The sequence below is a fragment of the Micromys minutus genome (assembly GCF_963924665.1).
Source record: "Micromys minutus genome assembly, chromosome: 14".
Taxonomy (NCBI): Eukaryota; Metazoa; Chordata; class Mammalia; order Rodentia; family Muridae; genus Micromys; species Micromys minutus.
The window spans coordinates 37,249,339-37,321,427 of record NC_137983.1 but is presented as its reverse complement, the minus strand read 5'-3'; positions in this window follow the sequence as shown (position 1 = coordinate 37,321,427).

Below are 72,089 nucleotides of genomic sequence, written 5' to 3'. Positions count from 1 at the left end.
TTCATCTTCCTAAATAGCTCCACTAAACTGAGGCTCATTTCAAGTTCTTAGTCACTGTGGATTTCTGAGCACGTTCTTGGTGTAGTGGAGGGATGAGTGAGGATTTTGAAGGTGGATTAGTTACAGGCCTGAGATAGAGTCTCTTTAAATTAGCTCATGCTTCCTGAGTTCAATTGTCTGTACTTTCTCTTCGTGTTCAAGCTGATTCAGCCTAAGCCTTGCTCCTCCCCATAATTTAACCTCTGAATGCTAATTGCCTCAAGGATCTGAGTTATTCTTTCTTTCCTCACATGTCTCTGCAGTATCGGGTTCTGCCTGTAACTGTTCTTCTAGGTTTAAAACTAAGATGCATTGTAAAAGTATTTTAGACGTTTAGACGTTACTTTTTAGACTGTGTGTGTCTTTACTAAGCATAGTTACTGTGTGAACATAATAAACTTGAATCTTAGGCATAGAGTTTATTTCTTCAGGGTTGTCAAATTTATCTCTGGTCTTGCATATTGCCTGAGCTCAGAGTTTCCCTATTTGCAGATGGCATGATCCTACACACTAGGGACCATAAACCCCACCAGGAAACTCCGAGAGCTGATGAACACTTCTAAAAGTGGCAGGTTACAGTTAACATACCTGCATCAGTAGCCTTCCTTTATAACTCAGAGAGAAACGGGAGACAGACATCAGTCAGGGAAACGGTGCCATTCACAACAGCCTCAGAGCAAAACAAAGCCAAGCAAACCAAAACACGTTCAACTAACTAACCAGGGACATAAAAATTTTAAGACACCACCAGTGGAGAACCTTCCTCTGCTCATGGATTGGTCGGAGTAAGAGTGTAAAGAAATGACCATCTTACCAAAAGCAATATATGGACTCAGTAGAATCTCCATCAAAATACCAATACACTTATTCATAAAATTAAAAGAATAAAACCTGGAAATGACACTACACATGGAAGTACAGCAGGTGCTGCACAGCCAAAACAACCCTGAATGAGAAAAACACTGCTGGAGACTCAGTAATTCCTGATTTCAAGTTACACAGCAGAGCCATCGTAGTGCAAACAGCATCGTAGTGGCACAAGACCAGACATCTTGCTCATGGAATAGAGCCAAAGCACCTATTGCCACCTGACTTTTGACAAGGACCCCAAAAGCACACACTGAAGAAAAGACAGCATCTTTAATACCAAGCTAATTTGTTTGTTGGTTTGTTTGTTTGTTATCCCAGCATAACCAACTGGAGAGGTGGGAGAGATCCATGTAGAGTGAAGCTTGATCTTACTTTCTCTTTCCATGCATGCAATTCCAAATGGATCAAGGGTCTCAGTGCTTAACCTGAAACTTCTAGAAGAAAGAACAGGGAACAGGCTTCCAGTCTTAAGCTTGGGTAACAACTTACTGAACAGGGCTCTGGTTGGTTGGGAAACAGGATTACCAAGCAATATATAGAATGTGGTGACATTTAAAAGCTTCTGTACTGCAAAAGAAAGTGTTAATCTACTGATGAAGCAGCCTGCAAAATGGGACGATAATCTTTGCTTACTATACATCTAATAGAAAACCAGGGTCTAGAATACACTGGGAATGTGAAAAACTAAAGGCCAAGAAAACAAACAATCTAGAGAAAAGGAGGGTTATGGAACCGAGAGAAGAGGTTTCAGAAGACGAGAAAGATTTCAGAAGAAGAAAGGAACATGGCTAAGAAATAAAATTTAAAGTATCCCTAGCAATCGGGAAATTGCAAACGAAATTATTCTGATTTACTCTTGCCTTAGTCAGAATGATTAAGATTGAAAAAAAAAAAAAAAAAAAAGATGTCAGCAACATTGTGGCAGGAGTGCAGGGAACGGAGAAAACCCTCATATGCTGCTAGTGGGAGTATGAATTGTGGCAGTGGCAAGAACCTTCCCCTAGTAAATGAAGATTTCAGGGGACGAATCACTGGGCAAGGAGTAGGCGGGACTTCCGGATCAGAGAGCAAGAAAGAGGGGAGGCAGGGGACAGAGACTGGGTTTTGGACAGTAAAGAGGATGGAGACAAAAATGTAGGTAGGGAAGGGCCCTGGTCCAGGTGGCTGATCCTTTAGGATCCACTACCAGAGGAATTATAACTTAGAATGACTTGCAAATTAGAATACTAGTTGCTGCGCCCAGCGATCGTTGTGGCCTGTTAGTTCTAAACTAAGATTGTGTGGTACAGTGGTGGGATGCACCAGGCCTGCCATGGAACTGGAATGGCTGGGGCTGGCATGGCAAACACCCTGCTGGTACCCTGTGGCCTGCTGGTTCGGGCCTTAGTGTGAGATGGTGCTTTTTACTATTAATAATTACATGTGGCCACAATGGAAATTCTTGTGCCTATCTTCATAACCAGAATCCCCCATATAACCCCTGAGTATATACCCGAGCATAGACATGATAGTCAGGAAATGGAAACAGGTTGGATGTCAATCAGCTGGTGAATGGGTAATGAAAATTTGGTACCCATATTAAACAGAATTTTGTCCACCTGTAAAGAAAAATGAAAATTTGAAGGCAAGTGGATAGACCAGAAAAACATTGCACTGGGGGAGGCTAACCCAGACCTAGAGTGACAAACATGGCATGTTCCCATGCGCTTGTAGATTTAATCACTGACTCTAGAATTCTGACCTGAACCTGGAGTACCTGAAGAATACAGGATATTAGACAACAATACATTGGTAGAGAGGGGCAATAAAGGCCTTAAGGATGGGGTGGGGGATAGTGGAACACAGGGGAAATGAAGGGAAAGGAGAAACTAAGAAGAGGGACTAAGGTTAAAAGAGCAACCTTAGCATAGCAAAACAGAAGAGCCTGCGGTAACAACAGCTAACACTGAACGTCCTTGACATACGGACGCCTCCTATTTTATAAGCTTCCTATAGTTTTCATGCAAAACTACTATAAAAATACTTCTCTAAGAAACCATAGGTTGTCCAATGAAAAGCCAGTGCTAAGTGTGGTTAAGGTCACCCTGTTGGGTAAGGGACACCCCGAAGACTTCCCAAACAACACAGACTATTGGTGCTGTTCCTGATTATCTAGCAGAACTCAAAGGTAAGGGCTTAGGGGTGAAGATGTCACATGTCTTAGTCTCGGGATGTGGAAAAATGAAACTCACTAGGAAGTTTCTTTCCTGGTGCTCAGCTTTCTTAGTGCCAGAAGGCGCTATGTAGGTTGTTGGTGAATAGAATTCTTTGACAGTCTTATCTACCAGTGACCACAATGACTAAAATAATGACCAGTGTAGCAAGACAGGCTGATGGTCACAGTAATGTTACAGGGATAAATAACTGTTTTATGGTGGAATTTAAGGTCAGTCCCACAAGGAAAAAAATAAATACTGCAAATCTGGCTAAAAACCCGGGGTTGGGGAGCTCATAGCTGCTGAGGGTGAATCTACGACTGTTACTTTGTTAAATGGCACAGTGTCACACTGCTCTCTAGATTTGTACCTCTATACCGTCTGTATAGGTCAGAACAGCATTTGTGAGCTGTTCTTGTGCAGCGAACAGGGTTTGACACAAAAACTCCCTAGTAAGCACGTGTAGAGTCCCAACCACAAACTGAGCACATCTGTTTTATGCAGTACTGACTCCTCCAAAGGACTCAGTGGAAGAGGGGGGGATGTAAGCTTTGGGGCTGAGAAGAACTGAGTTCAAACGATGTCTTCTAGAGGTGTCAGAACTGCCGTGTTCACAGTCTCAGCAGCAATGGATGCCGACAGAGAAGACCTATACAAGATCAAACCGGTTAATGTTCTTGCATGGAGGAGTGAGGGGCTTAAAGCCTCCAGCCCTCACTTAGAAGCTATTGGGAGGTGATGGTTCCTTGGGGGAAAAGGGTCACTTTTCTTTAAAGGAATGGCCCCTGGTCACACTTTAGTGGTCTTCTGCTCATGAGGTAGCACAACCTGGGTTTGATGGGCTATTATTTTTTTTATCTTTATAAAACATTTATTAATTTTATTTATATGAGTACACTATCACTGTCTTAAGACACACCAGAAAAGTGCATTAGACCCCATTACAGATGGTTGTAAGATCCCATGTGGTTGCTGGGAACTGAACTCAGGACCTCTTGAAGAGCAGTCAATGTTCTTAACTGCTCAATTGTCTCTTCAGCTGAAGTATCTCTCCAGCACTGGGCTATTTTTTTTTTCAAGAGAACATGATATTGGGAGTAATCCATCCAGGTGAGGATGGATCTGAGAAGACTTTAAAAAGGGAGTGGGACCTGAATATGTCTACAACATATTATATGAAATTCTCAAATAATTAACTAAATATTACATTTTAGGGAGGGGTCTGGGCAGATGGCTCAGCAGTTGAGAGCCCATGCTACTCTTCCAAGGGACTTTAGGCAATTTGTTGGCGCCCACATTGTTTGGCTTAGAACCATCTGAAACTCCAGTTGCAGGAAGATGTCTTCTTTCAACTTCCATTGGCACTTGCACACATGTGGCACAGTCTTGCTACACACACACACACACACACACACACACACACACACACACACACATACACACATACACACACACAAGCACACACACATTCACATGCATTCACACAACTAAATCTTTTGCATAAGGAAAACAAACAAACAACCGAAAAAGACAGAGGGAAAAGCGTGGCCTTGGGCAGGTTGGCAGGTGGGGGAGGATCTTAAAGGAGATGTGGGAGGAGGGAGGAAAACTGTGATCAGAATATACTGTGTGAAAAAATTGTTTTCTGTTTAAAAAATAAAAAAGAATATATTTCTAGAGTGTGTGTTTTTAGTAAGTTTAGTTACTGTGAACATAATTTAGGTTTGAATCTTATTTATAGAGTTCATTTCTCCATGGACGTCATACTTTTTTTTTTTCAGTCTTGAGCACAGTCTGAAATTTACATTCCTGGGGGAAATCAACATGTTTTTGTCTTTAAATGTTGTTGTAATTCTTAAGGAAACAATGTTCCCAACAGTTATTTACCTACAAAACACCCTGGAACAGCTGCATGAGAGTTGAATTTGTCTGGAACGAAAATAGAATCTTATGCATGATCTATTTCTCCTTAGAAGGTTAAAGGCGTGGGCAGTTGTAATTTGGACTGGCTAATCCTGTTTTAAGGAAAAAACCTTACCCTGACATTTTATAGATTAGATAAGTGCGCTTTAGAAGATGAAAGTCTATCAGGTTGGTCAAAGAAGAGGAGGTGATAAAAGAACAAACAATTTCCTCAACTCTCAACCTCTGTGCTAAACTTTGATGTACTACCTTCTCACTTTAAGGTGAAAATGCTTTGTTCAATAGATCTCCCAAATTGCAAATGCCTTCTATCTTCACTTAATGCCAGGATAATTTTAGAGAATGGCAGTATATAGATTGGCAAACGAATAATTACGGAAACTGCTAAACATGGAAACACCAATTAGTCAATTTACTTAATTAGCTATAACAGTTTCTGTTGCTTTGAAAGTTCCTGTTTGGTTCTTCAATGCCATTACATTTGCATTGTTTATTTTAAATTTGTTTTTTTTTTTTTTTTTTTTTTTTTTTAACTAGGTGATGTCCTCGGAGATAACTTAGGGCTCCTGGTCATTTAAAATCAAACCATAAACTAGTTCACATTCTTCTAATTCCATTGCCTGCCAATGCCTGGGGAATACACAGCCTCTCTCCACCCGGAGTGTCACGTGATGAGCCCTAACTGCTCACCCTTACACTTTAGTTATTTGTGCGGCCATGATGTTCGATCAGTGGGGGTTCACAAAGCTGTTTTCACTACACTGTTTTCAAACTTGGCTCGCCAAGGTCTGACTGCCTCTCTTAAGCCACGGAACAAAGCAGAGACTCATAGTGGCACCCACTACAAGATCACTTCCGGACTGTACCCAAGTTTGCACCTGGCTGTACGCCGGTACAGGAGATAAGCAGCCCCAGGCAAAACTTCTTCCTGAGAACCAGGTCCTTCCTGCTTGAAAACCCTGGGAGGTGTCCAAAGAAAGTGCTAACTACGGCACACGCCATCAGTACGCAGTCGAGCACTTTCCTTTTTATCCCAATACGTTGTTGCTTCCAATTCCTCCCATTCTGACTTAGATAATTGATATACTTGATTCCTAGGTGTTGCACTTAGCCTCTGCTCAGAACTACCTGAGTAAGTATTTATCCCTGCAGAATTTAAATGATCCTAAAATGAAAAGAAGCAACAATTGACACAATTCATTTTTGGCACTGCTTGGCCCTGGAGTGTCAGCCTTTGTGTACTGCCAAGTGGTTTCAGTTTGTCCCTTACTCACCCTGTCATGATGAATGTACCTCCCCTCCCATCACCCACCCCCCAGATTTGATACGACAATTCTAGAGGCATTTAAAAATGATTTTGAATTAATTAAAAAAAAAAAAAAAAAAACCAGAACTCCACCATTGAAGATCATGCTATAAGTGCATTTTAAAAGTATGTAGATAAAATATGACTAGAAGCGAATACCCGCAAAGCTTTTGATTTCTGATGGCAGAAATTTGGAGTTTACATTCTCTCTTCCATACTTTACAAGGTAACATATTAAACAAATGTATGTTTCAGGTTGGAAACAACCTAAATCGTTTCCCAGAGAGCAATGCAGCCATTTAAAAAATTTCCTAATGAGATGATCATGTGTGGTTTTTTGTTTGCTTGCTTGCTTTTTGTTTTTTGTTTTGTTTTGTTTGCTTTGAGTTTGTTTATAAAGTGGGTTACATTGATGGATTTCCATATATTGAACCATCCCTGCATCCCCGGGATGAAACCTACATGATGGCGGATGATCATTTTGATGTGTTCTTGGATTCAGTTTGCAAGAATTTTATTGAGTATTTTTGCATCAATATCCGAAGGAGAAATTGGTTTGGTTTTCTTTCTTTGTTTGGTCTTTGTGTGGTTTTGGTATAAGCACAATTCTGGCCTCATAGAAGGAATTGGGTAGTGTTTCTCTGTTTCTATTTTGTGGAATAGTTTGGGGAATATTGGTATTAGATCTTCTATGAAGGTCTGATAGAATTCTGCAGAGGAATGGATACAGAAAATGTGGTACATTTACACAATGGAGTACTACCCAGCTATTAAAAACAATGAATTTATGCAATTCTTAGACAAATGGATGGAACTAGAAACTATCATCCTGAGTGAGGTAACCTAGTCACAAACAAACATACATGGTATGCACTCACTGATCAGTGGATATTAGTTCAAAAGCTCAGATTACCCAACATATAATTCACAGACCACATGAAGCTCAAGAAGAAGGAAGACCAAAGTACAGATGCTTCTTAGAAGGGGGAACAAAAATATTCACAGGAAAAAATATGGAGACAAAGCTTGAAGCAGAGACTGAAGCAAAGGCCATCCAGAGACTGCCCCACCTGGAGATCCAGCCCACATACAGTCACCAAGCCCAGACAATATTGCTGACCCCAAGAAGTGCTTGCTGACAGAAGCCTGATATAGCTGTCTTCTGAGAGGCTCCACCAGATCATGACAAATACAGATGCTCACAGCCAACCATTGAACTGAAAATGGGGTTTCCAATGGAGGAGTTAAAGGAAGAATTGAAGGAGCTGAAGAGGTTTGCAACCCCATAAGAACAACAATACCAATCAACCAGAGCTCCCAGGGACTAAAACTCTATCGAAAGAGCACACGTGGACAGACCCATGGCTCCAGCTGCATATGTAGCTGAGGATGGCCTTGTCTGGCATCAATGGGAAGAGAGGCCCTTGATCCTGGGAAGGCTCAATGCCCCAGTGTAGGGGAATGCCAGGGCAGTGAGGCAGCAGAGAATGAGTGGGGGAGTGGGGGAGCACTTACACAGAAGCAGGGGAAAGGGGAATGGGGGTTTATGGAGGGGAAATTGGAAAAGGAGATAACATTTTAAATGTAAATAAAATATATCCAATAAAAAAGAAAGTTCTCTGTTTTCTCTTTTCTCTCATTTTCTTATTACTTCCGTTTTCACAAGAAATAAGAATACTCACGAACACACCCCACACCTGCAGATGGAGATACAGGATTCTAGCAGATTGACCTATTTACAAATCTTCAAGGACTGTGTGTCTTAACCGGGAAATCAGGATATGCACTGGCCAAGATCTTCTCAAGATGAGGGTAACTTGTGAAGCTAAACCTCTTAAGGTTGTCTCAAAGTGGATGCATCTCTGGAAATGGAAGCTGTTTAAGGAGTGAGTGGCCTTTATAAGAGAAACCCATCAGACTTCTCTCAAATCCTTTCCAATTTCGTCATATCCCTGGAGTACAAAAAAAGAAAAAAGCCCCACATACCATTATACGGCATGTTTTCAAAAAACCTAACTGAAGTGAATGGTGTCATGGAGATTCCACTAGATTCTGTCCAGTGAGGAAGCAGGAAGGTACCGGAACAGGAGGATTGATTCCAAATCCTTGCAGGAAGAACCTGGAGGAGAATGGATTACGAAGCAATTTTTCTTATTGGTCCTACTCAGCTTCTGCAAACCTGAGCAACTGCTACCCTCTAGGGCTGTTGCTTAAAACAGAGCAAAATTCAGATCTACTGATAATGTTCCCTTCATTCTGCCAGAGTATTCTGAAAACCTTTATGATAGGGGAAACCTATCCCATAATTTGGGAAAGGACTCAATTCATTTGCAGAATTATCGAATTTTAAACATTTCATTTAAAAATTTGCCTTTGATGATAACCACACTAATTCTAAATGATAATATCAGACATCCCCCTGATGTCCCTCAAATTGTGTTCAAGGGAAAGTCACATTTTAAGTGCCTGCCTATAATTGGAAGCTTAAATAATGGCCCACACTCAGCATATTCTGAGTGACCATTGCTCTCAGAGTTGTTGCCTTTGTTGAGAAACGTTAACAATTTTAGTGCTTGAGATATATTTCAAGGCATAAGTAAATCTTCAGTTCCTGTAATTGTTATTTTGCATATGAACAAAGTTCCAGAAAACAAAAACTACTCAAAGCCATTTATTATTAAGAATGTAGCCACTCTGGGGGAAAGCAAGGAGCAAGGATCTGCAAAGCAAAGGGGCTTACAGAGCAATGTGTAAATGAGGCAAGCCTTCCCAGAGCTTCTCTGACAATGATTGAATTTGGTTGACTAGAGCTAAGGAGGCAGATGTCAGATGATCCAGGAGAACCTGCCTCTTCCAGATTCAACAGCTAATTATGAGCAGATAATGACAAGTGCCACCCGCAGTCCCTGGGAATATTCCAGCTTCAGACCACACGTTAACACCGACGGGTCTTGTATAGGCTCTATGAAAGACACTTAGCTAGATGCTTAAAAATAAACAAAACAAAACAAAAAACCCCAGCAATTTTAAAGTAAGAACAAATAGAAAATAGTTTTCATAAGTAGGGTTTTAGGACTCTTAGAGATAATTGTATAAGGTATTTTTATTTGTGTACATAAATCACGATCCCAGTTTTATCTTCTAAGTGAGATTGACATCTGTTTATAATCTGAATAGTCAGAAAGTATTTTTGAATTCTTAAATACTAGTTGAGACTGTACAAACTATCACATAAATCTCCTCTTACGAAAACTCAAATAAGTGATGTCATCAAAATTATAAATGTGATATTTGACAATCTCAACATCACTGTAATACTGAGACCTTTTAACCACTGGGACACACTTCATCAGGTGTGGCTTGAAACAACAGACATTTCTTATCTCACACATCCGAAGGCCAGAAATAAAAAATCAGGGCACAGACAAGATCATAGCCTCTCTGAAAGCTTGAAGCTGGAATCCATTTCTTCTCCCAGCTTCTGGCAGCAGTTGGCTTGCTCTCCCTCCTGCTCCTCTTCAGATTGCTTTCCCAATGTCTCCCTTCCTCTCTCCCAGGAAATGTAGTTCCATTTGCCACAGTGGTTGGCAAATAGACCACGTTCTGCATCTCTAGACTCTCAGTTGCAATCATCCTTTGATGAGAGACATAATTGTCACAGGTTCTAGGGAACTCATTTGAATGTCCACTGAGGGTTATTTTTAGCCCTCTTATAATTTTTATTTTATCTCATTATTCCTGGTTGTTTGCTAGTACAACTCTCTCTAACTCAGTTTAATTTATAAATCTTTCCCCCCTTCCACCCTCTCTCTCTGTGTGTCTTTCTCTCTCTCTCTTAATGGTTCTGTTGCTCTGGATAGTTCTGATGAATATAAAAGGCCTTTCAAGTTGTTACCATGAAGCAGGGAGGGTCTCAAGAGATATTTACAATTAAATTAGAACTCAGTATAATATGCATAGAGTAATGTGAATAGGGAGATTTAAACACACGCACGCACATACCCCATGGGACACATACAGAGGCATGAGCACAAAACGGAAGTTTGCAGTAAGTATAGCAATTAAATATACTCAAGTGATATTACTACCAAGCTGAAGATCTCCTGGCTTCTGTGAATTATCATAAGTTTTATTCATTTATAAATTCAATATCATGGAGATGTGTGATTATTAATCTTAATTGCCAACCTGATTGGACTGAGAGATATCCAGATAAGTATGGTATATCTTTGAGTATGTCAGTGGGTGTTTCCAAAGACAACTAGAGAAGGAGAGCTCTGGCATAATGGTTTAATTCATTAATGGATTAAAAAAAATTGAATACATTATTGGGAAATGGTGAAACCACAGAAAGCAGGCCTGATTGAGAGAAATAGGTAGCTGTAGGCCATATCCATGTAGTGAGAGTTTATGAACTCCTTCACACAGTGCCTCTCTTTGCTTCCTGGCTACCACTAGGTAAGGAACATGCAGCTACTACCTACCTGCTCAGGCATCCCTGATGTTCTACCCAAATGCATAGGAGCAGGAGGCTATGTACGGGACCTACTGGAATGAAACCAAATCAAATCCTCCTGCTTAATTGCTTCTGTTATTTGGTTACAATAACAAAGTTGACACAATGTAGACTCTATAATTGCTCCAGATGACACACTGAGAGTCCCTGAAACTCACAGAGCAATTATAGCTATGTTGTGCCTTCATTTTTGTTAAATTCTAAAAAATCTTTGATTTCTTTCTTTGTTTCTTCCTTGGCCAAGCTGTCATCGAGTAGAGCCTGTTTAGCTTCCATGTATATGTGGGCATTTTGTTGTTTTTGTTGTTATTGAAGATCAGCCTTAGTCCATGGTGATCTGATAGGTTGCATGGGATTATTTTGATGTTCTTTTATCTGTTAGGGCCTTTTTTGTGACTGACTAAATGGTCAGTTTTGGAGAAAGTGCCATGAGTTGCTGTGAAATTATATTCTTTTGTTTTAGGATGAAATATTCTATAGATGTCTGTTAAAAACATTTGATTCATAACTTCTGTTAGTTTCACTGTGTCTCTGTTCAGTTTCTGTTCGATGATCTGTCCACTGATGAGAGTGTGGTGTTGAAGTCTCTTACTATAATAATGTGTGTGGTACAATATATTCTTTGAACTTGAGTAGAGTTTCTTTTATGAGTATAGGTGCCTTTGTATTTAGAATATAAATGTTCATTACTGAGAGTTCCTCTTAATAGATTTTTCCTTTGATGAGTAAATGTGTCCTTCCTTATCTTTTTTGGTTGAAAATTTATTTTATCTGATATTAGAATGACTACTCCAGCTTTTTTTTTTTTTTTTTTTTTTTTTTTTTGAGACCATTTTCTTGGAAAGTTTTTTCCTAACCCTTTACTCTGAGGTAGTGCCTGTTTTTGTTGCTGAGATGAGTTTCCTGTATGCTTCAAAATGCTGTTTCCTGTTTATTTACCCAGTCTGATAGGTTATGTTTTTTATTGGGGAATTGAGTCCATTGATGTTAAGAAATATTAAGGAATAGTGATTTTTGTTTCCTGCTATTTTTGTTGTTAGAGGTAGAATTATGTTTGTGTGCTTTTCTTTGTTGGGGTTTGTTGCAAGAAGATTAATTTCTTGTTTTGTTTTGTTTTGTTTTTTTCTAGGGTGATGTTTTCCTTTTTCTTGTGGAGGTTTCCATCTATTATCTTTTGTAGGGCTGGATTTGTGGGCAAATATTGTGTAAATTTGCCTTTGTCTTAGAATATTTTGGTTTTTCCATCTATGATAATTGAGAGTTTTGCTGGAGATAGTAATCTGGGCTGGCATTTGTATTCTCTTAGGGTATGTATAATGTCAGTCCAGGATCTTCTAGCTTTCATAGTCTCTGTTGAAAAGTCTGGTGTAATTCTGATAGGTCTGCCTTTATCTGTTACCTGTCGTTTTTCACTTATTGCTTTTAGTATTCTTTCTTTGTTTTGAACATTTGGTGTTTTGACTATTATGTGTCAGTGTAGGGAAGAATTTCTTTTCTGGTCCAATCTATTTGGGGTTCTATAGGCTTCTTCTATGTTCATGTTCATCTCTTTCTTTAGGTTAGGGAAGTTTTCTTTAATAATTTTGTTGAAGATATTTACTGGGCCTTTTAGTTGGGAGTCTTCACACTCTTCTATACCTATCACCCTTAGGTTTGGTCTTTTCATTGTGTTCTGGATTTTCTGGATGTTTTGGGTTAGAATCTTTTTGACTTTTGCATTTTCTCTGACTGTTGCATCAATGGTTTTTATGGTGTCTTCTGCCGCTTAGATTTTTTCTCTTCCATCTCTTGCATTCTGTTGGTGATGCTTGTGTCTATGACCCACGATGTCTTTTCTAGGTTTTCCAACTCCATGGTTGTCTCCTTTTGTGATTTCTTCATTGTTTTTATTTCTGTTTTCAATTCCTTCACCTATTTGGTTGTGCTTTCTTGTAGCTCTTTAAGTGGTTTTTGTGGATCTTTTTTGTTTTGTTTTTTGTTTTTGTTTTGTGTGTGTGTGCATGTGTTTCCTCTTTAAGAGATTCAACTTGTTTGCATGTGTTCTCCTGGCTTTCCTGTACATCTTTAAGTCTGTCATTTATGCACTTTTTGAGGATCTCCATCATCATCATGAAGTATGATTTTAAGTCTAAATCTAGTTTTTCTGGTGAGTTGAGATATCCACTATTTGCTGTGGTTAGACAACTGGGTTCTGGTGTTGCCAAGTTGTCTTGGTTTTCATTTCTTAGAGTCTTGTGCTTGCCTCTTGCCATCTTTTTATCGGCGATGCTTGGTGATCTTGTTGTCTCTGACTGGATCTTCTGTGTGTCTGTGGGCCCATGGTGTCTGGAGAGAGATTGCTCCTGCGTGTTCTGCTCTCTGGGTAGGCTGTGAGTTCTGATGGCAGTGGCCAGCTCTGATGCAACTGCACCAGCTCTGTCCTTGGGCCAAAAGTGTCTTTTCCCAGGACGTACTGCTACTGGGCCCTGAGAGTTCTGGGTGGCCTTTCCTAGGATAGACAGTGGAGAGGGAGTGTGGACTCACACCTGGACTCAGGAATGAGATTCTTCCTATGGCTCTTCTGGGTGCCCAGCAACCTTTGGGCAGGCCACCAGTCCTGATGAAACTGGGCTGGGTCTGGCCTTGGGCCAGAAGTGCCAGTATCCATTTTCATCAACAGGAGAAAGTTTGCACCTTAAGAATGTATTAATTTGTGTCAGCTGAGATTTTTAGAGCATTTTAGAGAAACAGTCTATAACTCTATTTGTAATTTAGAGAAATCTAGCAAAATTCACAGGAAACCATGCATGCCAGTGAGTACAGTTCCTTTGTTCGGGTTGTTATTTTTGTTTTGGTTAGTCACATGAGTAGTGTGATTCTTTACTCTTCCTCTAGTACCTTGTCAAAAAAAAAAAATATAAATTAATCTAAAAAGAAAGCAGAATTACACTTGCTCTTTTTAGTTTAAGCTACACCCATGCTTTTCTCCCTACTAGATGTCCACTGTTATTGCCATTGTACACATGAATAATCCAGAGAGAAACTAAAGAGCCATGGCTTTCAAGGGGTGTGCAGTGGCTTGAGGATGGGGAAAGTATTGGCAATGCGCCTTGTCCCAGGTATTTATTCTTCTCTGAAGAGGTGATTTTTGGTTTCTTTGGAGACACATTTGTGTTGTGGAATGTTTTTCTGGAAACTGTCTTATGAGAGGATGTTTTTGCTGAAGCAGACATGTGGGAGGATATTTTACTGAGAATAGACATTTGGTGGTTTTCTGGAAGCAGTCTGGAAAAAGAGGCAGGTGATGTTTTGCTAGTGTATGCTTGAGGAAATACATGATGTTTGGAAAGGGAATAAATATAACCCAACAGAAAACGGACTATGCTGTGTGGTATTGGTTCACCTTGCCACTCTTTGCTGGTCATCATTTGTCACAACATTCTTGTAGAAAGCAATGCATTAAAGGAATTCTGGTAGTGAACTTGGGCTGACTGGCAGGAATTCAAGGTTTCATCTGGATTGTACTGCCATTTGCAAGTGAATCAACTGCTGCTGATTAGTGTGAACTAAACTGCTGATATTCTGACAACACACCACAAAAAATTATTTCTAAATAGGCCCACATCCTTCTTTTTCCCATTAACCTTTCCTTTCCCTTCTTCGGGTGGGTGGTGGGCTAAGAGAGAGGTTAATGTGTTTAAGGACACTTATAAAAGTCAGGTTTTTGAAAAAAAAATAAGCCTACTCTCAAGTCAAATAAAACTCAGTCTGAATTCTGTTAACTTGTCATTTTCAGTTCATTGATCTTGGAGAGCAGTCCCTACTTGCTCAGAAACCACAACCACGTTCTTCCTGTCTCCAAACACAGTATTAAGCCAGACAACATTTTGTTCAATGTGAAAAATCGCCACTGAAAGACAGCATAAAAGTTGCTACCTATGCCAAAGGTTTTCAACCTATGAGTCCTAACTCCCTTGGGGGTTATAAATTAGGTGGCCTACATATCAAATATTTACACTATAGTTCATGATAGTAGCAAAAATTCATTTATGAAGTATCAATAAAATAATTTTGTGGTTGGGGGTCACCACAACATGAAGATCTATATTAATGGGTCACAGCATTAGGCAGGATGAGAAATGCTGATATAAACTCTAAGTCCTACAGCCAGGCATACCAAAAAGGAGCTCATTAAAAAGTGTCACCAATATAGTCTCTATGAGCTACCTTGAGGTTTTCATGAGACTCACTGGTCCTACCCACTTCACAACTCCTCCTTCTTCTCCTTTCCATTTCAATCTTTCCTTTTCAGGCTAGTCCAAACCTATATATGCTTTCTCTGTACTTAGGTCTTCCTTAAACTACAGCTCCCATACTTATCATGAGGCTGCTTGTTACCATATGGTAGATCTCTATGCTCGTAACTTGGACATCACAACTCTTTTTGTTTTATCCATTTTTCTCCTCTGGGCAGCTGTTGAGACTTACAGATTGCCTGTCCTGGAGTTTTTCTTTTTGAACTATAATAAAATCATTCTTGTGTTCCCAAAACAAAAAGTACATAAGATAAAATCATTGGTACCTTCTAATCCAAATAGATAGACATGGTTGAAAATACTATTTTATTTGCCAACTGTGAGACAATTCTGAAGACACAGGTTTTTTTTTTTTTTTCATATTACACTGTTCTGGGTGGGAAATGAACACTGAACTAAGAGAGGTATGTGGCTGGTTTTGATCTGTCAACAATGGAGAAACTTCAGGTTGCCTGGATCATTAAGAATATCTCCAGCTCACAGATAACCTAAGGTATGGAGCAGTAGAACTTTTCAAGCTCACCTTTGTCCACTAGAGACAGACAGAAGACCAGGCTCTTCTAATGCGCAATCTTCCTCTGAACTCAAAGTCACTTCTACATGATTGTCCATGGTCACAAACTAAAAAACTTAGATACCAAAGCCAAATACAAGAACTTACATATGGTCCTCTAAAAAAGAGAGAATAAGAATGAAGAGCTAAGGAAAGGAGAAGGAGAGAGAGAAATTACTTATCTATTTATTTTGCATAAAGTCACGCAAGAAATGTTCCAGATCTATCGCCATTATGAAAAATTCAAGATCTCATAATATAAGATCTTTCATAACCCCAGTTACACAGAATTCTAGTAAAACCATGTTTTGTTTGTGTATTTTTGTTTGTTTAGGTTTAGGTTTGTGGACACTAAGTACGGATAGGTCACCAACAAGGGTTTAATTTGCATGCAAAGCAGTCAAACTCTAAGTGACTGGAAACCTGTATCTTAAGTGTATGAATGTTACAATGAAAAGAGAGTGTTAGTATCTTTAAAGAAATCTAGCAAACAAACAAACTACACATTGTATCCCTCCATTCCTCACTTTTCCTTTCTGTAAACAGCCTCTCGGTCTTCTGCCATTTTGCCTTTGACAGTTAATGAGATGGGGACTCAATATGTTTTATATATTCCTTTCTGATTGGGATACATCTTACCCATGTTTTTCTCCAAACAAACAAAAAAATGTATTTGCCCTTTATGCTAACAAATTGATGTTCTACTTTGCTCCCAGGAAACCGACTTAACTGGAGTGGAGTATTACAATCTCAGCAGAGAATTTGAGGCAACCTATTTTGGTGGTTAATATTACCAGCCTGAGAAGGCTCTAGGCTCTTCTGGGGTTCTGAGCTAAATAAAAAGCATGAACATTTATGTCTTTCCATTCCTGACTACAGATGTGATGTGATCAGCTACTTCCTTGTTTGTTCCCATCACTTCCTCTATGAAGGGACATCACCTCTGTGTCTGAGCACAAACAAATCTGTTGCATTTGTCGGCATTTTGTTGCAGCAACAAGAAAACAGTGAATACTCTTACCCAGTAAAGGTATTCAGAAAACAATAAGGATCTCAGTTAGTCAGGGTTTTTATCGCTGTGATGAAACATCAGGAGCAAAGGCAAGTTAAGGAGGAAAGGGTTTACTTGGGTTACACTTCAAATTGTTCATCATCAAAGAAAGTCAGGACAGGAACTGAAGCAGGGGTGAAACCTGGAGGCAGGAGCTGATGTAGAAGCCATGGAAGAGTGTTGCTTCCTTGCTTTCTTTCCATGGCTTGCTCAGCCTTTCTTACAAAACACAGAACTACCATTCCAAGGATGACATCATTCGTAATAGGCTAGGCTCTTATTCATCAACCGTTAATCAGAGCTTTGAGGGACTAAACCACCAACCAAAGAATACTCATGGAGGGACCCATGGCTTCAGCTGCATGTGTAGCAGAGGATGGCATTGTCTGGCATCAGTGATAGGGGAGGCCCTTAGTCCTGCGAAGCCTTGATGCCCCAGCGTAAGAGAATACTAGCATGGTGGGACAGGAGTGGGTGGGTAGGTAGAGAGTACCCTATAGAGGCAAGGGAAAGGGGGATGGAATGGGTGGGTTTTGGAGGAGAAAATGAGAAGGGGGATAACACTTGAAATGTAAATAAACAAAATAACCAACAAACTTTTTTAATAAAAAGGAAAAAAATGAAAATGCCCTACAAGCTTGCATATAGCCTGATTCCTTTCATTTCGTCCTTTTTTCCTTTCTTCCTTCTTCCCCTACTCCCTTCAGTTAGGCCACTCAGTGGTAGCCGACATCTAGACCTTATGGAGGCATTTTCTCAGTTGGGGTTTCTTCCTCTCAGATGACTGACTGTAGCTTGGGTCAAGTTGACAAAAACTAGCATGTAAAATGAGTAAAGGAAAAACAAGAGAGTCTGAGTATCTTGAGTAGCACCAGTCATCAAAAAAAATGAAGACTAAAAAAAGAACAAGATATTACTTTTAAAATCTGATATACACTCTTGAGTTAGCATATTAGCCATTTTCTCATCATGGCAATAGAATATCTGAATCAAAATATGGACTTTTTGGATATGGAATCAAAATATTGACTTACTGAGAATAAAATCCTCATTTCTAGTAAGGATGTGGTACAGTATACTAAATTGATATAATAATTTAGAATCATGTACCTGGAACCTTAAAATTCACATACAGGTAGGTTGAATATTTCTTCAAACATTCAGCCCCAAAATGTTAGAAATATAGACAGAAACTGACATATGTATCTTTGATATATGATGTAAGATTAAAATTACATTGTATATATAATATAATATAAGCATATATATCTTAAATCGATCATATATTATTCATATATAGGAATGGAAATTTCTTTAAGAAAGAGCAAAACTAAAGAATCCTTCAAGAACTTTATTAACAGCTACAGGAGTCAAGTCTTGAAAGCATCAGCCAAACAGCTGGGGATTCTGAAACCCACAATGTGTGTCCACACAATGACTGCAGGCAACAACCTGGGCTCCTTAGGGCTGATGAGGAGACCAGAGGCTCTGAGTGAGGCCCCTCTTCCCCATTCTCTCATTGGAATCAATTAGGGGAAATTAGCACTTAACAAGAAAGCTACAGGGCTTGCCTGCCGGAACTATGGCAGGATGGAATGCGTGTCACACAGGCATGTTGAAGCTTACTGATGACAGATGGTGAATCAGCCTAAGAAGAAGCACGCACCCCTCTTCTGGCTCTCAGCCATTCAGCTAGTTTAGTCTGGACCTCAGAGGGAAACAATGCACATTTTGTATTGAATAGAAGATCCAGAGTGAGGAAGGAAGAGGGAGAGAGTGATATCAGTATAGTGAGTTACAAACTAGAGAAAGAAGTTGTGACTACCATGCAGGAGGCCAAAGTTCTATCCCTAAAATCACAAAAATAAGTAGGTGTAATAAACAATTACAGCCCTGATCCCCAGTAGGTCGGGTTAAAGTAGTAACACAAGACTTGGAAAGTAGTCTAAGTTTTTCAGACACTTGCTTGTCTCCTTGACTTCAACATTAAAGCCCCAGACAACATTGAACTGATTCTCATTTACATACATGTTATGGAATGTCTGACTCTTACTAATTAAACAGGGCCATTTGGTGGGGGTATTGCAAAGTTTGAATGAGTCAGGCTGAAAACTTTCATTGTCCTTTAATCACATGATTTTCACAGACAGATGTTTCTGTCCGGTCATTCATCTACCACCACAGGAAACTATGAGCACTTCCTGCAAGTAACGGATGGACGTTGATGCGAGGTGATGACTGAAGATATTGATTTGCTTCCCACCCTTGTGGTTGAGTTTCAGTTTTGGTCCCTGTCTTCATAGACTCTCGTCTGTTTGCAATAAGCTGATGCTGCTGGCTGGAAGAGTCACAGGCTACCAGGGTCTACATAGCTCAATGATTCGGTTTCCCTTAATTAGACCATCTGAGTCAGAAATGTAGAAGAGCAGCAGCTTCTAGTGACACAACTGGGCACTAGGAATGTTTGCTGAAAACTCCTACCACCTCAAATATAGTTCAGAAATTACCATAGGCTTTCAGAACATAAATAGGAACTTACAAGTGATACCTTGGCCACATACCAACAATATGATCTGGAAGTCGCTTGAATTTTCCTTAGTATAAGGGTATAAGAAACAGGTATGGTCCAGGACTCTTGCAGAAATTAATTGCTTTGGTGCATGAAAAGTGATTTGTCTTGGCCTTGTCTCCTGCTCAAGACTATCCATCCTCACCAAAGAAATGCCAGTTGTGCAGTCTTAGGCTCTCCAGATTCATTAGCAGGGGAAATGAGGTGATAGATCCTTGTCAATTTAGGAAAGAGAGTTGGCATTTTGCCCATCAAATATAACAACTTCTAAAAGTTAATTGAAGAGAATAAATCTAAACAAAAGTACTCATGAGTCTGAAATAACATCTGAGTATTTCTTTGATTGGCAGACATGACAGATGGAAAACCAGATCACATTGCCTCTGTTGACTTCAGCAGCCTATGTGGTAGTAGGTGATTAAAAAGTGTGGCATGACTCTCTGTGGTGGTTTGAGTGATAATGGTTTATTTATTTGAGTGCTTGGATTCTAGTTGATGGAATTGTTTTGGAAGGATTGGGAGGTGTAGCCTTGGTGAAGGGAAGTATGTTACTGGTGGTTGGCTTTAAGATTTCATTTGCATGTCATCCTCGCACGGGGCCATTCTAATCTTCTCTATATCATTCCAATTTTATTTTATGTGCTGCTGAAGTGAGCATGGGCTTTAAGATTTCAAAAGCTCATACCAGACCCAATTTTACCAGTCCCCGCCTCCTAATGTACTGCTCCAGCATCATATCACTATGTTTTCCACCTGGATGACCATTGACTAAGTCTCTGAAACTGTAAGTAAGTCCTCCATTAAATGTTTATAAAAAATGAGTTGCTGTGGTCCTGGTGTTTCTTCACAGGAATGAAATAGTAACTAAGACAACATCCATGGGAAAACTCAGTGTCCGAAGCCAGCTGTTATTTGGCAACCTACTGAAGGCCATTGTATTTGGGTACAGCCTATCAAGAGTTAGGAGTACCGTGGAAGGCCATAGCAAGGAAACTGAATACACTAGCAGGTTAAAGGTGGGTTGGGACTCTGAATGGTCCATCTGATGTCCATGTCCTAGATGTTCCCTAACCAATGGTTCTGGGTACACTATTTATCAGACACAGAAAGCAGTTTCTAGCAGTTTTTCTAAGAATGCTGGCCATCCAAGAACACAAATTACTTTTCTAGTTATGGATAGTAACTTCCTGACTATCTGTGTACCCAGTTCAGATTTTCAAAATGGGTTGGGGATTTTGGAAGACCTTTGATCTTAAATTGAGTTGTATTGAGTAAAGCTTGAGTTGAAGTTTAAATAACCATGAACAACAGCTACTTTCGTTTTTCTCCTTTTGAATAACCAGGTTTTCTCACTTTACTTATTCTATTCCTTTTGCTAACAGTTTGATAGCTAATTTCTTTTTCTTTCTGGCCTGTTTCTATATATCAGGGCATTTATGTTTGATGTTCCTACAATGAAGAAGATTCATGTATTCTTTATTATGCCTGCCATTTCATTAACATATTACAGAATTAAAAGTAAATGTTCGTGACTTTTGTAGGGAAACTGCCTTGTTAGAAAATTGAAAGGCAGCTGTGAGAGTCTAAAAGAACCAGACTAGAAGATAAAGTTTCTAGTCTGACACTGGTAAGGAAGAGAGGAAATACAAAGAGGCTGGGTGGCCTTTTTAATTTGCTGTGTGCTATCAGCAGTAATTAACATGGACATAGAAGCATCTTGGATCCAAAAAACTGATCCATTCTAGAAGCAGTTCTTGGGAAAGATGGCTCAGAATAACTGACAGATTTCAGGGCATGGTAACCAGGGATTCCTGGTTGACTACAGTGATTGTAGTTGATGTGCTTATGCTATCAAGAGGGGAGGGTTACTGTATTGATTAGAATTTCTATGTGTGGAACTACCATGACCAAAAGCAACTTGGAGAGAAAGGATTTATTTAGCTGATACTTCCAAGTAACAATTCATCTCTGAGGGGAGCAAGAACTCAAACAGGGTAGGAACCTGGAGTCAGGAGCTGATGCAACATGTCATGAGCTCTGTTGCTTACTGGCTTGCACCCCATGGTTTGCTCAGCATGATTTGTTATAGAATCCAGGACTGCCAGCCCTGGAATGGCACCACCCACAATAGGCTGGGTCTTCACACATCAGTGACTAAGTAAGAAATTGCCCTACAGGCCTGCATACTGCCCCATCTTATGGAAGTATTTTTTTTTTCAGTTGAGGTTCCTTCTCTGATGACTCTAACTTGCAACATAAAAACCAGCTAGCATAGTTTCTTACTACTGCCATTTTAAATGGAACAATTCCTAGTGGAGGGAACTGTCTTGTGTATGTAAAACATCTAGAAGCATCTGTGGCCTCTTCTAGGACACGACAATCAATATATATATTACAATTTTTCTTGAGGAAGAGAAAATTGTCCCCCTCCCCTGTTAAAAATCTAGACCAAAGAAACTTAAACAAGTTTCAGAATGTTCCTCAGAAAATTATAAAATTAAAGAAAGAGAAATACAAGCATTGTGACTGCTGAATCATGATTATTAAAAACAAAGCAAAAACAAAAACCGAAACAGAAAAAAAATATATTTAGAATCCAAAGTAAATAGGACACCCCTGCAAAATCAGCCTGTTGATAAGGTATTAATTTCTAGTTACAAATAAAGAGCTTTTGTTGTTGTTAGAAATAAGTTAATAGTTTAGGGACTTAACTTAAATTCAAGGACCACAAAATAGATTTTAAAATTAAATGGAAGCTGCATGTGATAGAATTAGTATGCAGTCTTGGCACTGAGAAGGCTGAGACAGGAAGATCACTGCAAATTTTAGGCTAGCCTAGGCTGCATAGTGATAGTCTATCTCAGAGCACCAAAAGAAAAAAAAAAGTCAGTGGATTCTCCTTGTAGTATTGTCAAGCTTACTTACAGGGTAGATTATATTAGTAACATTCAGAAGAAAAAGAAAAGAAAAAGGAAGAAAGAAAAAAAGGAAGGAAGGAAGGAAGAAAGAAAAGAAAGACAAACACTCAAACCACCACCAACAAAAACTCTCTAGTTAATTATCTCACATAGACAAGGGAAAAGCCGTTCATTTTGCCTCATGGTCTCAGAGGGTTCAATATTTGACTGCTTGACTGTGCACTTGAGAAGAGCATCATGGTGCACACTGGAAGAGAGGGCTGTTCAGATCACCCAGATCAGAGGCAGAGTGATACAGGAATCCACCAAGGAAAAGGTGGCCCCAATGACGGACTCATCCCCCAGTGACCAACTCCCTCTACCTCTGTTCCACTTCCCTTTCAGAACCTCCCCAAATATTGTTGCCAGCTAGAGACCAAGCACTGGACATAAGACTTTATATCGGAATTATTACATCAATGAGCAAATGTGTCCTCTGCAATGCGTGAATATAGTGCCATGATGGGCTGCAATGACCCCGTATTAAGTACTACAGTGACATCATAGACACTAAATTTTGGAATTAAATTTGGAAGTGAAGCAGATAAAGGTTATGATATCAAGCATTACAGGCTTGTTTTCAACCTACTATCCTGATCTTTTGCTTTCAGGCTCCTCTGCAAGGCCATGGGTACCAACAATCTTCCTTAAGTCTCCTTCTGGAGAGCAGAGCCAAGCCAACATCACTGAAGTGGTACTGATATGGCAGTCTGATCGCACAAGATCCAGATTTCAGCCTTGTTGTGTCCGCCTAGACTATGGCAGGCATCTTCTGGTCTCTGCGTCTCTCTCTTTCCCCAAATAGCCACAGAGACTCCCTTGCGACAAAGCTCGCCTTCCTTTCTCTTTGTTCAAAGTCTCCCAAACTTCCTTCTTCGCTCACAGCGAAAGCAAAGTTCGCACCATGGCCCGCAGAGCCCTATTTCTTGCTACTCTAAAGACCATCTAGAGACTAGCCGTAATGATCGGGTAGAGCAGTGTGCTTCCTCCGACTGACAGAGACAGGACATGCAATTTAGCGAGAACTCTGTAGGATTTACATACACACTAAGTCTCAGGAGTTTCATCTATTGGGAATGACCTACAGTTGTTTCTCCAACTTTCCTTTCTGTTTGCTTAGTCTTCTGTAGCTAATTGCTGCTCCTCTGGACACTTTATGTATGCTCAGTCTTGGGGGCTCGGCTCCCTCTCTCAGTTCTTGTTTCTAGTGATACTTCTCTCGAGATGCTCCTGTGACCCTGTAGGCACTTTCAAGATCCTGATTCTGCCCTGTCCTATTCTCTGTCTCTGCAATCACAGTGTTTACATCTGTCTACCTCCATGAACATATTGGGGTATATATTTTTTTTCCTGGTCACTGGAAGAGACTTGGTGTGTTATTTTGATCATGGCTGAGTGTTCAGATACTGGAAAAGTCTCCAGCACGAAGCAGCCTGTTACTCAGTCACTGCTGACTCAATGAACAAACAAGTAAAAAAGGGCCTTTCTACATGACTAATGGAGAAAGAAGTGTCCCAAGAACACTGAGGGTGGGGGTGTTTCTTCCTCCAGTGCTATCCTGGTGGGCTCCAGACATCAGTGTCATCAGCCTATGGTGATGCTCCTTTCAAGCAGCCTGGATGCTAAAAACAAGCATCTGATTGCAGGGTAGAGTCTCTTCTCAGTCAAGAGATAAAGTCCCGATCAAGCAGAGGAATCCGGAGCAAAGCTCCATGATACAATCTCTTCAGGTGCCTGAGAAGATCAGGCTGTATGTGTGTAGTTTCGTGTGTGTAGTTTAGATAACTTTTCTTCCTTCCTTCCTTCCTTCCTTCCTTCCTTCCTTCCTTCCATTCTTCCTTCCTTCCATTCTTCCTTCCTTCCTTCCTTCCTTCCTTCCATTCTTCCTTCCTTCCATTCTTCCTTCCTTCCATTCTTCCTTCCTTCCTTCCTTCCTTCCATTCTTCCTTCCTTCCTTCCTTCCTTCCTTCCATTCTTCCTTCCTTCCTTCCTTCCTTCCTTCCTTCCATTCTTCCTTCCTTCCTTCCTTCCATTCTTCCTTCCTTCCTTCCTTCCTTCCATTCTTTCTTCCTTCCATTCTTCCTTCCTTCCATTCTTCCTTCCTTCCTTCCTTCCTTCCATTCTTCCTTCCTTCCTTCCTTCCTTCCTTCCTTCCTTCCTTCCTTCCTTCCATTCTTCCTTCCTTCCATTCTTCCTTCCTTCCTTCCTTCCTTCCTTCCTTCCCTTTCTTTAGTACCAAAAGAGCTGATGGATCTGAAATACAAAAGTCCCCCCCTGCCCCAGGGAAAGATTATTCTGAACATCTAAAAAGACACCCGTTTCTACATCTGCTGAGGGACCTGCCTGAAAAATATTAAAATGGTAGCAGGACTTGGCATGGCATATCTGGAGGAGATGGGTGTGCTTTCTTTGTCTTTTTGTGGATGTTTAAGACTAGCTTAAGATGAGGTAGAGGGTAAACATGGAGTCTTAGGAGGCTAGGGAAAGACCAGTACACCATGCTGGGAAGCGCAGGATTAAAACACAACAGATGTAATCATTATACGGAGCACACTGTCTTTCACTGTCAGGAGCTATGCTATAAATATTGAGGGGAAAAATGGCTATGAGAGCTGGAAGATAAAAAAATATGAGCAGGGTTGAAGGACAATGAAAGTCCAAGAACATTTTGCTCAAATCTGTTTGCCAAACAATGTGTTCTGAAGGGCCATTAGGGACAAAGTAAATCTTTCTGCTTATCCAACACTTAGCCTGATTTCGATTTAAATAAGTATTTTCCACAGGAAGCAAAGGTATCTTGCGTTTGAAACCAGACACAGGGGAAGCTTCAAGTGCAGTTTGGTTTTTGCAATGGGAAAGAGAAACCATCACCTAGGAGGTTTTCAAGCGGTACTTGATACAACTGAATGACTTTGGGCACATGTAGCAAGGGCCCCCAGCCATATGATGTATGAAAGTAAAAAAGACAACTATCAATCAATATGAACAACAGTCGACGTCTTTATTCAAGTTTCTGGTTTGGGGTTAGTTTTTTTTTTTTTTCTCTGCCCTTTTTTCTTTCTTTTGTCTCTCTTCTACCTCCATGGCTCTCTACCTCTCTATCTTCCCAAACAAATATACAAATTTCAGGTATTTTATGTTTAGTTTTAATGATTATTTCTGGAAACAGAACATAAATATTTTACCCCTCAGTTTTGGAGGAACGGCACTTGGTTCTCAGCTAGATCTCCATTAGCTTTGCTGGTAAACTGTCCTTTTTCACAGAACATGACTTTGAGTTCGGACCATGGATTATGTCTCATGTGCTGAGGAAGTGCCAATGTAAGCAAATTTAAAGTCATTAGCCACCAAATCCAACATAATTTGGGGGAGTAACTGAAATCAACATTTAAAGCTCATTTTTCCCTAGTTCAAGTTCCCAAGTGACCACTGACTATCTAAAAAGCAGAGTTTTTTTTTGTGATTGCCAACTTTGGGAATAAATGGTTGGGATTAGGTATTTAAAATCCATTTACCTAATATTTTAAGATTCCCCTTTTTTTTTTCTGAAAAAGTATCCAATGACTTAAAGATACCACCTGGTTCTTAAGTTCTCAAATGGTTCTTTGATTAAAACTAACCAAACAATTTCTCTGAAATATGCAGCAACAGTCTTGTAGTATAGGATAACCCACTCCCTTCATCCGAAAGTCTGCTTTCCACCTCTTAAGGACATACTAAACGACATGATGTAAAAGTAAACATATCACTGTGGTTAGCAATAAAGTGAGCAGTGTCTTCATGTCTCTCAGGATGATACCCTGACTATCTCATTGTGATGTGATGGTTTTGAGCCAGGAAGAAAAAAAAATAACTACAAGTATTCCAAAACTTGGGAGGGAGATAGGAATTTAATAGCATTTCTAAATTGCTTCCAAAACATTTTAAAAGATATGTTTTGGACCAGAAATAAATACAGAAAGAAAAACAAATCTAAATCTGCTGTACAACCATGAAGCACACTTGAAACTCATAGCAAAGGCTATGTGCATGAATATATGAGGGTGGAATGTGGCTCAAGTGGAGTTCCTGAATGATAACATGGCCACCACACAGAGCATCCCCTTGCTACTCTGGGTTTGCTCTCTTGTCTTTGGCAGATTTATGAGAAATTCACATGATTGGGCCAACTCTGAAAACTACTAACAGGATCATTATCTTGTCAATCAAAACACAACTCATCAGCCCTCTGTAGCCCCCCCAAAAAAATGTTTCCTTTCAATTGGAACCCTGCTTGTCAACTCCCTCCTGCCATCAAATAATTGGATAGCAATTCCGATATGTGTTTCTAGTGTGAGCAAAGGACACATTGATTTGGCAGAGATCTTAAAGATAGTGGTTGTCTTAGAAACCTTATTCAGAAGATACACTGACCTTTTGATTGATGGTGGATAAACCCCTGAGACTCAGATGTAGGTGAGCTGTAGGTCAGATTACAAGAACTCCTACCTTCTCCTTTCCAAGACTCCTGCCTTCACCAAGCCAGCATCCTTCTCTGTATCTGCTTCAATCTTTGGAACCATGTATTCTCGAAAACACCTCTTTCCACTGGAAGTGAGTTAACTCAAGCTCATTTCTAATGCACATTTACTTGTCTATGTACTGATACTTCACTGCCTTTCTTTCTGTCAGGAACATTGTTGCTGATTCTAACAAAGAGAACATAAGCTAGTATTTAGTTTGTAGATCAATCTGATGGCTCATTTATTTGTGTCTCTCTCTATTATCCTTCAAATACACGTGCTGAAGCTCCAACCTCAACTTGGTTATATTTGGACTAGGTCCTTTGTGTGTAGTTAGGTTCAGATGTAGTCATAGGAGTGAGAAATACATGGATTTCTAAGGTGGGAAACTTTTTCTCTGTTTGCCGGTGAAGGTGATTCATGAGAGCAGTCCTTTCCCTTAAGGGGTTCTGTCATATAATGGTAGTTGTATGTAATATACCTGCCCTGTAATAGCTGATAAAACATGCAACCAAGGGCACATTACAAATCTTTGGGCAAATGCAGAAACCACTATAATAATTATAATCTACATGGCATGGGGCAGCATGACTCTTTGGTAAATGGTATTTAGCATTTGAGTGAAGAGATGCTCCAAAAATGGGTGATTGATTAGAGTGTGTATAGAATGGATCATAGCAAGCTTCAGATTCAGTATCAAAAAAGGCCGATTGACTAGAGCATGTATGGAATAAGTCAGTATCAAAAATGGCTGATTGATTAGGGCATGCATGGAATGAGTCATAGCAAGCTGTGGTGTAGATTAAGTAGCAAAAATGGCCGATTGACTAGAACATGTATGCAGTGGGTGGTAGCAAGCTGTAGAATCAGTAGCATGATCTTTTTCATGAGTGCTATGGAAGGCAATAAAGGTCCAGCTGTTTTCCCAGGAAGAATTTGCCTATACTAGGGAAGTATTGTGTTGGGGAAAAGTCATGTGCATGTAATCCACTGTATTAGCCTCTGATTTGGCAGAGAACATGAAAGAAAGCAATAAGTAAAAGTTGGCTTTTCTCTCTATCACCTTTTCCTTTTCCATTTGTGTGTTTGTGTGTTTTGCACCTTTTTCAATATGCATTTGTGCATGTGAAGGCCCAAAGTAGATACTGGGAACCATCTTTGATTGTTCTTCCATGTTATGCAATAAGGCAGAGTCTGTCAATCAAATCCAGACTTCCACTAGCCACATTGTTTCACTCGACCCTGTATCTGCCTTGTGAAACTGGACTTCCATGCAGGCCATTGTGACAACCTCTTCTATATCTTATACATATGTTCTAGAGGTCCAAATGATTTCCATCACACTTACATTGCAAAGGCGTAATCAACTGTTGCACCTCTCCAGCCCTGGCCTGCTATTCCTTAGAGGGTTTAAGATGCAAGAGGAGTAGAATGCAAGTTAGATCTGCCCTAAAGAGGTTTATTTTTGTGTTTGTTTGTTTGTTTGTTTTTACGAGATCAGAAACTTGGAAGGTGTGAGAAGATCCAGTATGGAGGACAAGAACAGGGTAAGATAGAAGATATCTCTCAAGTCCATCCTTTGATAGAAGGGAAAACAAAATTCTATGACTCAGCAAACAGAGAGGGGCCTTCATAAAAGCCCTACAGGAAACTATGATAATTATGGAGAGTCCTATATCTGAAAAACTTGGTTACAAACTTCAAATCAATGGAGCCTCTCATATCCTGACCAGTGAGACCGTGGGATGGAATCAGCCTGAGGGCTATGAAAGAAAAGAGACTGAGTAGAACTACCTATTGCTCCTTGAGATAAAACCATACAACCAGACACAACATGACAGAAATTAATTCCTGATGGACTGACTCATAGAAGCCATTAAGGGAGTTTAATTTGCACAGTCTGAGAGTCCTACAAATGTCAAGGCTGAAAGAAACTAAGGAAAGATTGGGCATGTATGAGGGAATCTGATGAAGGAGATGAGGTGTGTCTTTGTGCACATGTGTGTGCTTGTGTGTATGTAATGTTTAATGGCCACTGCACTAAGTAACATAGCACTAAAGGAACAGGGTAGTTAAGAACAAGGTTGTCTTATCAGGGACCCCAGAGTGGGCAATGGTGCATGGTAGAATATGATGTTTACAAAGTAGAAGAGGCTTCAATAGATATGAATAGTTTAGATTAAAATGTAAACAGGGTTCCTGTCATGCTCAAGCAATGAAAAGGGAATGAAAGAAAGACGAGAAAAATGAATGAGTGTGTCCTGTTCACTAGAAGGCAAGTAAAAAATGTTGGCATGAAGCTGGAATTCTTAGGGAAATGAACAGAAAACCATGGGATGCAGTGAGTTTCTGGATAGCTTTAAGACCTGAGCAACACTTCACAAAGGACGAGTAGGGCAGTTACCCAGCAGATTATATGGGGAACATTTCTCCTTGGACAGAAAGTAGAATGGAGGTGGGGATTTCTAACTAAACAGCTTGGTTTGGAGGGTAGAAAGGCAAAGACCCTGACACTGGCCAAGTGTCACTCTAAGCTGATGAACAAGATTCAGTAGCAGCTGTGGTGTATCATAATGTGACCCTTCTCCCTCTTGGGCCTAAATTGGAGCAAACAGTGCAAATTGCCCCTTCCAAGAATGAGGAGATCCTTGGTGATGGGAAGATGCACCAAGTATACAAAGGTATCAAGACAACATCTCCACCCTGGATGAGGAGGCCATTCAACTTCCATGGTGTACCTGCATATAACAGAGAAGTAGGTGAGCTAATGTCTCCTATCTATCCCACCATACATTGATCTTTTAAATTTTTATAAAGTGTGTGCGTGTGTGTGTGTGTGTGTGTGTGTGTGTGTGTATGCATGTGTGCATGAGTCTGAGTGTAGCATAAAAATGGCATATTCCATGGCATGGTTGTGGAGGTCAAAGAACAATTTTCAGGGGTTGGTTTCTCCTTCTATCATGGGCTCAGGGATTGAAAGCAGGCCATCAGGCTTGTGTGCTACATGCTTTGTACTGAAGGAGCTACCCTGCTGACCATGCCCCACCCCCAACTGTTCTTTTAAGAAAGCGGTAAATAATGGGATATTTTCATAATGAATATTATTTATCACCTTAGCTGCCTGAGAGTAATTGGCACTTGGAGTCATAGTCCTTTGGAGAGTCTGGTCATTTTTTGTTTATATAATGCATCAGACTCTTAGAGACATGAGCCAACAAACAGATGCCTGTAAATATGGTATAAATAGGAGTTAAGGGGTTTAGGCAAAGGAAAAAAATAACATTTCAGGAGCCATAAGTTTTTGGGTGAGAGCTCGAGTACCCAAGCAAGCAGCCTAGATGTAAATTGTTGAGGACTTTCAATCCTTAGGCTGTTGCAATTTCTTCTTATTGGTTGACGAAGAGCTAAACAATAAGATGCCAATCATAACTACAGCACACATTTGGCCATAGACTGTGGAATAATTGTGCTGAGGATGACTGAAAAGCTTTCTCCATGCTAACTGGTTATGATAGTGCTGGTGCAGGAAGTTCCTGGGTGGGAACTGTCACCAAGTCTCCTGCTCAGTTATGGACTTTCAATGTATTAACATGTCAGGCATGATGTCCCTACCTACTGGGATAACAGTGGCACAACTGCTGAGAGTCTAACCAACTGTATTTAAAGGCAGATCCACCGAATGTAAGTCAGACCTTCACCTGTGGCTGGGGAAGTCATAGTCTCCAGTGGGGAAGCCCTTGTTAAGGCTCTGATAAACAGATATGATATAGTGGTCAAATTAGGTTTTAAATATTTGTGTCTAGATCATAGGTTCCTGATTCTGACAGCTTCTGTAATAGGGAGAAAGCTATTCTTATTATTTTTTTACAATGAATTATTTGTGGACTGAAGGGACTCATAACTTGTCAAGCTCTTGAAAATAAGCGAGTATTGCTGTGTCATTGTGGCCCAATGGTAAGCCACAGTCAGGAAAACAGACACCTAAACCCTTCCCTCCAAGGCTCATGGAATATAGAATAAAAGGGGTGGGGGGGCCCACCAACACTACTACCACCACCAAAAAAAAAAAAAAGAAAAGAAAAAGAAAAAAATTAAGAACTAGAAGAGGAGGTGTAAGGTTGTAAAGATATTTTCTTTGATTTCAAACACTCTGTTAGAGAGAAAGAAGGCTTATAAGATGGAGGATGCAAAGGAAACTGAACAGGCTCAGGAAGTAACACTCTAAGACTAAGGAAGCTCCTAAAGCATGCAGTGTTTGCAAGGCTCCCTCAAGTTTATCTAGAAAGTGACTGTTGGCCAGGGGAGCCTCTGATTGGCCAAGCTGCCCGGAAGCTGTAGACAGAAAGTTTCAGAGATGCAGTTTTCATGAAACATCTCCCAGGCTGAGATGTGATCTCCATGATGCAGCTGCTTTATAGTCACACATGATCCTATTAAACAACTGCACAACCAGCTCACTGTGTGAGCTACATTTCTGTGCACTCGGTTATTTGCTAAGTCACTGGTGATGTGACAGGAGCGAACAGATATTCATTCACGTCTCTCTGGAAAAGGTCACGTAAAATTTGCCAGGGAAATAAACTTAGGAACGTACAGTGATGCCAGTTGCATCCCAAGTATTGCCTGTTGCGCAGTACCATGGCACAGAATAAAGAATGGCCACCTTCCTAATCACTTAGAGCTTTTTCAGAAGTTTTCATTTATTTTTATTTGTGGTCTTTCATGACTCTAAACAACTCAGCTGATAAATGACTTTTGACATAATGTCTGATACAATAGGGGGAGATTTTTAGCCCTATTTAGGAAACTGTGGTAAAAAATATGCTCAGATCTAAGATGACCTGAATGATCTATAAATAGAACACCAGCAGAATCTCAAACAGAAAATAGCCCAACGCTTCTCACAGAGTCCAGTGCAATGGGAATCCAGGCTACTCTTTCTTATTCCCTCCAGGGATGGTTACTTCAACATCCATTCTTCATTTAGAACAGAAGGCTTGAGTTAATTTTTATTATAATTATTAATATAATAGATGTAATAATTAATAATCAATGATACATTCAAAGGGACTGTGAATTTATTCATAATGGTATTTTATATCCTGTATTCACCTGAGAAACACTAGTCACTCTCTACATTTGTATTTGTCAAACGACAGAGCACATTTGAAGGCACAACTCCATCTAAACTGAGAGATCACTTCCTCCAGCTCCTTTGTTTTCCATACAATTATAGGCACACTTCTCCAAAGAGTAGTGAATTTTTTACTGTCACAGGTTTATTCATAGTACATTATGTTTTACAACATAATTGCAAAATGCAGTTTACAGGTCATTTGGGACAATCATTTTACATCGCGGTGTCTAGCCATTGGGAAGAAAGAGTTTTCCAGAATCAAGCTTCCCTCCCAAACTTGAGGCTGGGAGCCACGCTCCAGGTCTGGAGAGGCAAGGTCTTTAGCAGTCGGTTTCTATGAAGATGACAATCTGTCACTTGTGTGCTGCTGTAGAATTTAATTTACTACTTCATAATCACTTCCTGTTCTGACAACACTTTTCTCTTTGCTCCTTCACCCAAATTTACTCCCCTCAGACCCCCACCCACCAGCCCCAGTTTCCTTCATAAAACAACAAAATGCAGAATTTGGAGATTAGCTTAACAGTAGGAAATGTGCCCCTCCCCCAAAGCTACCCAAATCTATCCAGCCAGGGTTTAGAGGAATCAAGAGTCAGGTGAAAGATGGTGGATGAGCTCATTCCTCAAAACTGTAGAGCCACCTGTTAGAGAGTTCTTCTGCTCTTCTCAGACTTGTGTATTTTTTATTCCCTGTTGTTGCCTTGGCTTGGATTCATTCTTTCAGTTGCTATTGAGTTGGGTTTTAAATCAGAGTTCTCAGGGGTTTTAAATCAAACCTCAAAGATCCTCCTCCTCTACACTGTGGTTCACAGTGCCCTGCAATCCAAAAAGAAATTCAGATTTCTGCAGATGACCTGCCACTGTTTCCCGTGCTGGGAGAGATATTTTAAATGTATCTTACTTTTTATTTAAGTGATCTGTGGGCATACTATATGCTATGCTGTAATATCACATGGATCACCCAATGATTTCTCAGAAGTGACAGGAGATTAGCCATTTTATCCCAAGGTAATATAGAAAATACAGTTTTGAACAGTCCATCAGTTAAGAAGTTTGTTTCTCTGACCACATGATTCTTTCATTTTGTGTTTCTCCTGAATATTTTTTCTTTAAAGACTATGTGGCTTCAAGGTTTGTGGATATACCACCTTCTCTCTAAAATCTTGCCAAATCCCATCATTCTGAATTCTTGTCTTTCTGTGGTCTCCTAAAATTATATTGAAATCTCCTCTTGTTTGTGGGACAAGAATTTCAAGACACCTAGCTGAGTCCTGAAACCATGGACAGTACCATGCTTGTTGTGTTATATATATATATATATATAGCCTTCATGATATTTAATTTATAATTTAAACATAATTAGAGATTAATAAAAACAATTAAAACAATGTACCAAGACTTCATCACTCTATGCAATAACTGAAATATGCACTAAGTGGTCAACGGGCAGCCAGTGCACACAACATTCCAGGGACAAGGAATTTACTTATGTCCCTTATGGAAGGGGGCATTGTATGACATGCCATTCATTGCATTATTTAGCACAGTGAGCAGTTTTGAACTCGCAAGTTACTTATTTCTGGGACATTTCACCTAAGCTTTCTCAAACTTGGTTATTCCATTTAACTGGGACCTTATGAAGCAGAGGTGTGGATAAGAAAGGCCTAGTGTGTCTGATCCCCTCTGAAGCACACACTCAGTGTATTTTTAATTATACCACAGTTTTTATTCCTTTTATAGCCAATTTGTAAGTTCGGTGACAACAAAATTTATAGTCTGTATTTTATGTTTAATCATGGTGCATAACAAGTTTTACACTAATATTATTCAGACAAGAAATGTCTCTCTAGTGTTTTTATTCTAGAATGTCTGGACAACTGGCTTAGTTGCATGTTGCCACAATTACAAATGTTGGAGCTAATCAGGTTTCCTGCACCTGCGTATTAGGGATGTTACTTTACATTTGATTCCTGACCCTAGGATTCCAAGTTTGATGACATATTTTTGCATGCTGATCTCTGACTCAAAAGCTTACTCTTTTTTTTGAAAGAAAAATGTTTTTATAAATCTCTTCCTTAAAACTTAATTAACTTAGTTACATTAACTCTTTGAATAATAAATATATCTTTCTCTCTGTGTTTTTCTATGACTACTTAAAGTCAAGAGGAATGACAGAAAATTAAAAGCAAATAAACAGACACTCTGGAGTGATTACAGAATTGAATACTTTTCATGTTGTTTGTCCAACTAATTCTTTTCATGCAGGAGTTACTCTGCATCTGTGTTCATTTCAGGAAGTTGGTAATTAATAATGGATGCCAACCCATAGGGCAGTGGTTCTCATCCTGTGAGTTGCAAACCCTTTAGGGTCACGTGTCAGACATCCTGCAGATCAGGTATTTACACTACAATTCATAACAGTAGAAAAATTACAGATATGAAGTAACAACCAAAGAATTTTAGGGTTGGGGGTTACCATAAAATGAGGAACTGAATTAAAGGGCTGCAGCCTTGGGAAGGTGGAAAACCACCTCTTTAGGGTTTAAGAAAGAAAGCCTTTTATGTTTTCCACACAGTTGACACTTCTAGACTTATCCAGAGAATAGGCAGCAGGGTTTGTTTCTACTGTTGACTTTCAGTCCTGTTTCCTTAAGTGTAAGGCAAGGGGACATGGCTAAGAAGTCTCTAAGGTCTCCTGCACACTGCACATTATGCTATTCTTAACCCTTGGCACTCCTCTTTCGCTGTTGACACAGCCCTAGACTACCCAGGAGGAGACTCCAAAGTTGCAATAAATCCTTCAGATCCTCAGACTTTGCTAGCTGTTGCTTTACAGTTCAATACTGATGATGAATTAAAAGAAAGCTGCTGGGAAAATGTGACAGTGTTGGCCCCACCCCCAAAAAAATGCAAGATTTTTCAAAGCCCAAGGATTGTGTGTGTGTGTGTGTGTGTGTGTGTGTATAAAAGTCTTTACTTGGAAGATTGCACATAAAATTAGCTAATGACTATTAATGAATTATTTAATATTAATGAATATTAAAAAATTAGTCTCTTCTTTGATGGTAACTCATTTAGTTTTAAAGCGGTATAAAAGCTATTGAGGGAAACGGAAAGCAAATTAAGTGAGAGCAAGAGAAAGGAATCACTTGCCAAAGAAAGCAGGATACAGGGTCTGTATACTAATGTGCAGTAGGATGCAGTGGTAACTGGTACTTCTACATTGTCTGAGGACTCTACAGTTTACTGAACTTACCCTTTACAGGCATGAACACTGGCCTGAAATGTCCAGACAAGAGAGTTCTCTCTGTCCTGTAGTGTTTCATACATGAATGCTGAGGTCAACTAGTATCTATACAGGCTTTGTAATCTTTGAATTGTTGACATATTTATATTTTGTAGTAGAATGCCTCAGATTCATAGATTTTCAACACATATTTAGTGAACAAATGTTCTATGTCAAATAGTGATCTAGATATCTGGCCTATTTCTATGAGTAGATTTAAAAAGAGTCCTGGCCCGGTGAAAACTTCTTGGAGCCCTTAGTTAATAAGTGGGCTTACAGGACAGGGTGTCATCTGAAAACTTGAAGAGACAGATAAAGACTATTCATCATCTTTGTGTTGCAGATAATAGTACAGGAGGGTTAGCAAACCATCCGGAGATGACAAGGCTTGTGTAGGTGTCCACTGGCCTCAGCATGCATGGACGAAGCAGAAGGAGCCTGGATTTTCTTGAACAGCAAGCTTTCTTGAGGTTTGGCAGCTGAGGGAGTTGGCCAGTGGATACTTGGTTATTTTATAAACTATTCATGTGTGTTCTTATGTTTTTAAGATGTAAAGAGAAAACCAAGCACATGGAACAAATTACTACCAAATAGATTGTTACTCTTCGCTGGAAGCTCTTAATCTCTGATAAGTACATTCCTCAGACTTCAAAGTTGTTTGTGAGGAACTTAAGGCCCCATTCTTCCCAGTAGTTTTACACTAAGGGGTATATAGAGATATGATGTATTTGGTAACATTTACTGCCATTTTGCAGAAGTAATTGTGGAAACATAAACTAACTTTGTTTCAAGAGAAGTAGCCTAGTGCTCATAGTTAGGAGTTTAGAGTGTTGTAGACACGTACTCGTTAACCAATCTCCTAGGCATGTACAGAATGCTGATTCATCTGATAGCAGCTTTCTTACCTCTAGCTTTTTGCATTTGCGTGTTCTTGCTCTGTTTGTGTGCTGGACTTTCTTAGTAGTCACGGACATCATAGAATTCCCTGCCTGGAGGTTGTGCAGTAAGTATGCAGTGGGAGACAGTCCTAAACTAAGACGAATATGAAACTCCATGTTACTTACTCCAGATTTTATGATTGGCTCAATCCTGACACTTTCATGTGAAGGTAAGTTTCTGCATTTTAACAAGTTCTTTACTAGAAACAATATCATTACCAATGGGGTTATGGGTTATTCTATCTTCTCAGATCTGTAAGTGTCAGGGTCAAGAATTGATTTCCAGGACATGTGGCTCTATACTCATAGTCAATGAGGACCTTAATTCTAAAAAGCCTCAGAGCAGAGGGAATGCATGAATCTCAATGCAAGACAGGCTTAAGTCTATTAGCAAGAAAAGTAACATTCTACAAAGGGAGGCCATTAAAACACATAACATTTATCATACTTACTACCTGCATATATTCATATTGAGATATGCCTCAAAAGGCTACAAAATAGTGAACCTGCTTGTGCTTCTGAAATGGAAATATCTAAGGTAAACTTTTGTCTGCCTTGATAGCATCTGGTCTGCACATTCTAAAATAAGAAGTCTGGAGCCGAGAACAAACAAATGATTTTACCAGCCTTCCTTGCAGAGTTGTGGACTTGTGGAAGCTTTTTCTCTACAGCCAGAGCTTCTGAGCAAAGACTTAAGGACACATAGAATCATATGAGAACTCAAACCCTGCCTACTTCGTCAGTGCTGTTTAGTAGTCTAGAAAAAGTAAAACAAACAAACAAAAAGCCCCCTACCCTCCAAATACTCCAAGCCACCTGTCATGTTACATTAATAGTTATAGTATTTCCATTACTAAACATATAAACAAAGGTACATATAGCTAGAAGAACATAGTTAAAGTCTCCAATTATTTGTTTACTTAGTACTTCAGACAGAACGTAGGGTGTCTTACATCTTATGTAAGTACTCTCCCCTAACACTATCTTCAGTCTTGCATTGTTCTTATAATATTTGAAAATACACATTAGAATGCAACATGCTACCCTAGATTAGATCTGTTGACCAAGGTGAGAGTAGAGAGAAAAGCTGGCTTAATCTGGCTTGGATCCTAGCCTCATATCAGTGTTAATTTTCTACTTTGCTTAAATGGGCTGTGCTTCTGTGCTTTTTTTTTTTTTTTTTTTTTTTTAACATTAGAAGTCAGGTGAACCCCAAGAAACAATTCACAGACCTTATGAAGCTCAAAAAGATGGAAGGTAAGAATGTGGATGTCTCAGTCCTTCTTAGAAAGGAGAACAAAATACTCACGGGAGGAAATACAGGGACAAACAGAGGAGCAGGGATTGGAGAAAAGATCATTCAGAGACTGCCTCACCTGGGGATCCACCCCATATGCAGCCACCAAACCCAAGCAGTATTGCTAATGTCTAGAAGTGCTTACTGTCAGGAACCAGATATGGATGCCTCCTCAGAAGCTCTGCCAAAGTCATACAGATACAGCTGAGGATGCTTGCAGCTAACCATTGGACATGGACCCCAATGAAAGAGTTAGAGGAAGGACTGAAGGAGCTGGAAGGGTTTGCAACCTCATGGGAAGAACAACATTATCAACCTACTAACACCCCCTAGAACTCTCGGGGACTAAAACACCAACCAGTGGCCCCACATGGAGAGACCTATGTCTCCAGGTGCATATGTAGCAGTGGATGGTATTGTCTGGCATCAATGGGAGAAGAGGCCTTTGGTCCAGTGAAGGCACATTTTCCCAGTGTAGAGAAATGCCAAGGTATTGAGGTGAAGAGAGTGGTTGGGAGAGAGAGGACCTTCATGGAAGCAAGTGGACAAGGGGGGGAATGGGAGTGGGGGGAAAGGGGATAACGTTTGAAATATAAATACAGAGACTATAAAATAAAATCAATTACTATTAAAGAAAAAAGAAGTCAGGTAAGCACTGTACAAGGATGCTTAGTACTGTTGTTTAAGGTTTTCTGTTCACCTTCTTTCAAACTACTCTTAAAAAGTATGTGAGGCACAATGCTAGTTGGAGAATTAATTTCATTTTCCTGAGCTATGAGGTGCGTCTGCAGTTGGCCGTAGGCATGTAGGTATGTCTTCTGTAATTTTAATTGTAGGCAAGAGTAAAGAGAAGGGAGGCTGTGAAGGTCATGTGGGACAAAAAGAAAAAAATAAAAAGCAAGAGGAACCCAGAGTGAGCCCTCTCTGAGACAGATTGGCAGGAGGAAGATGATGAAAGCCACATGAAGCCATCCTGAATCCAAAAGATTAGACTGAGGCACAGAGGATTTGCCTTTTCCAATCATTCTCTTTCATGTGGTTCTGGATGGCTGTGGGTCTTTGGGCAGGGCCTGGAAAAAGAATGGGGAAGCACAGTCTGTTGAGCTAAGTCTTAGCTTGGGTACCTACCAGAGGTGTTTAAGGCCAATGCAAATGAACCTCAGAGATGAAGAGGGACCCACCCAAAGCACATCTCAACAGGACATCTGGAGACAGGGAACTGCTGAGCAGAGAATGCCAGGAACAGAAGGGAGGACTAACACATTTGGCATTTTATTCTGTGGGCTGATCCTGTTTGAAGGTGAGGGTGGAATTATTGGCAGAGCCAGGAACTTTCTCTGTCCTTGCATAGTTTGTCAATGACGGCTCATTAATTAAATGCACAAAATAAACTTGTTACTGCCCATAATCTTTAAAGCGCCTCAGACATCATCTTGAGTTTTCCCAAAGGACATCTACCTTAGAGATTTCCTTCCTCCAGTCCCATATCCTTTGTAAACTTGGTCTTTGTGTCCTTCATTAGATTCTCAGCATGATGAGGATGCGTAGCTGCTCCAGCCAACTCTATTTCTCCTTGAACAAGCCCAGGCAGTCAAAGCTAACACACCCAGGTTTGGGGGTGTGTATGACAATGGTGTCCCAGTATCACTCATTTTTATCAAGTCAGGACAGAGAAGTACACATGAGCATGACATGAGTTACAACATGTTTGGAGCTTATGAACAATCAAATCGCCATGTTTGGCAGTTGGGTGGCAGCCAAGCTCCAGAATGTGGAAGAGGAAAAGAAAGGGAGAAGAAATGGATGAAATATGACTCCTGGATAAAGCTGATTGCGGAGGCTGGTGGGGGAAGGTGAGGTGTGTACCAGGCCTTCATGAATGCCCACAGGACAAGCGTGGAATGTTCTTACCTAAACTGGAACCTGAGCAAAACCCACAGGTCCTAACGACCAACAAAATCAAGTGTTTAGGGATTGGAAAGTTGAGTTGGCTTATTTCACTTATTTATAGCTAAGCACATGTTAATTTATGTGTAATTCTGTACAAACTGGATTTAAAAGAACAAGTATGTCTGCTAGGCTTGGGTCTGGGAGTATTCTGTGTCCCTCCCCCTTTTAACTGCAGGATCTCAGTTGCCTTTATTTTATTCTTTGGATTTCAATGAAGAGGGAATGGCTGCTTTGCTCATTTGGATGCACAAAGGACACATCTTGACTCCATCCATCTATGGCTTAGACACAAGCACTTTTAGGCCTTCACTGGTCATTGGTATCGGAGGCTAGCAGACCTGTTCTAATTCCATTTGCATTCACGTTTGATTCTAACGCTGTTCCATTCTACATTTTCTATTGTCGCTCTCATTTTTGTCCTGAGATAGCTTCTCACTGTTCAGCCCAGGCTGGTATTAAAATGACAGGCCTCTTGCCTTAGGTATCTAGGTAATCAAGCTACAAGTATGGACCATCATACTTAGCATCTTTGATGTCTTTTAAAAACATCTTTATTACAAAGTGTGTCTTTTATGACACTTGTATATAAACACACTTGCACTCACACACACAAATAAAATGTACTTTGATCATACCCCCCCACCTTCTCTTACTCCATCTCCCTACCCATGGTGACCCATTTCCCTTCCCAAGTATCATCCCCTCCCCCCACCCACACCATTTTTAGTTTCATTTCTTTAAAAATACATAGACTGGGCAAGCAAGAGAAAGCATACAGCATTTGTCACTCTGATTCTGGCTCTTTTTACTTGACATGATATTCTCCAGCTCCACCCATTTCTCTATAAATGACATAATTTCATTTATGACCAAATAAAAACTCCATTGTGCAAATATGCTATATTTTCCAAATTCCTTCCTCTGATGACACACAGCCAGGCTGGTTCTATAAACTGGCTATTGTGAATACTTCAGCAGTGAATATTGCTGTGCAAATATCTCTTTCTTTCGGATTGGCCAGAGCAGAACAAGCTGAGAGCGGGGGCTCTGTAACATGGTGGCCAGGGTTGACTTCTTAGCCCCACTTCTTACTGGTTGTGAAATCCTACTGTTGTCACTGGTTCTTGTCCTGGTTGTAATGTGTGCCACGGTCCCTGGCATACAATACACTCTATACAAGGATTGCCTGTTACTATTACTGCTATCATGAATAAAGGAAGGCCAGGTATTTTATCCACCCCAGCTGCAAAATGTTATTGCAGAATGTCAGTGGAAGAAAGATGTCAAAGAGCCCAAGTCAAATTCTTCCTTTGCCTTCATGCAGAAATGTCCAGGGAGACCTGGAGAAGATGAGTGTATATACATGAAGATAAAAATCTGGCTTTGCATCTTCAAATGAATTTCTCTTCAGCATTGCGATTTAATCCATGGTTTGCTCATTATGTTCGTATTATATATGATCTTTATTGAAAATCATAAGCTAGGCCAGAGTTTTCAACACTTCGTGGACTGTAACCATTAAATCCCTCATTTAAATCATGTATTGTACACAATATGGTTACACTTAACACATGGTCATGGTCTTTTACCCCAAGCCAGAATTCATTAAAATAGTCTTTCTTCTAAATGACCCAAGACATTACCATTTCTTATACAATGGCTTTCTGAACTTGATATTTACTTTCAAATCTCTTTTTAAAAGTGAAGCAGGAGGTAGAATTCCTAAGTCCACGGTGGTTTGCCAAGGGGTGGGAAATCTTGCTTTGCTTTGGGTAGTATAGACAACTGTGAGTATGGCATCATGGCAGGGTAGGGGGTAGAAATGAAAAGTCAAATGGTGGTTTCCGAAATGGTCAGACTACTGAAGGTAGCTAAATGATCTCTCAAAAAAAAGACCAAAAACCAAAAAAAAAAAAAACCAAATAACAACAAAAATTTTTAGGATTAACATCAAGTTTCCAAATATATTTTTGAAATAAAATATGCAAAAGTACTATATTCTACTATTGTTATTTAAAAACAAACATGCTGTAACACTACTGTATATCCATGTAATATATGTGTGTGTGTGTGTATTCACATACACACAAAGTTACAAATAACATAGTAGATGATTCTGTCAACATACATGTATATGTTCCCAGAGACTTTCTATTAATTAGCAGATTATGTAAGGATGGGTTTTTATTTACTAATACTACGCATGACGATGTCTCGCAGAATGTCAGACAGCAGGAGCATTGGTTTTCTTACTTGTCTTAACTCAAGCCATTTTGACTCTATCAAAATCCTTACATTTGTCTGATAAATTATGGGAAGAAGGTAGAGCATAGAAGGCTCTTGGAAAAGTATTGTATTTGCTGTGGTCCAGCCTAACTGGGGTTTGGCCAGTTCATTTATAAGGCTGTCGGTTAAGGGCTTTTGGGTCCAATAATACACTGAAGCAAAGTGGAAAGTGGTTTCAGTTGGGATCTTGGTCTGCTCTTGGTAAGATGCTGTAAACATTTGTCTTTGCCTTTCTAGTAATCACATAAAATCAAGAGTTGGTGTCTTAGGAGATTTGCTATATTCTTTTTGTTTTGTTTTATTATGCCCTCGACTATTTAATAGAAAAAGTTTTTATTTTAAGAAACATCTTCAGAGTCCTAGAATCACCTGCAGTTTCCTTTTCAAGCTATTGGCTATCATGTACATTTATAGGTAGCCAAGTTCTGTTCTCAGTAACCCCCAATCATATTTAATATTCCAGTCTCTAATGACTAGTTTTCTCCACTCCCCAGTATGGATTTTCTGCCTCTGATATTTCCCAATGCGTTCCCCAAGGCCACAGTGGATTTGTAATTTCACCTTTTAAGAAAGGAAGAAGAAAAAAAGGGGTAGTAAAATGAATTATGTTCACTTTATTAAGAACTAAGAATTATGTTGCTGTTTGCCAGTGTACAGGAGTCATCAAATAAGAAACAGCATCGTCCTTCTGTGGGATCAGTCCATGCAGATCAAATGCTGTAAAAGCAAACATTTTAGCAGTCACACCCTGTGCAAGATTCCTTGGAGTGACTAGCTCCCTCAGGTTGCCTGTGCAGAGATGTTTCCTTCTCTTTAAACCTTGGTGCTACTTTGCCGGGTACCAGCCAATAATATATTGCAACAGTATAGTGCTATTGGTTACAGTATCAATTGTTATGAAAACACTCATTTGGTCATCATTCTTTTTCTTTCATTTAAAGCTGGGATATTTTAAGCTAGTACTTAGAAAATTCTCATCATATCTCTCTTCCTTTGAACCTTGTCAGCTATAAATTAGCCACAGTTTGTTAGGTAGAAAGCAGCTATTTCCCTGCTAAGCAAGAACATGGAACAAGCCATCAAATGACCTGATAAAGAATGGCTGGGTTGGGGGTTTGTTTTATTTTTTGTTTTTCATTTTTGTGTTCTGTCTAGAGTATTGCTGATGTTTTTAACAGTTTATGTTCAGGATACAGGGAATCCCATTCTGTTTCTACTAAGTTGTCTATATCTCATAATAATTCAGAATCATATGCTTTGTAATAGAAATAAAACCTTTACAAATGGCACCCTCCCCTTCCTATCTTGGTGTTGTAAAATTTAGAAACCTTTACTGAGGGCTTTTGTTTTCATCACAATATATTATTTGCATAGGCTCAAAACACCATCTTCCTTGCTGGCTGGGATATTGAAAGTAGTAGGTATGTTATCCTCCTTGAATCAGTTATGACAAGGCATGTTAAGGAAATGGGGCTCACTTTATAAAGCCAGCCAATGTAAAAAAGCATTCTTTAGCAACTGGCCAGATCACTGGCTTCTAAGACATCTACACATACAGATAACTAATGAAAGTTACTTCCCGGCAGGCCCACGATGCAGAACATTTTGGGGAACTTCCAGAAGGGACAGGACATGCAAATCTATAAAATGCAACAGTGAAATCTGTTGATAAGCTCTCGGCTAAGATGACTAAATATCCAACTCCAAAGTCTTTACAGAAACATTCAGCAAAGCAAATACAAACAGCCTTATACAGAAAATTATCATTCTTGCTACCAATATATTATTATGGAGGTCAAGTATCATGAGATCACCAATATTTTGTAGTGCAGAAAAACCAATCTTTGCCACTATATTTGAGAAAAAGAGGGGTAGCTATAAAAATATTTTTATTTACATGGAATATATAGCACTTACCATTGATTAAAGTATAGACATGTTCATTGTTTTTTAAATATTCAATACCTTTCTATGCATATTCAAATTCAGACTTAAATACTTTAATCATCCCTGGCTATACAAGTTGGATAACCTACATTTAATAGATTGGAATCATTATCTAATTGTAAAACATTTAGTTTCTTTAATATCTACCATTTCTACTCTAATGACTGGCTTCTTTTTTCTCTTCCAAGACTTTTTAACATCAAAACCTAGCCTGTAGTCATCCAAGTTCCTGTAGGGCTCCCAGGCCAGTTTATAGGTTGCCATTTTTCTAGATTCTAAAGATTTCCTGCAAAACAACTCCCTGATATGACTGCTAGAAGACTCATCATGAAGAGGACAGATTTATGCCTAGACAAAACACTGTCTGGGCACAGGAGGAGTTTTGTGAAAAGCTCAGGTCATTCATTTTCCCATAGGAACTTTAGCCAGAACAAAAATGTTTCCACAAGCACTGACATTGTAACTTCCAGGAACCTGGATGTATCACACTAACTAGCAGACTTTCCATGCCCATCTTTCATTACAAAAATGTTTTTTAACTTTTATGATTTATTTACTTATTGACTTAGAGACAGGGTCACACTTCATCCTACCAGGTCAACTTGTAAGGAGCTTCTTCTCCATGACTTAAAACTGGTCCTTGCCACAGTTTCTCAACAGATGAATCCAATGGTTCTATAGGAACTTTTGAGAAACTATTTCATATACCTGTTTAGCCTTACCCAAGAGGTCAGTGATAGTCACAGCTCTAAAATGTCCTTTGTGTTCAACAGATAGGGGACTGACAACCTTGGCCAACCCCCCCACCCCCAATTCTCCTGACTATCTCCAGGATTCAGCATTCTCACCTACCCCCAGTTTTTTAGACATCCTTCTTTAACTACAACCATTTAAACATAATACTCTCCATCATGGACTAGTGCATATTGACTTTGATGGTAACAAATCTCTGTCCTATTTAATTTTTTGTGTGTTCATTGCCTAGAAACAACTCTTTTATACAACTTCTGACTAGTTTTGATTCATACCATAACTCGATATTTAGATTTTGGATGAAGAACTTTCTAGAAATAAGTTAACATAGGCTACCTTTCAACATCAAAGCTCCCAAACAATGATCTAGAACTGGTTTTACTTAGAGGATGGTGTCAAGTGGGCTACACGGCAGCAACTGTATGCTTTCTTATGAGTGTTATGTCCTATTTAAAGAGCTGGCAATGCACAGAAGCAAAACAACAGCATGACCTTTGGATATGAAGATAAAATATACTTGACTGCTGAGCACTGTCCTCGGGATGCACATTTCATTAAGAATCTGTTGTGGAAGCAAACAAAGTTCATTGCCTGCCTTAATTCAGGTAGCTAGAACAAAATATCACATAGTGGGGTATTTTAATCATCAAGTGTTTACTGCTCACAGTTTTATGTCTTGAGAAGACCAAGGGTCAAGGTGATGGATGATCTAATCTTTGGTGAAGGTGGCCTTTTAGCTTCACAAACAGCTACTTCCTGCTGTTAATACATCTGCTCCTGCCAGAAGAACGGAGAGCTGCTCTTCTCATGAGGTTATTCATCCTTTTTTTTTTTTTTTTTTTTTTTTTCTTTTTTGGCTCCGCTCTCAGGTTATCATCCAAACCTAATTACCCCAACTTATTTCCTAGTTGACCTCATTTCCAAATACTATCATATTAGGCCTCAGGATTTCAAGGTAGGAATTTTAGAAATGAGAGCTATTTGGGTGACGGGAATGAAACTCAGGGCATTGCACTTGCCATACAACTGTTCTACCAACTGTGGCATCCCCAGTCCATACAGATGAACTTTGAAGGAGATGATAGTCACTGCTAACTGTCTTTGAAATCAGGTTCAACTTTTGTCTCAAAAAATATTATATGCACCAGTCTTATTTTTCAGCTTTTCATAATATGACATGATTTGGAGACAAGGTCTCTATTTTAGGGGATGGGGTTCAAGACAAGGTCTCATTATGTATTTCTGCTGTTCTTAACCTGACAGTGTAGACCAGGCTGGCCTGGAACTCAGGGAGATCACTTGCATTCCTCTGCCTCCTGAGTGTTGGAATTTGAGACATGTGCCATTACATCCAGCTTGGAGACAGACTTTATGGAGTTAATCACATTAAATGAATTTCTTGAAACAGGCCTATATCCAGCAAGACTCGGTGCCTCTCTACACATAGGACTTTGGATGCAAAGATCTATAGAGATAGAAGGAAGATGACTTGAAGAGAAATATGAAACGAATTTTCCAGCAAGAGAAAAAGGCACAGAACAGTCCTCTCCTGTATGCCTCAGAAGAGAGTGATATTAGAACTATGTCAAAGAGACTCCTGTTATTTAAGCTGCCCAATTCATTCAAATTTGTTCTGTGGTCCTAGTGAATTGTGACACTGCGTAATATTGAACAAGACACTAGACTTTAATTTTTAGCCTTCTCATCTCTTAGGTGAGATAGCATCTCTTATTATAGATTGGTTCTGAAGGCTTCATAAGAAAAAAGTAGTCAGAACCAGGGTGTGTAAGTAGCTAGCAGTAATACTATAATGTTACTTAACTCCTAGTTTGAAGAGCATCTGCTAAAACATAATCAACAAATCATGATCACTGTAGTCCTTAGCATTGTCATCTTCTATGAGTAGAGGTGTTTATTGGGAAGTTCCAGGACAGGCACCAGGTGATCAGTACAGATGTGCCTGTATTCATCCTCTAAACAATCCCTGTAATTCTTCTCCTCTCTTAATGGTGCAACTCTTGTATGAATTAGTTGCCTTTAATAAATTTAAAAAATATAGTAAATATCAAAGCAAATGGAGATATAAGTGAGACTTCTGACTGTGTACAATGACTAACTTTCCCTCACCCTGCTCTGTCTAGGATGATATTTCTATCTCAGAACTCACTGCAGAACCTGTCATGGTGAACTCAATATGGGATTCTACCCCTTCCTAGAGGATTTTTAATTTTAGGTCACTTGAGGAGTAAACTGCTTTTTAAAATAAACTGTTAGTATACACACTTGTGATTAAATAGGAAAATATATATTACCATCTCTACTTCTTCTCTCTTTAACTAATCATTGTTATTCAGAGCCTGAAGGATTTGGCATGCATTCTGTTCAATTTTACTTTTTTGTTGAATTGTTATGGCATCTTTTTTTTTTTGGTTTAGAACTTTTGTATAGGTAACTTTTGCATGTCATCGGGTCCATTTTCGTGTTTGCTTCTGCTCACTCATTGTACAGTCCATTTAGATGCTCATGTGCTGTGATGATGGACTTTTCCAGAGTCGTATTTCCTGACAACGGATGGATGTGCAACCAGAGACTTTGTAAATCAACTCCATAACACGCTCTTGAGCCCTCATATGTGAAGACCCAAAAATAACATTTTGTCGGCCAACATACTGAAGGGAAAAGAAAATGATCCAAACAAAAAGATTGTTATAACAATGCACAGAATTTTGTGTATGATATATCACAACATTGAATTTAGAAGCTTCTTGTTACAGTTCAAGTCAATGCTGTCATATGTGATTGGCAGTAGCCATCAAAGTGCTGCTCCAACCAACATCAGCATCCTCACAACAACATGTGGGAGGTGGACCTGCTTCTACTCTGCCTCCAACCTACTGAATAAGACACTTAGGCCAGAATACAGAAATCTGTGATGGGACAGCCATCCAGCTGTCTGTTGGATGCTGAAGACCAAGAACAATGGCTTCGTGAAACCATCCAGATCTTTATGCTTTCTTCCCTAATATTGCTGTAAAAGAAACAGAACCACATACCCCCCCTCAAGTCTCCAGACCCTGTGTCACTCTCTCTTTCAACATCTTAAACAAGCTTTGCAGAAGAAAAGAAAGAGCAAATTTGGTCAGCAAATCTTAGGATCTCATCCTGAAAGTAACTGGTAAAAATCACAAACTAAAAGACCAAAACTGAGGTGCACGGGGGGGGGGGGTGGTGATTCTTTATAAAAAATTATCCTAAAGTAATTATGTGATCTTTAGGAAACAGAAGAGAAAATAAGTGTCATGTGGCTGTGTGTCTTCTTCATCCAGTTTCACTGTCATCCTATTAAACTACATCCCAGCATCACAACCAAAAGTCGGTATCTACACAGTCTAGAAACTCACTCAGAGCTTACTAGTTTCCATGTGCTCCCTTTGCTCATGGAATTCTATCCAGGCACAGGAGCACATGACTACAACTAATAAAGATACAGGACAATTCAATTAATCATAAGGGTCCCTCTCAATGCCTTTACACACGTGCACACACACACACACACACACACACACACACACACACACACAGAGAGAGAGAGAGAGAGAGAGAGAGAGAGAGAGAGAGAGAGAGAGAGAGACACCTTCCTCTTTCTTTTTTTGCTGTCCCTCATAACCGCTACTATTTTCTCCGTTTCTGTAATTTTGTTACTTCAGGAAAATCAAGTACATGGAAGCATATGGTATGCACTCTTTTGTGATTGCTTTCTCTTTTCAATTAGCATAATGCCTGAGATTTATCCGAGTATTTTTACGATATAAATAGTTCATCATTTTTATCGCTACCTAGAATTTCGTGGCATATTTAGATATGCTATCATTGGTCTAACCAGCCACTGGTTGGAGTGTCTTTATTTTATTGACATGTCTTTCTTCTGATGAGGAAAGCGCTTGCATGCCGGCATGTCTCTGAGATAAGTGTGCAAGAGAACAAATTGGTGGAACAAATGCCAAGTGTAAGTTCAGCTTTATAAGAAATAGGCAAATTGCTTGGAGCTGTTGTATTATTTTACATCTACTAGAAATACACATGTAATTGAGATTCCTCGTTTTTTTTTCCCGACATTTCTAATTATTATGGATTTTTGGAAGTTAGATGTGCTGCACTTATTTTTAATATTAACTATTCTTTATTATTGAGAATTTTATGTATGTATTTAGGGAAATAGAATCTTACACATCCTGCATTCTTCCTCTCTGAGTCCTCACAGTCTCCACCCTGATCCTCTCATAGTTTCACAGCCCTTGAAAAATTTTATAACCTACTAAGTCCACTTAGTGCTCTCAGTGTGTCTAAATCTAGAGCCACTCACTATCCAATGGCCAGACCCTCAAAAAGAAATATATAAAGATAAATATAATTCTTTTTTCACCATTATCCATGAACTCAGCAGATCCTCCGTAAGAGATGGGGCCTAGTGAGCAGGTCTCCCAGCTACGCTGGGTTCCGGTTGGCTTGACCTTATGTAGGTCTGCTGCAGACACCCACAGCTGCTGGGGTTCATGAGTCTGGCAGCCATGCCTGGTCCAGAGTTTGCATTTCCCGGCACATTCCTTTCTGCTACTGTTACTGTGCTCAAGGGCCATGTTGTCAAGTTTCCTTTTCATTTCTCTGCATAGACCTTGCCGCTTCCAGTCCTGATCAGAGAAGCGTTGTTTATGTCAGTGATTTTCACTGGAGCGTTGGTCCTAATTTGCATTCAGTCCCATGTCATCATTATTTTCATTTGTGTTTCTCTGATGGTGAATGACAGTGAGTATCATTTTATATACTTGTAATCTGTCCAAATGATGTCCGACATAAACCGTAGTTTCCCGTTCTGACAACTTCCATCTCCCCACCCTCACCCCCACCCCAGGTTGTATATTGAGAGTTCTTACATTTTCTGATTGGAAAATCTTTGCCAAAATTTGTCCTTTGAAAACATTTTTTCCCCTGCTTAGGGTGTCTCTTTTTTACAGTATTTGCCTTCAGAACAAAACTTTATAATTGCATAAAAATCCAAGCATTGTTCACTATTTCCCTTGCAGGCATACTTCTAATGTAAACCATTAAATAACCCACAAGCCACTAGACCCTGGTAATTTTCATACTTTTCATAAAGTTTTATACGTCACTAGTTTATATTTATACCTGTGACCATCTCAAAGTTGATTCACTATAAAGTTTGATTATTACACTCAGGCGTTTTATTTTTTCTCATATTTCTTACAGGTATGTAATTGCTCCAAAATCAATCTTTAAATGGCTGCCTTTTTTCTACTTTTATTTGCATCTTATCAAATCAGACACCTTCCTTTGGCTGTGATTCTAAGTCTCTACTCTGTCCTTGTACCAACCTGTCTTGATTTCTGTAGCTACACCCACTAAGAGAATCTAGCAATTCTTGTTGGTCTGTAAACATGCACAGAGGTATTTTTAATGTCTGTGTATTTACTTGAAAATATGTGTCAAGTTTGCATTGATGAACTTTCAAACAGTTGATGAATTATTCAAATGGAAATGCAGGCAGAAAGACCCATGGAACCAAGGTTAAAGTTAAGCATTTCAAGTTGAAAATCTCCAAGCCCAACAGAAAATCTATGCAGTTCCAATAATTAAGAAGAAGTAGTAAGAATCCATAATTGTAAATAGCATAAAATGCTATTTTTGATGATAATAAAATATACTTTTGACTCATACCTACGCACCCATGATCTAAATAATAGAATAATTTAACTGACTTGTGATAAGAGATAAACACTTAATAAATAAAACCACACCCTAAAATCTGGCTCAAGGGTCTGAAGAGGTAGGTTGGAGCTTAAGACCACTAGCTGCTCTTCCAGAGGAGCCAGGTTCAGTCCCATGTACCCACATGGTCTGTAACTCCAGTTCTAGGGGAATCTGATACCTTCTCTGCACCTCCCTGGGCACTGTACTGCACATACACGTATGCAGGCAGTATATTCATATACGTAAAATATATTTTTAAAATGTGACTAGAAATCATAAGCTAATTTTGTATGTCCTTGGAGTTTATCAAAACATGGGCAATTATCTTAGAAACCCCTAAAAACATCAAAAGTATCTCAAGCAGTTAAGTGGCGGTATAAGGGACAGAATCCAGAACCAGTGCAAGTAAAGATAATGGCCACACTATAGGAGATGATGTCAGATATTATAGCTATAGTGTGTGCCCATAGAGAGCTTGAAAGAATCTGAATGTCATTCAATGTGTTCTGTTTACTTTTTCAGATCTTAGAAAATCATAGCGCTTTGCCCAGGCATGAAACTGAAGGTAGGAGAAGAAGTTAAGGTAATCCCTTGGAGAGCAGTGGAAGGACATGGAGAACCCACACCTCTGTAACTGACATAAGAAATTACAAGCTCTTATGTAGCCGTACAAGGAGATGATGAGCCCTGATGGCTAGAGTCATTGTGTGGCTCATTTTGCTTTTATGTTCCTGGGTCAGGAATGTTTTCACTCCTGCCTTGAGTCTTGGCATGGCATTCACAACACAGCCCTGCCATCCTGCTCTGGGATACAGGCACAGTCATCTTGACATAAAGGTGAGCCTTAAAAGCCTCAGCCAGTACTCAGGCCGCGTACTGGATGTTGCTCAGAAGGCTGCACTGTGTTGCCAAACTGTGCACATGAGCTACAGTGAGCAGCAAGACCCATCCTCTCAATTAACGGTGATTCCCACATCTCTCCATTTCCTTCCTGCCTCCCCAGCCCTCACACTGCTACATGTGTGAAGGAAGAAGTAGTCTCTGTTTGCTCTTACATCCCATGAGGAGGAGATGAAATGTTCTCGTCTTTGAGCCGTGAAAAGGAAAACAAATTTAACTGCAGCTTAGGGACTCGCTGATGATCTAATATCCCATTTCCATTTCTACGGTCTACACTCCGATTAAGGCAGTGGAGACAAAGGAACTCACTTTCACTCTCCGGCCAGCTCACCAGAGTTACTCTTGGTGGAGAATGCTTCCACTTGATTTAAGATCACTCATCAATGAGGTTAAAACGTGTGTTCACTCTGCTTGGTGTTTATGTTCCGTGTCCTGTTTCTATGGCAGGGGGAAGGAAACAAAAGAGAGCCGGCATCAGAGGAGAGGGATGGAGACCCGTGTAAAGGGTTTCTCTAGTATCATAATATGGATGTTTTGGGGGTTTAATCTTGCAGGTGGTGCAAAATCTTCGTGTTCCAAAAGAGCAAGGAATTCATGAAATAAAAACAAATGAAGCCATTTCTATTCTATAGTGGAAGACCAGATTCTGAATGAATTCCGTGTAAATTTTAAACTGAATTGCCATAAATAAAATAAACTATAGTTTTTGCAGTTGGTAACCTCCATGTCCCCTAAAAGGTTCATGTGCTGTCTGCTTGGTCCTCAGACCAGATGCTTAGTGAAAGAGTAGAAACTTTGGGAGCAGAAACAAGATGGAAATTATGCCATCAGGCACACATTCTTGGAGATATTGGGATTCTGGTCTTGCTTGATTTTGTTTCCGGTCATCCATAGTGTAAGCAAGTTTCATGGACATACATAGACACACCACGGGGTAGATTGTGTTGTACTGAGCAACAAGGCAAACAGATCGTATACGCAGTCCTTGTCACCAGGGTCCAAAGACAACTTACTCTCCTCTGTAGCTGTTTCTCTCAGTGGTTTGCTACAGAGCTGAACAGTTAACAGGGTTTGGCAACTTTAAACTTTTACTCTTGCTCAAAGAAGCTACTTTGGTGAATCCATTTGTTTTAAAAATGAAGTAATCTGATTGTCATGGTATACAAAAGTAGTCACCAAACTTTAGTTGGCCTAAACTGAAATATTGGCACTTCATTTAAAGACATTCCATCAATGATGCAAAGTGTACATTTTGAGAACCACTAATCCCAAAACTACACTAACAACGGTTTTGTTTTGTTTTTAATCCAACATTGGGCCAAACTTCTGGGACCAAATCTATCTGTAGACTTTTGGAAGTCCAGACTTGGACTTTATGCACATTAAATCTGAGTGATCACCTATTTCAGTTCGCATCGGACTACAAATTTTACACCCTATTGACAACCAGTGAAGCCCAGGCAATGCAGGATTTGGTAGAGTATTTAAACTCAGCAGCTTCTAAAATTCCATCCATCTCTTTGTATCCTACTGTGATGCATTTTTGAACCATGAGGGTATATACCTACCAACACCAGGGTAGAGCTCATGATGTTGTAATCTTCATTTGGTAGCCACGGGAGCTCTAAACCACATAGGTGCTCATTCAACAGTTCATTTCAACAGTTACTTTGAAGCTCTTTACTAAGCTCAGAAGAGCTCAGAGCATCTTTCTTCTCTATTTGTTGGTCTTTAGGGGCTCTGACCCAGTTGTCAACCAGTTACTCAAAAGGTTATAAGATAATCCTCATATCTTACATATGCAAGAATGAAAGGTCAAACACTGAATGAAAACCTTCCATGGAGGATGTCTTAGGGTTTTACTGCTTTGAACTGATACTATAACCAAGAAAGTTCTTAAAAGGACAACATTCAACTGAGGCTGGCTTACAGGTACAGAGGTTCAGTCCACTATCATCAAGGTGGGAGCGTGGCAACATCTAGGCAGGAATGGTGCAGGATTTCTGAGAGTTCTAAACCTTCATCTGAAGGTTAGTAGGAGAATCCTGGCTTCTTGGATTAAAACCCACACCCAACAGTGACACACTTCCTCTAAAAAAGGCCACATCCACTCGAGCGAGTCCACACCTCCAAATATTGCCACTCACTGGGCCAAGCATATCCAAACTACCACAGAGGACCTAGCAATGGTCAGGTCCAGACGCACATGAGAAAGAATCATTATAACTCTTAAGTGAAAGGGAAAATCATAATGTCATATAGTCTATGGTGATGTTGGCAACAAGGATCATGATCTCTCATACCATAAACTGCAATTGGCACTGAAGAGAAGATATGCTCATCAACATACTAAGAGAAGATAGGCTCATCAACATACTAAGAGAAGATATGCTCATCAACATACTAAGAGAAGATAGGCTCATCAACATACTAAGAGAAGATAGGCTCATCAACATACTAAGAGAAGATAGGCTCATCAACATACTGAGAGAAGATATGCTCATCAACATACTAAGAGAAGATAGGCTCATCAACATACTAAGAGAAGATAGTCTCATCAACATATTAAGAGAAGATAGGCTCATCAACATACTAAGAGAAGATAGGCTCATCAACATACTAAGAGAAGATATGCTCATCAACATACTAAGAGAAGATATGCTCATCAACATACTAAGAGAAGATATATATGCTCATCAACATACTAAGAGAAGATATGATCATCAATATACTAAGAGAAGATATGCTCATCAACATATTAAGAGAAGATAGGCTCACCAACATACTAAGAGAAGATAGGCTCACCAACATACTAAGAAAAGATAGGCTCATCAACATATTAAGAGAAGATAGGCTCATCAACATTTCTTGGCAGCTCAGAATCTACACATCACTATGACCTGTGCTCTTTGTCCCATGACCATGACATCAGCCTATTGACTTGTGAATCTCAACTTGATTACAAAATCTCCCCTTACATGGAAGGAACAGATCATAGAGAGCTCCCCAAATATGAATTCGTTCTGGCTCTACCTGAATTTGTTCACTGAAAAACATTTCTTCTGCCTTATGGACACTTGAGTTTCCTATGTTGAAATGAGATAGCAACTGCTCTGAAATTTCAATTTGACTGTACATTTGGGATCACTGTATGATGAGTCAATTTGGATACCCACTGAAGTTGGCTTATATCCACACAGTATTTTGGTAAGGCCTCTGACATTTCTGAAGCCCAACCTGTAGATAAGAATGGAAAAGACTGGCCAAGCTATACAAGAATGGCTAAAATAGCTATATTCCTCCAATATTCTACAATTTTTCTATTCCTGTTTATTTTTTGTTTGTTTTAATTTGCTTAAAATTAAGTGTGGCAAATATCTGTGGTAAAAACATACACAAGAAAGCAAAGCGACAAAGAAAAATGTCAGCTTCATTCTTCGTGTATCTTTCAAATATCTGTACATCTTCTTTACTCTTACATAGGAATTGCAGTAATCAATTAAAAGTGGAAGCAAATTCTGACAACCTGAATGCTTTCACACTCAGTCTAACACATACTTAAAGAACTGAAGCTAGCAAAAGTGACCAGCTAAGGTAAAAACAACACTCCCACCCCCACCCCTGACACACACATACAAAACCAAAACCAATTCAAAAGCTGGGAGCTCTTTCAAAAATTCCCTTAGGAAACACATGCATAACAAAATTATAAACAGGTTTCACATGATGTGCACCATAATGTTCTTGAGTCATGCACACACACAAAAAAATCACTTTGTCTATTAACATACTGTTAGCATAGCTACATATTTGTTCGACCTCTTTATATTTGAGTATATAACATTTTAGCATTTATTGATAGGGTGTGCTCTAGGGTTACACAAAGGAAATTTGAGCCAACATACAGTTTGAATAAGTGGTGGCAGTAAGGTGGCACACAGAGCCCGGCTTTGTAAGCCACCGTATATTTAAGGTGAATAGACAGCATGGATAAGGAATATAAATTAGCTCTAGGAGGCCTAGTCATCTAGACAAAAATGATCAATTCTATAACTCTTATGTACATGGATAAGATATGCATTTTATGGGAGAATCAAAAACTTTTGTGTAAAAGTTTCCAGGAAAAGTTCATTATGTAGGTCTTGAAGAAAATAGCTTCTTTGTATAAGACCTTTGAACATGGTTTTCCCAACAGGAGAAGGTAAAAATGACAATTTGCCTGTGATCCTTCTTAACAACAATATATATGGAGGTGTGGAGAAAACTTCCTTCACTACGTGGCTAAAGAGAGCAAAATAAGTTTTGATAACCCATTTTATATGAGGTAGAGCTCTGGGTGACCGAACATCTCTCTTTGTAGTCCAACAGAAGGACCTAAGCAACATTTTACACAGTGATCCTTATCAACCACTGAGTGATGGTTTGTATATGCTTGGCCCAGGGAGTGCCACTATTAGAAGATGTGGCCTTGTTGGAGTAGGTGTGTCACTGTGGGAGTAGGCAATGAGATCTTCCTCCTAACCATGTGGGAGATGGTGTTTCCTAGAGGCCTTCAGATGAAGATGTAGAACTCTCAGCTTCTCTTGCACAATGCCTGCCTGGGAGCTGCCATGCTCTCACCTTGATGATACTGGAAAGAATCTCGGAACCTGTAAGCCAGCCCTCATTAAATTGTTGTTCTTTGTAATTTCCCTTGGTCATGGTGTCTATTTACACCCATAAAACTCTAAGACATACCATATGCATAAAATTCACTTGTTACAATTTTTAGTGATCTATCTTATTTTTGAGCAATATATTATGTTGCTTTCCTAAAGTGTAACTATAATATCTAAAGGTGTAGGACACTTTGAGAATGTCAATCTACACAGTTCTGTTGGACTCAAATCTATCTGCATGAGTCTACCAACTTGTCCTTTATTGTTCTCCTTCCCTTTCTCCATCCCTGCCTGCCTCTCTCCCTCCCTTCCAACCTGCTGCTCACAGCCTTCCTTTCCAAACTTCTTTTTTTTCCTTTCTCCCTCCCTCCCTCTATCTCTCCCTCATTCCTTTATTCCCTCCCCATTTTTTTCTTTCTGAAAAGTACTTGAGTGACCCAAGTCAGGAACTTTTTGCAAAATAACCGCTTCTAAGCACTTGATCATAAACAGAACTAGTGTGTATTGGGGTAAAAGCACAGTTTGAAAACATAAACTTAAGAATTTCATAAAGTTATTGTTTCTGATAGCTGATACTCCATTGTGTAAATGTACCACAATTTTTGTATCCATTCATCTACTGAAGTACATCTGGGTTCTTTCCAGCTTCTGGCTATTATAAATAGAGTTGCTATGAACATTGTGGTACACGTGTCTTTGTTGTATGTTAGAGCTTCTCTGGGGTCTATGCCCAGAAGTGGAATAACTGGGTCTTCAGGTAGTACTATGTCCAATTTTCTGAGGAATTGCCAGACTGATTTCCAGAGTGGTTGTACCAGTTTACAATCCCACCTACAGTGGAGAAGTGTTCCTCTTTCTCCACATCCTCGCCAGCATCTACTGTCATCTGAATTTTTGATCTTGAAATTCTTAAGAAAATGGATACATCTAGAGAATATCATCCCGAGTGAGATAACCCAGTCACAAAAGAACAGACATAATATGCAGTCACTGATAATGGGATGCTAACCCCAGAAAACTCTGAACACCTCAGAAACGACTCACAGACTGTGAAGTTCAAGAAGAGAAAAGGAAATAAAAGAAAAAAACATTATGCTTAATCCTTATACTCCAAGAAAACTTTGACTAATTCCGGGTTATATCCTGTTTTACATGTACTTTATGCTCATTGTAACTGGTAAGATCTTAATGCACACTATCAAACCTTAAAAAAAATGCCAAGCACTGACAGAAATGTATTTGTATACTTTTATGCAAAAATGCTTAAAATTTGTACATTTGTCTTTGTTTTTTAAAATAAAATTGTTCAATAAATAAAGAAAACATAAACTTAAAGGTGGTGCTGTTTACAATTATAACACATGCCCTAGATCATGTACACCCCAAATTGTTGTTCTTTTTCCATCACCTTGAAGAACTACTTTTCTTCCCAGAAGGAGTACAGTCAAAACCTATTAACTTGGTTCTGTCTTTTAAGGGAAACAAGTCTTTCTTTGAAATTAATAGCACTCTACAAAACAGAAATGTGTACTGAAAAATGTGGTTGAGCCCTGATATAGGTTATTTACACTTGATAAAGACATAATTTATCCCTCAAGCTAGGCTCTTCTTTTGATTTTCGTTATTTTGTTGAAAGGACATGCTCCTTTATTAGTGTCCTAGGGAAAAGTTCATTTGAAAGTTGTACATCACCAATGTATAGCTCTGTTACTGCACTAGCTGAAAACATCATCCCCCCCCTTCTTCACCACAGCTGTCTCTCTTCACATCTGGTGTCTCCTGATAACCCCACATTATCCCAATTCCTAATTTTTTCTCTGCTCAAAATCTTTTAGCAACTTTTCACTTCCTTGGGACAGTTTTTTTTCTGAATTCCCCACTTCCCATTTTCTTCTTCCCCTCGAGGTAGGACAGATCACCAAGCCAGCTTTAGGTTTTAGAACCTGTATCCTGGGAGGTATTAGGAGAATGGAATTGGTTTAAGTTTGCATTTTCCTGCTAGAGCTCCACCAAGCTCTCTCTAGTAACATTTCAAAGCACAAAACACTATTCCAACTCCATCTGTTATTATATAGGACCATTGGCTGACCCCAGCAGCCCGGACAATACTTTTCTTTAAAGAATAAGAAAGGGAAAACCAAGAAGAACATCAAAGCGTTGCCACTATTTTTTTTTTCAGTGTTCCATAGCCAAAGCTCTTGCTTCATTTTAAACTCAAACACTGTAAAAAAAAAAAATTAACCAAGGCTCACTAGGGGACTCTGCTCTGCAGCCATGCAGTTTCTTGGAACAATATCTACTAGGTGTGATTTACAGGGTAAAATGCGAGGTATTTCCAGACAACGAGTCTCACCTATTTAGGTTGCAGAAACAGGACAGTTATTTGTAAACATGAGCCATTGAAAGATGAGGGTTGCCTTCTCTTTCCCTCTCCACTTTCAGTAACGACATGTCCCAGGGAGAAAAACATTGTTTCTGGAAATTTTTAAATCACATCAGATCTGAACCAGATTGCAGGAGGAATTATGAAGCCATTGTCTCAGAATCAATTTTCCCCATCAAACTCATGTTCCTTTTCTCTTATTTGTCCAGGGTACAAGTGGTTTTCAGGAACCCCGGTGAGCATGACGTTACAGCAGTGGTCTGGTCTGACGGTTAGAGGAACACAGGCAACTGCCTTGAAACCCTTGGCCTTCTGTCCTTCCCACAGTGCTGAGGCTAAGGGACGGAAATGGGTGAGCCTCCTCCCCACCCGACTCCGTCCCCCGCTATGGTAGTTCACTTGTTCTTGTCTAATCAGGAGTGCCTAGGGGAATGGCGTCTCCCTGAATGGAAGAGCCGCCAGTCTGAGGCTGCACCCACTAAGTGAGTATTTGCATACGGAACAGGAACACAAAACCTGTGCTTCTTCTTCCTGGAGTTGCTATCTGCTTGGCACAGACAGCCTGGCCTCCTTACGTGAGCTTTAGGCCTTGGCACAACAAGATGTCAGCAGCCTTCCAATTCTCTCACTTCGTGGTTGCCAACAGGAAATGTCATGTATCTTTCCGGCGCACTAATTGACTTGGAAACGCCAAGGTGTACAGAGAAACACGCACTCTTCAGGAAGGACGTTTCCCACTGACTTGGCTTGAGCCTTCCTTGCCATTTTTCTCTGTGTCTCGGTGCAGAAAGAGTTATTAGCTCACCTTGAGCCCCAGTCAGTAGTTTGAATTATTTACCCATAGAGTTTTGGAGTTTTGGTAGGTATTTCTTTGGCAGGAGATTCTTTTCTGTGTGTGTGTGGCTATTTTATTTTATTTATTTATTTATTTATTTATTTATTTATTTATTTATTTATTTATTTTTACAAATAGGAGATTTGAGAGTGTCTGCACAAAAGCTTCCAGGTAAAGAATGAGTAAGTGCATCATGTTCTTAAAATAATGAGAATATAAATTCATATACAAATATTTCTAATACCTTAAATGTGAGCACTCGTAGTTCTTTTATATAGATGTAATAAAGTCTGTGTCAGAGTTCTATAATCTATTTAGTGCCTAAGCCCCCTGTTGTGCATAAAGCAGTAGTTAATAGACAGTGGAGGGGCCTTCCTATGAAGAGAGGTGTCCAGTCTAATTGCAACTTGATATGTCATGGTTGGTTGATATTCCTGGAAGGCCTTCCTTGTCTGAAGGAAACTGGAGGAAGAATGGGCAGGGAAGGGTGGGGGAGCACTGGGAGGCTAGGGGGTAGGGAAAACTGCAGTCAGGATGAGACAGGAATAAAAAAATAAAATAAAATAAGAAACCATGGCATAATAATGAAAGCACTAAATATACTGACTTATTAGACTGTCCAGGGAAGGCTGAGACCGTCTCTTTTCCACTCATACACACAAGGTTAAATTCAGGAAGTCAGTAGAGAGCCTGCAACAGGTCTCTGGGAAGTATTCTAAAGGAAGGCACTGCTATCCTAGGAGACAAGGGCCCCATACATGTTACTGCTTCTGAAGCCCTTGAGGAAGGGTGAGCTTCGGAGGAGGAGGAGGAGGAGGAGGAGGAGGAGGAGGACTTTGGTACTGTTGGTCCTAACTTTCCATAGGTATCAGCCAGTGTGCATGTATGTGTGTATGTGTGTGTATTTGTGTATGTTTGCACATCTGCCTTATTCCGTAACAGAAGAGTGTTAAATATAAAACAGACAAGTCAGCAGGTAGGTGATATAGGTTTTAGGTGTGGAGTAAACTGTACCATCTAGATTTCTAGAAATACAGTCTGAGGTTCATACACTCCCTAAGGATACTTGTTTTACCGCCGTAGTTATTAGCTTTCACTTCTGGACTTTGAACAAGTTTTCCTTCTCTTTCACCTGCCCCACCCCCACAGTGTAAGACACTGATCCACTGACCCTGGTGCCCACTTAGACGGAGAATAGTACATGCCGTTCCATCCTTCACTCCGAGGGGAAAACTAGTCATGACGTCTAGAGCAATGTGAGGAAATTATCATGTAAGCACTGCTTGTAGAATCTTCAAAATGCTGTCTCTGTTGCAGTGGGGGGAAATAAAGGAACCAAACAGGGTGGAGGAACAGAAGATGGAAGTTAAGAGACATAGCTGTTACTATCTGACCAAGTTGAAATACTCAGTTACAGGGATTCCGCTTGTGAATGTCGCTGACAACTCGGACAGCTGTGTGTTAGCAACTGTTATTCCTAATTCACACCAGCCCCTCGCCTCCAAACAGTTCTCAGGGTGAAATAAATGGCCTTACCGCTGTGGTTCACTGCTCCTCATTTCTCCTCTTTGCTCCCAGGAGGTGGTGCTCAGCCCTGCTGTGGCTGCCTGAGCCAGCTTGTTCCTAAGAAGCAAGGCAGGAAACAAGAGGGAAGAGGCCAGGCATGCATTCCGCTGATGAATTTGAGCTTAGTCACCCCTAGGAGGATGGGAATGACTCAGGGGGCTTTGCTGGTCTATCCTTGAGTTCTGTGGGAAGCCCAATGGTCATCGCCTCTGCTGCTACCCCGGAGGAAAGAAACAAAGAATGGAGCAAAGGAAAAGAGTTTAATTTTATCCTCCAAGGCTCAAAAACCTGCCTCTTCTCAATTGCTTTAGTAATTTACCTCCACCTGCTCCTCCGTCCGTAGACACCAATGGAAGCCAAACAGGTACATGTATCTCCCTTAAAATATTTCACGAAATTTCTAAACTTCATGTGATTTCTAAACACTTTAAATGTCACTTAGTGTGTGTGTGTGTGTGTGTGTGTGTGTGTGTGTGTTTCCATTTAACTGGAGTTCAGACAAGTTCAATAGGATGAATGTACTCATGAAGAAAGAATGCTTATAACATAGTTAACACTGCAAATGCATTCTCCTTTTGACGAGTGAGTAAACTGAGCGGTTCTGTACAGTTTGGAACATGCTAGAAGACTCATGAGTGTGATCACCAGGTCTTGCTCCTGGACCTACAATGCTATGAATGAAACCACGCGAGGTGGTAACTCACTGTGCGCCATTTATTCAGAAAACCTGGTTCATGAGAAATGCAGGAAAAGACGCAGGAAAGAAATAATAACCCAGGACAGAAATACCCTCAAGTAGGACATTGTACATTCCAGAGGGGTGAGCCGGATCTGATTTTGTCAAATAACAAACAAAGGTCCCAGAGAACTCTGAGTTGCTAGATGATAACAGCAGGACATTTTGGATGCTTCTGCTACTGTGTAAGAAGACAAATGGGAACGAGTCCTCTGGTACCTGAGTTGCTGTTCTACATTCATGAACTGCATTTTTTTTAATGAAGTGAAAACATTTTGACAGGGAAGTTTTATTTCCTAAAGTCTACAATCTAATGACCAAAATACTACTAGTAGTAGTAATTTTTCCAGTCTTTGGATTTGCTGTTTTATCTTAATTACATCAGCAAAACTTTAGAATGAAACGACACATCCCATCAAGAAAATAAGCAAAGTGCTCAAGATAAAAGTTGGCCAGGAAGAAAAAATTGTTTGTTTTGTTTTGTTTTTGTTTTCTTAAAGTGCCCAAAGAAGAAAAGTACCCAAAGCCATTATGTAACAAAATAAATTTTTGTAATTTAGGAATACAAATAGTTCAGTGTGAAATCAATTGCTTCTAATTTTATCTACTAACTAAATTCAAGGGCAAACAAAACAAAACAAACCAACAAACCCCAAGCCTCCCAATAGAGTTTCTAACATTCATTCTGAAATGCAGATTAGAATAAGGTACAAACTGAGAAGAGTAGTTACCCAATCACTGTTGTTGCCAACATTTAAGAGGCGAGGATATAGTAATAGACTGATTAAAAAAGAAAAACAGTGTATCTGGTTTCAGAAGTATTCTAGAAGAGGCTGCCCAGACCCTAGGCTGCTGGTACACGAAATTCCCCTGCCTCCCATCCTGGCATGTTCCAGAGTCTCCACACGAAGGAGCATCCTTTACTGCCTGTGTTTGTCTGTCTTCATCTGTCTAAAGAATATGTTTGCCAGATGTTAGCATAAGAAACAGGTGAAGTAAGACACAGAGTACAGGGCCCGGATTCCTAGATCACCACCAAAAGTTCTGCTTCTCCACCAGGGAACCCCAGGGTTCCCTGGATGTGGGAAAACCAAACCAAACCAAAACAAAACACAGCACAAAGGCTGAAACCATTTGCCCTAACTGCCACCTGGTGGTCTCCGTGAAACAGTTTTGGAACTCCTGGGAAGGATTGGGCCAAGCAACATGATGTCCCCTGCATTGTCAACATGGGGTTCACGCCTCCCCCTTCCTGGGTAGAAAGGGGCTGAGAAGGCAGAGTTTAAGGAAGGGGAGCACCAGGACATGAGGAACATATTTACAAAGCAGGTTGCTTCTGGCAGTAATGCTGGGCTGGTCACTTGCTAAGGGACAGCTCTTTGAGGTTATGGTACTCGGGGTGATTTTGCATTTCACAGGATGAAAATGCTGGGTGGCTGGTGGTTGTCAATTCTAATGCCTCCATAGGTCACTGGCTCCTAAGCTAAAACTCAATTTTAAATGCTGCTCCTAATTGGCTTGGGGGGGGGGAGGTTATCTCATTGTTTTACAGTGCTTTCAGAATATGGTAATTTGCATCTTGACCTTAGTCTAGTGTTAGAAGACATGCTAGCACTTTGCAAATATTTGATTGATATAAATTACTTCCATTTTACGTATGAGGCTCTGATAAGGGTAGAATATCTCAGGTTACCTGTAAATGGCAACTATCTATGTTGGAATGAAAGCCCACACCTTCAGACCCTGCTAAGTTTTTCTTATGTAGTACCATACCATTGACTTGTTTGCTTCAAGTTCTCATTCATGAGACATTCTTCTGTCTAGAGCAGTGGTTCCCAACTTTCTCAATGCTTCGACTCTTTAACATAGTTCTTCATATTGTAGTGACCCCCCAATAAAACTATTTCATTGTTTCATAACTTTAATTTTGCTACCCTTATAATTTGTAATGTAAATATCTCATATTCCGAATAGTTGGTATGTGACTCTTGTGAAAGGGTCCTTTGACCTCCACCCTGCCAGGGGGCGCTACATACAGGCTGAGAACCACAAGTCTAGCGAGCCCAGGGAGGGTCTCTAAATAATTTCCACTGTTTTATAGACTGATTATCTTTCAATTTAACATCTAGATAGTTTAGGGAAAGTAGATCATAAACGCAATTTCATACAAGGTTGTGACAGCTCTAAATGGGGAGCCAATTTAAAGACTCCCCCTCGACCCTAAAAGATCATTTGGGTCTCAGGAAGTAAGAGAGCTTACTTTCTTTAGAAAAGTAGTCTGTGTGGCCCAAGAGAAGGCAATTTCATTGAGGCTGAGTCTTTAGGCAGGATGTGAGCACACTGCACAATGTATCTATCCTCTGCCTCCTCCGGTCCAGCAGAAAGACCAGCCTCCACATTGTCTCCCCCACCCAGTCACCTTGATGCTGCTGCAAACCTGTGATCCTGAGGCCGGCTCAGGGTCATTACAAGGACTGGACATCGTTTCGGCAGATCTTTCACCGATGCTCCGTGACGATGCTTTCCATTCTTGCTTTACTTTTCTCTCATCTTATGACGACCCAAAGAATCCTGAACACGGAAGGGACTCCAGCGATCCTGGATTTCCATTTGGTCAGTTTCCACGCTTTTTACAGGGGTGAGAATTTAGGACTGGTGGGCGGGATGCAAAGCCGTTCAGATTCCCTTACAGGGGCTGTGTCTTCTCTACGTCTTTGTCTTTTCCATCTCTCCTACGAGCTGCACCGCGTCCCTCGATCCTGGTAAACTGTTGCTACTCTGTCCTGCCTGTGAGTGCAGACATTTCTGCTAGTACTTTCTCTAGTCTCCTCAGACTCCATGAATTTCCTTTTACTCAAGACTTCACTGGGACCCAGAGCCTCTATGGTGTGTAGTCACTAGAGGGCAACCTGACCACACACAGCCGAGGACGATGAGGCCAGCTGAGCCGACCACAGCTCAGAGGATGCGGACCTCCACAGTAGGAGCGCATGCCTGTCACTGGTTATACAAGCATGTTCGTTTCTGCTGGCGGTTTTAACCTTATCGACATCTGGAGAGGTAACTCAAGTATTATCATCTCTTTTCAACAACAACAACAAAGGAATCTTAGGTTCGGAGAGGTGAAGTGACTCACACAAGGTCACAGAAATCACACACGACATTCTTTTACTGAACACGGTGCAGCTCAAGATGCAGGTTTCCACTTTTAAAGATCCAAATCTAACCACAGCAAAGTATTATTCCTTTGCAAGACAGTTGAGAGAAGCCCAGGTTTGCTTTATGTTATTAAGTCTTAATGCACAAGCCAGTTTTAGTTAGACTAAGTAGTCTATCATTTTAGGGGAAATTATTTATCTAAACCCTTAAAAATATCCGTCCAAGTAATCAGAAATTATCCTACTCTTTCTGCAACCCCCAGGTATGTCTTAGTTATTCTTGAGTTACTTTAATGTGATTTCTTTTGCAAAACGAATATAGTATTTGATCCCCTTTCTCTTATCTGTATGATACTCGAACTAAAGGGGGACACATAACAAGACAACTTTCGGTTTCCGAAACAAGGCATCTGTGGGAGAATGCGATTGCTTTTCTGTGCAAATGAATGCCTCAGAGGCAGGCTGTTCTCTGGTCAGCAACACTGCTTGTTTGCTGAGCCTGTCTCCAGCAAATGGAAATAGAATCTATAACGAGCCAGTCTCAGGGATCACTCTCCGAAGCCACTTTTTTTTTTTCCTCTTGCTTGTCTCCTCATTTTGTTGGCCAGGTGGGCTCCTTCAAGTGCCAGTATTTTATAATGGCAAGGGAGAATCTGCTTTCAGGGCGCCTGAAAATTTCTCAGCCAAGTGTGATGGCTGAGAAGGAGGGAGAGAAGGGAGTAGAGCTCCCATAGTGCATGGTACAAAGAGAGGCTTGGAAAAGCAGAGGCTGGGCTCACAGCTGCCCTGGAAAAGTGGACTGGCCCTGGGTGTGGTGAGACAGAGGGCACCTAGAGAATTGACAGTGGGTAAGGGCTTCTCTATCTTTCCATCTTCCAAAAGTTAACTATTTCATTTATAAATTCAGCCAAGAACATAAAGGCAAATTAACGCAGTGACATAGAATACCTGGTGATAATTCTTCCTGGAGGTGGAAGAGAAATGAGGTAACTCAGGAGACTGAGTTAAAAGCTTTAAGATGCACTGCTTTTGTATCCACTAGCTTATGTTTTTTTTTTTTAATCTGATTCACTTTACATAGTTTTAAGTGAGCATATTGAAGTCACACGAAGCATTGGTGAAATTTTTCAGAAAATCTTAATGTAAAGACTTGTGTGTAATTTGTGTGTAATAAACATGGATATGCACATTTTCTTCTTTATAGCTTGGAAGATAGAGGTGTGTGTGTGTGTGTGTGTGTGTGTGTGTGTGTGTGGTGTTCCCAGATTAATTGTGAAAGAAATGCATAAAGACTAGTGGAAGAGGCAAATGTATTTTGGTAATAAATATCTGGATGACAGACAGAATAAGAAATGTGAGAACACAAACCTTTCTTTACATATGAATAAAACACTCAGCATGGGAAGAGAACAAATTAAAGTGTATCTTCATTCAGTTTTCGCTTTTAAGTCACTAAAAATGTCATGTGGCTTTTCTCTAGGAATGCCAACAAAGATGAACATTTGTTTCTGAATGACAAGAGCAGAGGCTGTCTAGTACACACTACTTGAAGTATAGTCTGTGACTTCAACTCTCCATTTTAGCAGCGAAAACAAGAGGAGATGGACGAATTCCCAAGGAATCCCCTGAGCTTACTTTGACATACTGCCTAGAAACAGCCTGACCCCAGCGCTGTGATTATCTACAAACTGTGAATGTGGCTCCGATGCAAACGCAGACCCCTTTGGATTTATTTGCCCCACCCCAACATTACGGAGGCTTTTTGGTTTACTTAATTATTGCTAAGATTCTGAGCGTGTGAGCGAAAACACACCCAGGGCAGCAGCATCTTCCAAAGGCAGCTCTTTGTCCCCGTTTCCCTGCTTCTCAAAAGTTAATCCTGTCTACCAATCAGGAAAGGAAGCAAGCCCTGCTACTCTGTTTTACACCAGCATCTATCCTGGGGGTTGACAGAACACCCTCTAAGCATCTCACAGCTTTAGGTTCGCCTGTATCTACAACTCATTCGAAATTCTCATTCTAGTTTTCTGCAGAGGCAACAACACAGCCACAGCGTAGAGATAAGAGAGCGTCTTTACCTTTATTTTTAAAAGAGGTTAAAAAAAAATCATTTCGTGTCTTTTTCTCATGTATCCAGAGAGAGGAGGTTAAAACTCCGTAGGAGGTTTGCCTGCCGAGCTGCCTCTGTGGGCCAGGCCCCGTTTACAAAGAAGCAAGAGAAAAGCAAAATAAAAAGAAGACAAAACAAACAATAACAAAAACCACGACTTTAGAATCTGTTCGAACCCCTGTTTTGTGGACTGTGACGAATGGCATATTGCCTTGGTAATGTCTTTCTGGTCAAAACCTCGGGTTCCCAGCAGCAGAGCCCACCATGATTGGCTCCACCCAAGGGACGCGGATCCCGGGATTCCCTCCTAGCTAGCAGCAGTGACATCACCGCCACTCCTCAGTGGCGCAGGGCTGGCGAGGGAGGAGCGCCGGGAGGGGCGTTGCTGGGGTTTCCAGGGAAACACTGCAGCAGATGGCTAGCTTCTAGGAGCCCGAGCCACACATCTGCAGCGCGGCTGGTGGGGAGGATATTTTTGGAAAATCTCTGCTCTCTGAGGTCCGAGTAGTTCTGATATTTCACCTCCATGCCTTTCAACCAGCGAGTTCTTTTATTTCTGGAAACCGGGCTTTCTAATTTTACAGCAGGAGCCGAGTCAGAAGGATCCCAAGCTACCAACCAATCTTAAACTTCCATATGCCCCAGTTTTCTTTCTAATTCACCGGCCCCTCCTCACAAGTTACTTTAAGCAGACTGTCAAGGTGATGCACGGAATACAAGGACAAACGTTGCTAAGGTAACAGGATTGAAAACCGGTCTGCAGAAGCAGAAGCTTTCTAACCTGGGGTTTCCCTCATTTGCATTTTAAGACTCCTGGGCTGCAGCCTCCATACAAGCCTAGTCCTTATAGCAAGAAAAAGACACATTTAAAAATAGCGATTGCTACCTGAGGGTCAGTAAGCAACTTGTACAATTGTGAGCTTAAATAAATGCAAGAAAAATGTCAGGTGCTAACCATTTCCAGCTCCTTGGGGGGGTGGGGGGGGTGAACCAATGCTTGGAAGAACACGCCCCTCTCCTCCACCTTCACAATTTAAAACTAGAAGGAATTCGCTTTTCTCTTCCAGAATTGCCCTTGACAGTATTTTCCAAGGTTAAACGTTGCTTCTTTCTTATTCCTGGTATTTAGGACTTCTCACTCCACGTTTGCACAAAAGGGATTTAGGGTGGTGAGTCTTGTCTGATGTGAGAGGAAATGGGATAAGAGAATTTCAGAAATGTTGGTGTTAGTAAAGCATGAAACAAACAGCCTCTCAGAGGTACCCACTCTCTCCTTGAATAAAACAACTGCATAGGATTTTATCCCTGAGCTTAATGCAAACCAGCTGTAATTCCAATATACCACAACAATCAGGCAGCCGAAACTGTATCTTACACACTTGTTTCTTTATAACGGAAGGGTTCGGGGGAGGGAATTGCACCATAATTCTCTCAAAGGAAACAGATCAAGTATTTCAAAGTGTTTTGGCCCAAATTAAAGGGTTTCTATGCACTCTCAAGTGTGCACCAACAGAGAAACTGTTTGTAAAATAAAACACCAGTTTCCTAGTGGGTTTTTATCAAGCTTAGGGACAGCAAACTGGGCAGCAGGAAGCTGAAGAGAGAAGGGGACTACAGCATTAGCATCTGGGCAGGGGGTCTGAATTCTTGGTGGTGAGTTTCCACAGATTTGGAGCTGATTTTGTTAATGGGTGTGTGTGTGTGTGTGTGTGTGTGTGTGTATGTGTGTGTTCCTTTAGTCTTGAAGCCTAGTGGGTATCTTCTCTTCACTTTCACTGAGCCAAAGTTGCATACAGATCATCCTGTGACAGTGAGTGAGGAGCTACTTGAGGATAGCATTATTCCCGTGGGTCACACATTCTGACCTATGTGATGAGAGTCAAGGTTTGTGCTGAGCGATTAACTCGGGTGAATTTCTGCACCATGACGAGAATGCTCATAAACATTCCAAGGGACCATGACTTCTATGAGATCATCCACATTTTAGCGTGTGCCTGGAAATCATGCTTCTGACTCTTGAAGAAGCAAAAGCTGCCAATGTATTCACCCACACTGCCAAGTACCTACTAAGTCATAGGCTGACACCACCAGCACAGGGCGTAGAAGAAGATATGTGGGGTGGGGGTGGGGGAAGCTTCCTGATGCAAAGTGGTTGTTTCCCAGGTTTAAATTTTGATTCTGGATAAAGACTTTGAACATTGAGAGATCTTGCTTCTCTTGTCTGGAGTAAATTGATAAGTCTGTGACTACAAGGGTGAGTTCATTCTTCCTTCTTCAACACTGAGCATCTTGACACATAACCTAAAGAACTGACTTGGGAGAGATAAGCATCTAAAGACATCACTGGTCCAGCAGATTCTTGCGGATGAGAATGCTGCATCTGGCAGAAACAAGGCATCTGCTTCGACAGAGGCCACACAAGGAAAAATCACACCCCAAGGCCAGTTCTTGTGGACTACATGGGGGCAGAAGCAGTTTCTCCTAGGATGGCTTGAATCCTGGGTGTTCCTTCAAAGAACCATGTGTTAAAAGGTTTGGTCCTTGGTACAGTGATATTAGGTGATATCACTGTTGTGGTCCATTGTGGTCCACTTGTAATCCAAGCACGTGGGAGAGAGACTAGGGATCCTTACTACAAGCCTACTAGCTTCAGTGACAGACTCATATACAAGATGGAAAGTGACCACGGAGCTTACACATGTTAATCTCTGGCCACCACAAGCATGTCTGCCTGCCCAACATGTGACTGAGCATACACACATGCATGTACACCACACACACACACACACACACACACACACACACACACAAAAGACATAGACTGTCATGTCAATGTCACAGTGGTAACAGGGATCACTTTGGTGTTTTCTGTTTAAGAAGGGCTCAGTCTGGAGCCCAGAGTACATCAGGGCTGAACTAGAGAGCATCCCCCATGACCAGGGCTTTTTGTTTTGTCTCAGGATGTGCTTGATTGCGTGTTGGGTATTGTCTGACAAAGAGAAGATGCCCAGTAAACATCTCCAGATTTGGAAGCTGATTTTTGAAAGATGAATTAATGTATTTTGTAAATAAACATGAGTACATTTTTTGGCACAGGAATATTCTTGGTAATGCTCTTTCTTTGCCCACCTGAGTTGTTTTCTATGAGTGACTTCAAATTAGTTTTTATTTCTTTGTTTAGGAAAGAAGTATAAGGAAATCCAAAAACTATTGAAATTGTAGCATCAATTCAACTGTGAGTATTTAAAGGAGTATAGGATGAGTCTTTAAAGGAGTATAGGATGAGTCTTTAAAGGAGTATAGGATGAGTCTTTAAAGGGATCATACAAGGGTATTGGCAACAACTACCTTTTGGCTTAGAAAACTTTCCATCCCTCTACTGGCTCCCAAGCAGAGTGGGGAGCCCTCAGCTGGCAGCAGGGTAACTAATAACCCAGTGGCTGCTAACTTCTGCAGTAGAAATCCCCAAGAATTTCAGCATTTTCTCAGACAGTTCTTACAATCAGACCTCCTAGGTGCTGCAGGATTTTTTATTTTATGTTCCAACTATTTTAAATGAAACAGAATCATGGCCTAATTATGCTGATTCAAATAATAAAATGGGCCCTAAACTAGAACTATTACTTAATGTTTCCCAAGGAAAAAAAGACATATTACCTTATATATAATTAAATAATAATTATAATGCATTAGTATTTCATGGCATAATATATATTTCATGTGCAGTATGAAACACTGCCCGTTTCTATGGAAATGTAAGCTATATTTTATAATGTAATAGGACAGTTACCATAGTATCAAAGACAAATGATAACCTAGAGTTAGTTTAAGATGGTGATGTTTTTATGAGGCTGATTTCAAATAACAGAATTCATTCGAACTGGAAGATTAAGATTCTGGAGGAAACACAACCACCGATATCATGCCCTGAACGACAGAATAATAAATGTAATGCCTTTATATTATACACATTTGTGTGCTAACATACCACATAATCTATTCTGCAATATTCTAGAAAGTATAATTTAAAGAAAGTAGCAAATTCTACTGGATTCTTTAGATCATCCCATGGGCTCATGCAGTCACTCTTTTGGTTAAGTCTGCTGACAATAGGCACAGACGCTGCGCTGTCCTACTGTGTGACTTTGGGCAAGGTTCTCCATTTCTGAGTCACACTTCTCTCACATATGAGACCCCGCTGGGGTCTTCACAAGGCGTGCATAATCTGCATAAATCATGCTATGTGGTATCTGACACCCAGAACATGCTTCTGAGGCACTATAGTGTGCAGGTCTTCAGGACTGTCCACGTAGCTTCAGAGGGCATATTCAGAGTCAGTCCAGTCTGGGCTGACCATTGAAATGACTTAGTGATGCTCAGCTTTATAACCCGCATGCCATGACACAGCCTTCCAAACCATGACCATGTGTCTCTGTTTGCTGAGTTTTATAAAATATGTCTTCCAAAGCAAGGCTGTGTACTTATTTAACTCTAAAATTAGTTAAGAGCTGATTTCTTGAGTCTCTGTAGCTATATTTTAAGTGTTAAATCTGCCTAATAATTATACCACTGAATAGCCCAGGTGGTTTTATTTGACAGTGCTGTTGGTAACAATCTACTAACAGATTCTAATTATGTATAGCACTGTGAAAGTTTAATAGCAATCAGATTTATTGAGTCCTTCTAAAACATCTTTTACTACTTTGACTATTTTAAGTTTTATATGTATAATCTTAATTAATCTTCCTGTGGTATAAGACCCTAAATGCCATCATTTCCCTCATTTCATGCTCATGTCCTTGAAATCAGAGACACAATAGGAAACAGACTATTTAAAACTTGGCATGATTTTTAATGGAATCACCTGGGACAGAAATCTAGGAAACCTGGCATAAGCGACAAAGTTTGAACAGTGAGTATTCGAAGCATCCCTGTGCTAAACATGAGGGTAGGTAAGATAAAATACTGTGTTAGTGCAAATAACTATTCACTGGGGGAAAAGTTACCATAAACACGTACATTGTTTAAAAGGCACAGCCAGTAATATATAAAATGAAAGATTCGGTTGAGGAAATTCAATACCCAAGTATTGTAGTACTAGTATCTGCACTCCTGGATCCAGTATAGGGTAGTGTTTCCTAAGCAAAAATCAACAAGCCAGTACCTACAATGAAAAGGCTTGCAATTCTAACTATAAACAGTAAACTCTACTGTTAAAAGAAATCAATAAGTAAGGTTGAAAATTAGTAACACGACAGAGGAATGTATTTGTAATGTTAATACAAATAGGCTACAGAAAATTGTTAGAAAAAGGAAAAAACAACAATAAACACGAACAGGAAAAAAAAACATTGGTCAAGAATAAGAAAGTGATATGTACTAAACAGATTATTTGAAGGGCTGTGGGTGTAGCTCAGTGGAAGTGTCTGAGAGCCTGCATAGCATTCTCGAGGTCTTGGGTTTGACCCTCAGTACCTTCTTCCATGTACCGAAAAATACAAATAACTAACAAAAATATAAAAAGATTTTCGAATATGCAGACAAACAGAAAATGCAAAGGAAAGGGAGATAGTGTACTTTGTATATTGGATTGGGCGATTCCAGAGA